Source organism: Rhipicephalus sanguineus, chromosome 10, assembly GCF_013339695.2.
Source record: "Rhipicephalus sanguineus isolate Rsan-2018 chromosome 10, BIME_Rsan_1.4, whole genome shotgun sequence".
Taxonomy (NCBI): domain Eukaryota; kingdom Metazoa; phylum Arthropoda; class Arachnida; order Ixodida; family Ixodidae; genus Rhipicephalus; species Rhipicephalus sanguineus.
In genome coordinates, this window is record NC_051185.1 from 70,240,090 (window position 1) to 70,312,178 (window position 72,089).

Here is a 72,089-nt window from a genome sequence, read left to right on the forward strand (position 1 = left end):
TATCTTTGGAGCTTCGCCCACTCGTAATCAGTCACTTCCTGGATATGGCCGGATTTTTCAAGACTTTCGGACGCCAACAGAACTCCGCAGTAGAGATGCCACTGTCCCTTGCCAGATACAAATAATAGTGGCTTTCACGAAGTCATTTTATTTTCGTAAAGAATGACCTACAGCGTTATTTTTGAAGACTGGCAGTGAAAAGACTTCACAGCACATATTCTGCGACTGTCCTCTCTACGCTTAGCAGAGATGATCACTTGTAACCGCTCCATCTCGCTTTTACAACAGGCCAATGTCGACTGCAACCATTCTGGAATGTCATGCTGAACTGTAATCAAGAATGAAAGTGTTTAGTCAGCGTTACGTTTTCAAAGTATTACAGACTTGCACAAGTGACTGTGATGTAATGGTTACATCATATACCGCACAAGGCTCGCGGATCTGTGACATTGTGTGCGTGCTCGCCTATTATTTCTCTCATTCTTTACACCTGTAACTTTCAAGCCACCGCATTATTTTCCACAATGTAGGGTAACATACAACCTATTATAAACTGCTTAACAACGCTGCCTTTACCGTCACGGCTGTTTTCCTTCCTTCGTTGTCACTATCGCACACTGAAGCATCACCGCCAGGTGTTCATTTGACGGTCTTCAAACACAGGAGTGCTGCTTAAGGCGAAAGCCCTAGATGACTCATGAAACGCGAAGATTGACCGTCGGCGGCCAGAGGCGTCGATGTTAACACAAGGGCCGCAAAAACCATTATTAGGTGATGACGTCACCATATTACGCCATCATGACGTCAAAGGTCACCAAATTCGTGACAACCGCATAAAGTTTTTGTGACGTCTTAATCACTTTGCTCTGATTTCACGCAACGTGACGCCACATAACGTCGTCTTGTCACATAGTCGCTTGGTTAAAGGTTGGCGAGTCACGGAGCCAGTGCAAAATAAGGTAAGGTGCGGAAAACTTGCAATGCCTACGATCCTGGAGGCAGTGCAAGATCACATTAGGTGCAGAAAGCTCTCACGGCTTTCGCTTTCGAGTCGCCTTAGGCGTATGCCTTAGGGACTTTCTGGGTTTTATTGTTTTTGTTTTTTTTTGCGGAGGGGGGGGTCAAAGCTAATCCCGACGCAGTCACTTACGGCGTGTCTCATAGTCGGATCGTGGTACTCGCACATGAGAGCGCCGCAACTGAATTAATTCTAAACGTGCTAAGGTGCCTGCTCGTGAGCTGGAAGTCATGCTCGTTTCCTGAACGCCCAGAACCCCAATTCGAACGCGGCAGCAGCTGCGGAAACGAAGTGTTCTGTTGGTGCCTTTTATGTGTTTCAAATGACGGCGACCACACTACGGGCAATGGCGACGGAGAACACATGTGCCAGAGCATTCCGCGCTCCGACAGCTGCGTGCGGATGATAATTTCTCCATCTTTTTACATCGAAACTGCGTATGTCAAGGTTTTGGCGGATCGCCCACGCGGACAAAACGACGCGTAGAACAACAATTTTCGGTGCCTCTCGCCCCCTTGCCACCTGTGGTGTCTCTCTCACAAGTGTCGCGATATGCGGCAGCGGCACTTTCCATCGATCGTTGTGCCCCTTTCTCTCGTGATTTAGATATCACGCTAGCGCTGTTATAAACAGTTGCCCTTTGGAATCGCCATGGGACAAACGCGTGTTGTTCGCTCGGAGGAAGAGCGGGAAATGAACGAGCGCCAACGCGCACGGAATCGCGAATGGGCGAGATAACGACGTGCAGCCGCAGGGATTTGTTGATGATGCCACAAGTAATAAATGTCGGTCAAAAGTCGCGTCATACGCAAATGCATGTAAGTGGGTGGACGGCGTATACGAAAACTCCAATGACCTTAATCTAAGATGACGTCGTCAATGCCGTCACCCTTTGGCGTCCCAGATCGCCAAAATTTGTGACGTCGCAGACGACATCGTCGCTTAGTCAAAGACGGGTCCATCACGGAGGCATTTCAAAGCCATGTGAGGTGCTGAATGCTTGCAGTGTTTATTAGTTACGTAGCGTTTTGGACGTGTTCGTATGACATGATGAGGCTTATGGCGCACTAATAACAGAGACAACGAAAGGCGTGTGCGTGTCACACCTTTCATCGTCAGTGTTCTTTTTGTACGCTATAAGCCTCATCATGCAGCGTCTCGCATCCCAGAGGCAGTGCGAAAGGAGGCGGGGGATGTTCGACACAATCGACTGAGAAACAAATTGCTGCTCCTCCAATTCCTGAAGGCACGCTAAACTGCCAAGCTGGTGCTTTCCTCCTCAGGGGCATTGCTTTTCCATGTATAGCTATAACGTTCCCGTTGCCAGAATATTGCATTTTCATGTGTTGATATTGCCTTCCCATGTTTCGGAGTTTATTTTTCGTAGATTCACGATTCCCCGAGTGTCGCAATGCCGTATCATCGCTATTTAATCATACCAAACCATGTAAAGTAGTGGTATTTGTCTTATTGAACGGTGTTTGGATACGCTTCCCAGTGCCGATACCACGTTGTGGTGGTAGAGTTCTTGGCAAAATAAAGAAAAACCTTCCGATGTTTCACGCATTGACGGTCACTTAAACGCCTCGGATAAATTTCCGATGCATTTTAGACTTCACCATGAGAACCTTATGGTCAGTGTGACATAGAGCCAAAGGCACACAGCTGTTAGTTCCGGACTCGCAAGTTTTGCAATGATCAAGTCAGTCCACGCTCCTCTACTAGTGGTCTATAGGTTGTTTACCCCACGTCTCAGAGAAACACCTCAATTTGTCATTCACTCTCATGTAATGAATAAACCATCGCTCCCATCTTCTTCCAACCATTTTCCGTCGTTTCTCGATTCCCCTAGTATCGCAATGCCATATAACGGCTATTAAATCATATCGAAATATGTTAAGTAGCGGGGCTTGCTCAATTTCGGTGGCACGTATTCCTTCAGAGCTGCATTACCAGCGATACGCCGAATCGGCCGGCAGACAGTCGAGTAAGAGCAGCTTCGCAGTATAAAAAATTTGGGCATAGGCGAAACATTTAGGCAAGGGTGTTTCAGCTCCACTAACGTGAAAGCTGTGGAGGGGCGACCATCACTCCTAACGGGCAATCAGCGACAGAAGAAAGATTAGACACAGAGACCCGCAGTCCGCCTTTAGTTTACGTGGACGCTGTGAATCTTTAATGTTCAACTACGCGCAAGAGAAATCCGCCACCGACACTACAATACAGGTCATCATCTAGTGCCTATATATAGAATGTGGCCGATGAGCGGGTGTGCAGCGCGAGCAATCGGTTTTTAGGGGCGAAGCTCCTTAAAGCGGCACCCGTTCGTCCCCGTCGTAGTGCGTAACCAGTCTTAACGCTAGTACAACATCTTGACCTCCAGGGTGGTGCCGGTGGGAGATTTCTCGTGTGCGTTGTTGAACAATAAAAAATTCGCAGCGTGCGCTTTAACTAAAAGCCGAAGTCTTCTGTCTCTCATTCCCCATTAGCAGCCATTGGAATGTTCCAGTAGGAAACGTTAGTAGAAGTGTAAGTGTTAGCTAAAAGCCGACTTCTGTCTCTCATTCCCATTAGCAGCCATTGTTTACCTCCAAGGTAGTGCCTGGTGAGATTTCTCCTGTGCGTGATTAAACAATAAAAATTTTGTTCAAAACGCCGTTGATTGATGAAATAAACCAACGAAAGACGACAGATGTTTTCTAAAAGCAAAACGAAAAGACGCCACATGTTTCTAAAGCAAAACGAAAAGACGCCAGCTGCTTAACGAAAGACGCCAGATGTTTCTCCTCTCCTGTAAAATTAAAGTGAGCTGCAAGTCGTCATAACTCTCATCGAACCTTTAGTATAAACGCGCCCGACCTCACGTCGGTGATGATGTACTGGGCAGAATTCAGGGAAGATTCACAGTTTACCGATGAACCTCCGCAGCTTCGCCCACTCATCATCATTCACTCCGTGGATATGCTGTGATTTTTTAATATAGAAACTCGCTAGGCAGACGCTGCCTGCGTCGGCGTTGTCGCGGGAGAGGGTGCGTGCTCGTTTCTTGCGAGCTAGTAGTTCAGCGTCCATTGCAGAAAGAGCGTTTCCATAGTCAACGCGCGCCGTGCGCTCTCTCTCGCCACACGGCGAGCGCTGAGGCGGTGGCGCCCTCGCTTGCCCTAGAGCAAATGGACCGCCACGACAGCAGACGACGATGCACGCCGACACGCCGGCACTCTAAGGTGTTTCGCCCCACCCCCCCCGCAAAAATTATTTCGCTTCGCCTTCGATTCTTACGTGACTCCATAAGAGATCATATGATTTCTCTCGCATTCAAGTCACAGAGTATCATGCTATGTTTCGAACTAAAGGTGAACGACTTAGGGTACCATCGTACCATTTTACTCTACTATGCGAAAATTTGCAATAACAGAGCGGACTTAAGCCACATGCTCTCGGCGGGCCTGGAGGCTCCCATGAGGGGCAAATTCCCAGACGTGTGTGGGTGGAAAGCCGCGCTCTTCAGCTCCGACTCACAAATATATGCACGCTTAGTACGGTAGACTGAAGACGCCGCCAGGGCCCACGGGGTCACCACTGACGTCTAGGTTGGGTCCCCCTACTGAAAGGGAGATCTTTCTGGTAATTAAAGTTCGTTCATCAACAACTATGCCACAGCAGTGCGCCGTCACGGTATTAACCATAGCATACCTTCGCAGTAAGAGGTATCCACTGCTGATTGAACCAATACATGTATGAGAAAGGACACTTGTTGTCAAGCAAAGCCGCAACAATAACTCTGGCGAACATTTCAAGAATCTTACAAAAGCATCTCGAAAATCTGATCAACCAGCACTGTCGAAGCGGTGTTTTGATTATGTCTATAGTCTACAAAAGCCTTTTAGCTCAATTTCCATGCACGGTCTTCAAAAGAAGCTTTGCATTTTATTAAAAAACCGCAACCATTTGAAATCATTACCTATATTATGTCGTTCCTTGCCACTGCCAGAATCACTGAGGGGTCCTAGGATCCCTAAAGCTGCTGCGGACGCCGACTGAAACGATCTAATAGGAACAGCTCGCCGAATCTTCTTTGGGAGTTGCTTAATGCGGATGTGTAGTTTTAACCTGGGAAAACTCCGTGATTTTACCCCTCTGTGTAACGTTGCTTCGGGCGTCATCTGAAAGGGCGTCCTTTTGTTTCTAGCGTTCGTCATTCCGTAACGGCTCGACGAAAGCCCGCCCCGTGATCGAAACGAGTGTTTCTACTTAAACATCGCGAAGTTAGAAATTTACTGATGCGTACAATGCTCCATGTCGTCTTTACACGTTGTCCTAGAGAGCGCATTTCTTCCACCATCACAAAGTATTTCAACAAAAGTTATACCATCGCCCGCTAAAGGGAACCATGTGTGGACGCGAAGAAGCGGGAGATGGTTCGCTTGAGCGGGAGATGGTGTATTTTTTTTAGGACCTGGCTCGCCAGGTTCTTAAGCTGGGCGAAGTCCCGCGCCGTAAGCTGCATCCATCCATTCAAAGCGACGTGGAACGCGAAGAGGAACGCGGTCGACAGGCGTGCGAGAGGGGAGAGGGGAGGAGGGGACGCGCATGCGCCGGCGCTCGTCGCGGCGTTGCGCAGGAGCAAATGAGGCGCGGGGGGGGGGGGGTGGAGCGTAGGAGAGCAGAGGAGAGTGAGTAGGAGCATGCGCAGTGGAGCGCGGATGCCACCGCCGGACACAGCCCCTAGCAAAAGCTGCTTCGCATGTAACACTTCACAGAAAGTGTTCTCGTTTTACATATTCTTTTCTATCGCCAGTACAACGGATCCGATGGTTCAGATATGTTCACAGTCTGCAAACATCGGCCTTCACTGCTTACGGTGCTCCAGAATAGATTGCTACTATTGCGACCGAAATGCCCAGCCAGCATGGATGTTCTTTCACCGGTGTATGGCACGGTATACTGAAGAAATCAATGCTAAAGATCTTTAGCGTATTCCTCAGTGGCTCCACAGGGTGGAACATTTAGCTGACTTAAAGGAGCTCTGATTGAAGCGTCATGCCAGCATCACGGATGCCCCATATTCTTTCTTCTTTCTTTTCTTAGGGCGTAATGGTGATAACGTAATGTTAATTTTTGTTTTGTGTACCCTGTTATGTTTCCTATATAATAATGGTTAACGTTTTACGTCCCAAAACCTCGATATTATTATAGGGGACGCCGTAGAGGAGGGCTCCTGAAACATCGTCTGTTATGCGTTTGTAGGTGTGCATACACGTAACATAATAGGCCAGATATTAGTAATGCAGAAAAAGGAGTGTTTAGCCCTGTAGACAAGATACTTACTTTCTGAGCGTGGTGCCCTAAGATGGAAACCCCTCACCACGAGGAAACTTGGTATTGTTTTGCACGTTTTGCACGTTTACAACCTCATTTATAAGTTCTTGGGGAAAAAAAGAACATGAGACAAAAATGTGCTGTCCGCGAAAACGTACAACCTGTATTCACTAAAAAATTGCGGAGTTTCGCAGGAAAGGTAAAGCACTGATAAGGAAACCAAATTAGTTTACTGTAGCAGGAATTTATAGCCTCGTGGTTCACTGGATGAGGTCAAAAACAAGCCATCACGACATTTAGGCGCCAAGAACGGCAAGGGCGCGTGCTGTACTTTTGTTTAGTATTTAAAGCACGTCGCACCCCAATGAAATTTCCTTCAAAATTGTATAATACAGGACACGCATTCAAACCGTAATTATTCCGGCTTGGCCAAAGCGCATGCGTGGTCTTCGAAAAGTCACAGGGTATCAATGCATTCGCCTACGACGACCCAAAGCGAAAGCCATCTTCTTGTTCTTCTCAGTCAACGTAGTGATTCCACCCTCGCGCCCTTCGACCCTAACGTGGTTATGTGAACCTAACGTGGTTTTGCACTGTCTCCAGGATCGGAGGCATTCCAAGCTTTCTGCATCTCCACTGATTTCCCGCTGCGTCCATGATCGGCATTCCTTCGGACTTTCGACGACGTCACAAGATGGCAACCTCTTGTGAAGTCATCACGTGATGTCAGCATACGTAAGGCCATAGTGAGACTGTAAAAATGTCACAAATTACGGCGACCTCGGACGTCATGATGACATTACATGGTGCCGTCATCTCGTGGCGATGATTTCTTGCATCACTCGTTTTCACGCGTGTCAAATTTCGCGTTTGATGAGGCATCTAGGGCTTCTGCCTTAGTAAATGTCGGAGAACGCGGCCACGCGGATTGGCCTGTACGCCAAGGGCATTGGCCAACGCGGCACTGGGTTGCACGATGCGACGCGTCCCGTCTGACCCTATGCAATCACCCGCGCAATCTAATCACCGTCTTGTTTCAACCTCGCGACAACGGTATCCTCGATTTATCACCGTAAAGAGCAAAACGGTGCTCGCGTTCCACGTTGTGTTTGCGTGTCGGCTTTTGAACTGATTCGTTGATTCGCAGCTTTAAGATCATAGAAAACAGGGTAGACGAGGTTTGCGGAGCAGTGTCGTGAGAATTCCGCTGGTAGCGTTAGTTCACTAGTTACCAGGCCCGACGTTGTTTGAATCGCATCTCTCAGAATTCACCGATTTCAGTTGCGGCGTCGTGCGTGAAAAATCCTGGCGCAGCCAACCGTGCAGAAACGTGGTTTCGATCCTGAAACGGTCGCACGCCTGCTTTTTATGCACCTTTCCCGAATAACTGATGCTCTTTCCATCGTGGGTTTGTCAGCGATCAACGATTTCTGACTTGTCATTCTGATCTATCAATAATAATATCTGGGGTTCAACGTCCCAAAACCTTGATATGATTATGAGGGACGCTGAAGTGGAGGGCTCCGGAAATTTCAACCCTCTGGTGTTCTTTAACATGCACTGACACCGAGGAGACTTGCCACATCACACTGCGCGATTTCGCTGCTGCCTGGATATGAGCACACGACCGTCGTTTTTATCTGTAGTACTGAAGTGTTGCGCTCCTAAGCACGTGGTTGAAAATCCTATTTCTGGCATGCAGCAAGGAAAGGGTTAGGAGGGAGCATTGCGCCACGTGAAAGAAAGAGAGAAAGAAAGGAAGACAGAAAAGTAGTACGTCAGCAATGTGCATGCCACACTTGGCTTGCCCCAATTTTCCTGACAGAGCAAGGACTTCTGAAAAACTTAGGTATTTGCACTTTTTCTGTGTAGTCATGGGAGGTGTGGAAAGCGGGATGTGAAGGCGAGACTTTGGGCTTGCCAATGATTTCAACATGGCGGCTCTCGGCTGCGAAAAAATACCACAGGCGTCTCCTTGAATACCGCTTTGTTTTTGCGATTCTACGCCCATGTCTCACCAGTCACACTGATATAATGGTTCTCTTTTGCGCTCACAATAATTTTCGACAAAATTGCTTCATGCTGCATAGATTTGGCATTGCAGACGTTGAAGCCAATGATATTGAAAACAAAATTTTCTTCCAGCTATTATCGAACGCTCAAGGCCTTTGCCCCACCATAAGCAAAGGCCATGGGTTGCTTTCGTTTCTGCAAGCAATGCAGACTAGGATAGTTCGCATTAGTAGAAACAGTCGGAAACTCTCGATCGTGCGTTTTAGTTATCGCCAAATATCAGCCTGCAGTGCGCTTTCAACCGCACTATTAAACGCTTCCTGATCAAATTGCGCTTGTCCCTATCGGCTTGCCCACGGTAGCTGCGAAGGTGATGTGTTAACAACTAGCGCACGGCGATTCGCTGGTGCCCAAAGGGAGCGTACCAACGTTTCCTCGTATCACGGGTGGGTGAATACTGCGGGAAAGCTTCCAGTGGTGGGAGGCCACTGCTCTCGATCTCGAGCACTTCGCGACTACTCCGTTGCTCATGAGATCTAGCGGCAGGAAAGGCTATTATGCCATCGTTGTTTGGCGGTAAAGTAAACGTTGGTGCGCAGTGATAGCAGTCGGGTCGAACGTCGGGCTAGATTGTGGGCAGCATGTTCAGTACAGTGCGAAACGACGAGAATAGAGGAAAAAGGAAGAGACACGGACGAGCGCTGATTCGCAATTGAAGATTTTATCCGAAGAAACACACCAAGGTAAGGGTAAATCAAAGATATCAAAACTGCACAGAAGTGTTGAAATGTTAACACGCAACATTGCATATCACTTAAAGCTATCCGTGCTGAGCAAATAGGCAACCTCCTTGCCTGTTGCATAATAAGACGGTTGGCTGACGCATGCGTCTCCCAACGTGCTCGTGTGGAAGGCCTCCATCACCTTCCTGTAGGTCGGCTACGGCCTAAGAATAAGCACAAGCTCCGCCCCCAGAAGTGCGGTACGCCTGCCAGTTATGTGTGCAAGTGAGTCGTGCTATAAGGTTGCTTCCGTTCTAACAGATTTTTTTTTTTTGCGGCAAATGTAACATACCCCGCACATTAACAATGAAAATTTTGTCGTCCTTGCTTAAAATATACTAGGTTTTCTCGAGTAGTGATGTCCGAATCTTTTCTGAATTTTTGCAGGAAGTTCAACTATTCGACCGAAAACGAGCTACACGAATATGTGCTTGCATGTGAAATTCACCTTGCTAAATTACACAAAATGACCTTGATGTCAGGAAAACGAGTAAAGCTGATTTCATATGGCATCTATGTAATTTTTTTTTCGGATGGGACAGTGACGGCTGTGGCTGGAGCTTACATTTATTCTTAGCTTGTGACCAGCTATAGTAATGCGCAAGGGGGCTGAACAACGTGACAAACATATGCTCGACCTCAAAATTTCTTTGTGCTAAGTACCTTCTTCCCAAACGGGCTAAGTGATACCACGGCGGCTACATAAAAAACAGGTGCCGCCTGCTGCGTCGCGTCGCCGTCAGTGGGCGAACGCGGGTCGGCTGAGCGGCAGCTGTTGTGGGTGAGGGCGCCACTAGCGCGGTACTCAAGGCAGACGCCGGTTCATGTTACTGTGTGGTCGCCTCAGGATTTATGCGTGTCCGTGTGCTTTTTCGTGTACTTTCTCGTGTCTTTCTTGTGTGTGACCGCGCGTGTGAGCAGCTTGCCTCATGTTTCCTGCGCCTGAGCACGGTTTTTTGGTGCGCGCGTGTGTGGCAGACGGTTTTTTCTAGCGGTGTGATGACGCGAAGCTGTTGTGTGCCGCTGTGCAACTCGAACGCGTGAAAAGAAGCTACTGTGAAATACCAAGTATTCCAGTGCGATCTACAGTGTCGGGAAGCGTAATATTCGTAACAGAGCACTTCTTTTTGTCACAAACGAGCGCTAAATATTGGAGGACCCTTAAGCTTCGCTTTTAAGAGTTGAACGCGATGGCGAAATCCGGCCCCTAGTGCGCACTTCAACCACTAAGTTCATACTTATTAATGTGTATTTTTACACACACACGCACGCAGACACACACACACACACGCGCGCGCGCTAATGGAACAGGAATGGAACAGGAACACACCGCGCGCCCGCCATCTCGGAGGCCACGAAGAGTCGAGACATTTCTCACAATGCCTCAAAGATGGCAGCACATTATCTAGCGTTTGCTGTTTGCTTGATCAACGCCTCCTCTAGAAAGCCGGCGTGGGCTTGATATGTTTTCCGCTAGATTGACATAGTTGTCCATTTTTAGAGCTGTTTGAAAGTTCGTGTGTGTTTTTAGCGGCGATGGGTGCACTATCCCGGCCTTTTTCGACGTAGTTTCATGGCCTCGCCAATGCGCCTACAAATCGCCGAATGCCCATGTAACACAAAAGAAGCTATTTCCCGTCTAAAAGACGTCTTGAACGGCTATCAAAAAGGGCTAATAGACGTCTTGGTCAAGACATTCCCGTAGCCATAGACGTCTATCCGACGTCTGATAGCTGTGCTAATGTCCCGCTAGTTGACGTCTTTAGAAGACGTTTTGAAAAGACCAAGATAAGACGTTTTATAGACGTTCTTGTTTTTTCGCCGTTTTCGAAATTTTGGACTTTCGAAATATAAAATAAACTAATATAACTGTCTTTGCAGATGTTTGGTCGGCGGCCTGACGGCTACCATAGGAAGATAGAGATTCAAGGGACCGAAAGAGCTCCCGCGAGAGCACTTTCCTGTTTCTCTCACACTTCCTATGTCAGTCGTCGAGCAAGTGACCAAACAATCAAGCAAGATCACTAACATACGTACATACCTGTTCACCCACGCATGTCCCCACTGTTGCATATATAAGTTTTCGACGCTGAGTTTACTCGCGTTTATTGCGAACCGAATCAAGTTGTTGCGGTCGCTGATATATGCCGCGTGAATTATTGGCTACTTCAGCACACCATACATATCCAATTTTCATGTAAAAGACATCGGTTTATAATAAATTTGAACACGTACGCAGGGGATCAACACGTATACTGTACTACATAAATGACGTTTAGCGGATGGCGCGCAAATAAATAATCGCGCTTCTCAGCAACAATAAATTATCCCATGATGTTGTCAAATCGGCTTTATTCATGAATAAAGCACAACCAAATGTGGCACAAAACACGTCGGAAGGTGACCGCACAAGGTGAAGCTGAGTGGCACGGCAGCGACGTAAATAAAATTCTGTATGAATGCACTCCAAGTCTCGTCAAAGAAACTGCACTGGCTTCCGCATTAGCTGGCGTGGTCTCAGGCGCAATATCTTGCACAAACAGCAGTGAAGAAAAGCTGCATACAGAGAAAGCAAGTAAGCTACGCAGGATTTACAACAAATAACAGATCATCAAGTCACTCTAAAGAAACATTTGAAATGCTGTCATGTATTAAGAAACGACAATCAATCATAACCACACCCACAGGCGAGGCGCCTACGGTAGAGGCTTTGCACTTTGTCAGCGACAGGCCGGCGTAGTTGTAAGCATGCTTGCCTAAACTATGTCGGCCTGTCACTAGCGTGCGTGCGTGGAGCCACGAGCTGTAACGCGCAAAACATAATTACTCAAAATAGGGCGAGTCAGTCTGGCTTACGATTCGCACCGGCGCGTATACTATAGTTTCGCGTTCGACCACGCGGTTCAACTTAGCAAAGAACTGTGCACAGTTTAATCACAATGCTAAAACCTGCTAAAAGGTCAGGTGCACTTACCGAAAAAAGCACTCTATCCGAACGTGCACACGTTCTTAGCTGTTTGTCTGGCTGCAACGAAGGTGGTGAGCAGAACAATCGCTTCTTGAAACGAACGTACCGACGAACGTACCGACCCAAAGAGCACAGTAAAGCTTGTTTCACCAAACACTGATGGAAAATAGCGACAGACAGTATGATCACCGTTACTTGATGCCAAACAGCCCGTAATCCGTTCATCCGTTCACAAACAAAAGCTGACAACGCTACACAAAACGCAAATCACCACCGGCCGTCGCCTAGCTCTGCTGCCTATCGAGCCGCCGTGAACTAGTGGAGGAAGAGGGGAAAGGGGGAGGAAGGAACAAGTATTCTGAAACAAGCCTCACCCTTCACTTGACCGAGCTAGCACAGCGTCACCATTCAACAGCAAAGACACAAAATTCTCACAAAATAATCCCGCCTATTGCTCAATATTTAGTGAACATTCCTGCCAATAGGTGTACCTGCCATCGACATTGAGTCAAGGTAGAGCGCCGAGTGAAAAGATGTTCTTGAATGCAGGGGTAAACATGCGCGCTTCGGCAAAACCCGCTTCGAGCCTCCGACTGCGTAGCATCAGTAGCATGCTTGCCTGGCTTGCCTGCGTTTGCTTCTGTTGTCGTTCGCTGTTGCGCGAGCGTTGCGCGGCCTTAACCGCCTTGGATTGAAAAGAATATGCTTACCAAACTGCTGATAGAAACGCGCCTTGCGGAGCGAAACCAATTATTTTGAGGGCTTTGTTTTCTGCGTCTCTTCATTCACTAAAGCGACAGTCACCGCTATTTAGACATGCCGTTTTGGCGTCTTTGCGCTCGAGGACAAAACATTTGAAGAATCAATTATATAGTCGTTGCGCGCGCACTTTCCCCCAGAATGTCTAAAAATGTCTCAAAGTAGACGTTGTGGACTTCTTTGGCAGAATACACTCTGGCTATGTCGTAGCTGTTGAAAACGGTAATAAACAGTACGCAGGCATATTTGAGAGGCAAGTGCTTTATTTGCAAAAATGTCTATTCTTAATCTTCTCGTAAACCAAGACGTCTATAGCCGTCCGTAGCCGTTTCGAGACGTTTTTAGAGGTTTTGTGTTACATGGGTGGGCTCATTTTCGTCGTGACACCTGCCGAACAAAATGCGTTAAGGAGACTGCTTCCACTACATGGCATTTATGTAGTGTTTTTTTCCGAAGCAACTGCAAGTAACATCGTGGCTTTGTGGTAGGACACCTGCTTGCCGCGCGAACCGCCCGGGTTTGATCCTCAATGGGACCGAAGATTTTATTCTTTATTTTATTTGCTTCTTTCTCGATTTTTCGGTCACGGACGATTTTTCGCTCACAACCAACGGTGCCGACACCGTCGCCGACACCGGAATTTCTGCGACACGAGCTCTGTAACGCTATCGCGTTAAAATAGGCGCGCGCCGCCGCAACGTGACGACAGCATCAAGTCACAGCTCGATTGTTCCCTCCAACGGGCGCGCGCAGTGGAAAAAAAAGAAAAAAAAAATAAGCATCAAAAGGTGCCCACGGCGTGCCCTCAGCTTCTCCACCGAAGACGCCGTCGCGACAGCCTAACACCCGCACAGATCGGCAGAATTCAAGAAAATCGAAGTGGAACCGACCGTTTCCGCCGATGAATCCCTTTCCCCTAGCTGTCACTGTGCTACGTGCTACGCGCCGAACGATCACTTGGAATGTTCGCGAAAACGGGAAGGATCCAAACGAGGGACGACGGAGGGTAGGACAGGGTGGTGAAGTCGATGAAGAGTTGTGTTGCTCGAGTGAGTCGTGTAGTGGGGTCGGTCGACCTTGGAGAATCGAGTAATGATGCCGTGGGAGCACTGTTTTGAAGTGTCGCCGAATAACGGTGATCAGAGGTGTAGGTCGTTTGAGTGTTTCCTGGAAGAGAAATATTCGAGAAACGTTCGAAGAATTGTAAGCTGCACACGTTTGGTGAATATTCTAGGCATTAGATGTTCTTGGATAGTTTCGAATGGATGAGAGTGCATTTGTAGCACGGTAAGTTCCCGTTGTTTTAAACACCATCTATGCGATGTAGTGAGTTGTAATTGATACCTGCCGACTGTTTAAGCTTCTGTGATGCTTGTACTGCCTTAACTGTGAATACATTTTGTTTCTGTTATCAACTCTTGTCTCTTACTCGGTCTTCGGACCACAACCGGCGTTCGTTGGCGCACTATAAGGCCCTACATTTAAACTGTGCGCGGTTAACGTGGTGCGTTTTGGTGGGCCGATAAGTCAGTCCTTGAAATGCCCGGCGAATGCCTCCCGATTAACGGGATCGGTGATTGAGTGACACTTTTTATTTCAGGTGAGTCAAACTGGTAGCATTCATGGAGAGTATTGAGGCCCACTCTACAAAACATTTGTACTCCTAGGGCAACCTGTTCACATATGTGAGGTAATCGGCAGTTCTAATAACGACTTCAATATTCAACCTGTAATGTACAACTATAAAACGCGTTATCTACGGCCTGATTGGAGTAAGTGTCGCGCGTACGAACGCGACTGTCGAGATGGTTCTCGGTGAACAGCTGACCGGTATGGTGGCGCCAGAGCGGGCGCAAGGAGAACTAGGCCCCAGACGCCGTTTCGTTGCCACCCAGCAGGCCGCACGTGTTTTTTTTTATGTAGCGGTCGTGGTGATACTCACGGTGTTCCAGAATGTGCAGCTATAGGCACCGTACACTGACCAGAGGGAGCTGCGTTGCTCGCAGTGGACCGTCCCAAGTTCGCTGGCATTGGCCGTTAGGGACACGCAGAAAACAGACGCGCGAACGCGTCCCCCGTGTATCCCGGCCGCAGTCCGCCCACTCATTCAGAGAGGGAGACGCGCACATCGCGTTCCATTTTGAGCAACCCCGTCTCATTATTGCGTTTTTTGTCCGCTAGGTTTGGCGTTCTGGCGCTGCAGTCGCACTGGAAAACTCGACTGTACGGTGCCTATATATTGCCACGCCCACTTCTTGTCTTGTTTTGATGCATTCGGGTTTGACCGGCAGGGACGGTTATCAACGCTCGACGCTGTCCGCGAAGTAGTGTTCTAGAAGCGTCGCGATTGTAGTAGATCGGTTTGTTAAGATTGCGCCCCGCACGCGAATGTTCCAGCTTTGTCTAGAGATTACGCCACCACCAGCGATATTGCTGGAAAGTTCGATAGCGCCTGTATAAAGGCCGACGCGCGTGACCGCTTGTCAGTTGATCGACGGTCAACGCTCTGCTCGTCGCTATCAGTGCATACCGTGTGTATTGCTGTAAATCAACTTTCCGTTTCCCGGCCACAAGTTCGGCCAAATAAACAGCTTCCTCTTGAAAACGCTGACTGCTGTCTTCGTCGACGTCACGACCACGTGACATCTGGTGGAGGTGCTGTTCCTTCATGATCCGGACGCCCCCGTCAAGCCGTGAGCCGAGCCCACACCGTCAAGAAGACACCGACCAGCGGGCCAGCCGCAGGCAGCAAGGTCTCCCACCGGAGTACGGGCCTCTACCCGACAAGAGCAGGAAGACCCCGACCATGCCCACCACATCAGCGACGGCGACAGCACCCATGGTGCCTGCACCTGTGCTGCTACATCAGCCGAGGGAGCCACCTACCTTCCGTGGGTCACCGCTCGAAGACCCGGAAAGTTGGCTTGAAAGGTACGACCGCGTCGCCCTTTACAACAACTGGACTGATAACGACAAGCTACGGAACGTGTACTTCGCCTTGGAAGACACCGCTCGTACCTGGTTCGAGAACCAAGAGCGAACCCTGACAACGTGGGACATATTTCGCGCCAGGTTCCTCGCCACGTTCACGAGCGTCGCTCGCAAAGAGAGGGCTGAGGTTCTGCTCGAGACTCGCGTGCAGATGCCGAGCGAAAACGTGGCGCTCTTCGCGGAAGAAATGGCCCGGCTGTTCCGCCACGCTGACCCCAATATGCCTGAAGAGAAGAAGGTTCGTTTCCTCATGCGAGGAGTAAAGGAACAGCTCTTCGCTGGAATTGTGAGGAATCCACCGAATACCGTCCAGGAATTCGTCTCAGAAGCCACGACCATTGAGAAGACGCTAGAAATGCGCACCCGCCAATATAATCGCCGATCAATCCAAGACAGCCCCGCTGTTCATGCGCTCGGCTCCGACGACCTGCGCGAAACAATCCGAGCGATCGTGCGAGAGGAACTGCGCAAGCTGTTGCCCTCACGCCAGCCTCAAGTGGACTCCATCGCAGACGTCGTTCGAGAAGAAATCCAGCAATCGCTGGGCACCCTTGAACTGCCACAGCCTCAGCCGCAAGCCTTGAGCTACGCTGCTGCTGCCCGACGCTACGCTCCCCTGCCGCGCCCACGTCAGGACACCGCATCGACGCAGTTCCGTCGCAAGACACCGCCGCAATCATCGACGCCCTACCGCCCACCTGGCGGCCAGCACTACACCCGAGGAAGACCGACGTTTGGCGCGCCCCTGACAACCGCCCTCTCTGCTACCACTGCGGGGAGGCCGGCCACACGTACCGGCGCTGCCAGTACCGACAGATGGGACTACGAGGATTCGCCATCAACGCGCCGCGACCGCAGCGAGGCGAACGGCCTCGCGACATCGACGACTACCTAACCGGAACGCAATGGCAAGAACGACGTCCTTCACGATCGCCGTCGCCCGTCCGCTACATGTCACCGCACCGCCGGCCGTACACTGGCCCAAACCGGGGCCGGTCGCCTAGCCCGTATCCGGAAAACTAAGGGCAGCAACCGATGGAGGTGCGGTTGCTGTACGACGAATTACCGAAGATCCTCCGCCGCTGACGACGACGTCGCGACGAAACCTTCAGAACACGACGCGAACCAGACAGACCCCTGACGACGAGATCTTGCGGACCGAAGAAGACCCGACGACGCAACATGGAAGCAACGGAATAAACCGACGCAGCCATGACCCGACGCCGAGACCCAACCGCAACGCAAGACGACGAACTAGCGACCTCGACGTTCTCATCGACGGCCACAACATCACCGCTCTCGTCGATACAGGAGCCGACTATTGCGTCATCAGTGGGCCCTTCGCCACGAAGTTGAAGAAAGTTAAGACCGCTTGGGAAGGCCCCGAAATCCGCACCGCTGGAGGCCATTTGATAACGCCGATTGGTGTCTGCACGGCGAGAGTCACCATCAATGACCGGACTTATCCTGCGAGCTTTGTAATCCTACAAAACTGCTCCAGGGATGCAATACTTGGAATGGACTTCCTAAGTGAACACGGCGCCGTCATCGACCTGAGGTCCGAGTCGATAACACTAACCTCAGATAAAGCGCTCCCGCCCCGCGCGACGCCAGAGAACCATGCATTGAATGTGATAGAAGAGCAGGTGACCATTCCGCCGCGTTCCAGCGTCATTATTTCCGTCGGCACCGAAAAAACTGAAGACATCGAAGGTGTCATCGAGAGCGATCAGCGTTTGCTGCTAGACCGTGACATTTGCGTCGCAAGGGGCATTGCTCGGTTGCATGAAGGAAAAGGAAGCGTGATGCTAACGAACTTCAGCCAGGAATACAGACACCTGAGAAGGGGCTCGACGATTGCATACATCGAAGAAATCTTGGCCGTCAGCGATGCGTTTGCCTTTTCAGATTCTGACGAAGCTACGACGACGATCCCTGAGCCACCCTTCGACGTAAACCCAAGTCTTCCCGCTCGCCAACAGCAACAGCTTCGACGCCTTCTGCAGGAATACAGGGACTGTTTCTCGTCGTCATCGCGGGTCCGACAAACGCCCCTTGGTAAGCACCGCATCATAACAGAAGAAAATGCTCGACCACTCCGTCAGAGTCCCTACCGGGTTTCGACGCGGGAACGGGAGGCCGTTAAGAAACAAGTCGATGAAATGCTACGCGACGACATCATCCAGCCGTCCAACAGCCCGTGGGCGTCTCCGGTGGTGTTAGTGAAGAAGAAGGATGGGACCCTACGTTTCTGCGTCGATTATCGTCGCCTGAACAAAATCGCAAAGAAGGACGTGTACCCTCTCCCACGGATAGACGACACCCTGGATTGACTCCACAACGCGAATTACTTTTCGTCGATGGACCTCAAGACCGGCTACTGGCAAATTGAAGTCGACGAGAGAGACCGAGAAAAGACCGCCTTTATAACACCGGACGGCCTATTCGAGATCAAGGTCATGCCTTTCGGTCTTTGCTCGGCACCTGCGACTCTCCAACGAGTCATAGATACTGTATTAGCTGGCTTGAAGTGGCAGACTTGCCTTGTTTACTTGGACGACGTCGTTGTGTATTCCTCGAACTTCGATGAACACCTCCAGCGACTTGAATCCGTACTTCAAGCAATCAAGAACTCCGGGCTCACCCTGAAGCCAGAAAAGGGCCGCTTCGCGTACGAGGAGTGTAGCGAAGCGTTGGAAGCCTCTAATGGGTCGCCCTCTCGAGCGCTTACTAGTGGGTCGTCCTCTTCCGCTCTTCTGGGACAGCACGCTCCTCGCGCTCAGAGTCGGCACCCCGCCTTGACTGTCGCAGTCGTTTATCGTCGCCGAGTGCCCGCTAATAAACGTCTTTATAATTTGGTGGAGGGTGCTGGGCTTTCCAACAACTTCGGCCCTCATTCGATGCCCCTAGCTCTTCGATCCCGTACCCTGCCGCCTACGATGCCTCAAGACGCCTCCCAGCAAACGGCCCCGCCTACACCGACCTCCTGCCCAGGTGTGCCTCGTATCCGCGACCCTCCGGTCTTCACTGGCGCAGATGGCACCGACGTGGAGGACTGGCTCGCGATTTACGAGCGCGTGAGTGTCCCCAATAAATGGGACGAGGCAGGAAAGCTGACTAACCTCGTTTTCTACGTCGCGGGTGTGGCGGGCTTGTGGTACAACAACCACGCATCAGATTTTACAACGTGGTCCGACTTCAAGACCGCCATTATCAATGTGTTTGGCCGCCCTGCCGTTCGTAAGCTGCAGGCCGAACAGCGCTTACGTGAACGCGCTCAGCAGGCCGGTGAATCATTCACCAGTTACATTGAAGACGTCCTCGATTTCTGTAAGAAAGCCGACGCCACCATGTCCGAATCAGACAAGATCCGGCACATCATGAAAGGCATCGACGACGACGCCTTCACCATGCTGCTCGCCAAGAACCCCAGCACAGTGGCTGAGGTCATAACGCTCTGCCAAAGCTATGAGGAGCTGCGCCGGCAGCGATCGATGACCCGTCGCTCTCCATCACGCGACGCCGAGCTCGCTGGCTTGTCGACCATATCCGACCACTCCGCGTTGCTCGCAGAGATGAAGACATTCGTGCGCGAGGAAATCGCGCGCCAATTCTCTCTGCTGGACTTTGCTCGCCCGCAGTGCGTCCAACAGCCGTCGACCACCCTTCTGCCTCCGCTCCGTCGAGCAATTGAGCAAGAAATCGCAGAGGTCATGCCCGAGTACCACCAGCACCATACGGCTCCTGCACCCTTGAGTTACGCCCAAGTGGTCGCAAGAACGCCCCCAGCAATCCCTACGGCTGCCCCACACATTTACGCCGAAGCCTCCGCTCGACCTCATTCTTTCGAAGCGGATGTGCCGGTAACCTGCGCCGACGTCACGCACAGGCCACGACTGCAGCCCACCGTCCAGTCCTATCACTTGCCGCCCCGTCAATCCCGTCCTGCACCATGGGCGGGCCCTGCCCCAGCGAACCGATGGCGCACACCTGACAACCGCCCCATATGCTTCGCATGCGGTTACGCCGGCCACGTGGCGCGGTATTGCAATCGCGTGCAGCCGCCTAGAGTCGCGTCGCCTGCCACCAGCCCGGCGAACCGCCCATATTACGACCCACCTACGCCACTGTCGCCGACGTCTCGCCCCGCTCCATCTACCCGCCGTTCCCCGTCACCACGACGCCGCTCGCTGTCACCGATGCGGCCACGTCTGGTCCCACGAGACCAGGAAAACTAGTCGTCGCAGTCCACGAGGCAAGGGCTGCGATGCTGTCGAACTGCGAAAGCCCTCAGCGAAGCCCATCGAACGTGATAGACGTGTTTGTGGACGGTGTTCGTGCATCTGCCCTTATCGACACTGGAGCCGCCGTATCCGTTATGGACGCAAAGCTCAGCCGAATACTGCGAAAAGTGACGACGCCACTTTCCGGGCTCTCCCTCCGTACAGCCAGCGCCCAAAGCATTCACCCTACAGCGGTATGCACAGCCCGCGTCATGATTAAGGACGCTATGTACGCCGTCGAATTGATCATAATTCCTGCATGCTCTCACGACGTCATCCTCGGATGGGATTTTCTCTCCCGCCACGACGCCGTAATTCATTGCGCACCCGCCGAAATAGAGCTCTCACCATTCTCTAATTTGACGCCGGCAGACAGTCCATCGGCTGCGAGCAAGATACTCGTCAAAGACGACATAAAAGTGCCTGCAAACTCGTCAACGGCGGTGTCAGTCTACTGCGCCAGCCTATCCGACACCGTTGCACTCCTCTCGCCATATGACCGTGTTTGCACGAGGAAAGGCTTGCTGGTGCCTTTCGCGACCGTTCAAGTCACCCAGGGCAGCACCTCTATTTATGTAATCAACCCCTCCCCGTACAGTGTTACGTTCGTGCGAGGGGAATGTCTGGGCAGCGTAGAACCCCTCGAAGACGCACAAGTTATGGACGAGCCCGATGATTCGCACGGCCGAAGTTCGAGCACGCTCAGTGCTGTTTCGACGTCTGGTTCATCACACGCTGACGTATTTGGTTCCTCCATAGCTGACAACCTTACGCAGGTCCAGCGTTCCCAGCTTTTGGACCTGTTGGAAGAATTTCGCCCTTCTTTCGATGTCGCTCAAACTTCTCTCGGCCGCACGTCGGCCGTTACGCATGGCATCGACACTGGCGACCACCTGCCACTGCGGCAACGTCCATATCGCGTATCTCCTGCCGAACGCCGTGTAATCACCGAGCAAGTCGACGACATGCTTCGACGTGATGTCATTCGACCCTCTAACAGTCCGTGGGCGTCTCCTGTCGTTCTTGTTGCGAAGAAGGACGGTTCTGTGCGGTTCTGTGTGGACTACAGACGACTCAACAAGATCACTCGTAAGGACGTGTATCCACTGCCGCGAATAGACGACGCGATTGACAGCTTGCAAGGCGCCGAATTCTTTTCATCTCTCGATTTGCGCTCAGGGTACTGGCAAGTACCTATGGCTGATGACGCTCGACCGAAGACCGCCTTTGTCACGCCCGACGGCCTGTACGAATTTAACGTCATGCCGTTTGGGCTGTGTAATGCGCCCGCCACCTTTGAGCGCATGATGGATACCGTTCTGCGCAACCTGAAATGGCACACGTGCTTGTGCTACCTCGACGACGTCGTCGTGTTTGCTCCGGACTTCTCCACGCATCTTCAACGCCTACGGCATGTTTTGACGCGTTTGAGAGACGCCGGTCTGCAACTGAATCTAAAGAAGTGCCGGTTTGCAGCACGGCAGCTGACAATCCTCGGCTACGTCGTGTCCAAGGACGGAATTCTTCCTGATCCCGCCAAGCTTCGGGCCGTGACTGAGTTCCCCAAACCTACGTCCGTCAAAGAACTGCGCAGTTTCGTAGGACTGTGTTCCTACTTTCGGCGCTTCATTCGAAATTTCGCGACTATCATATCGCCACTGACGAAGCTTCTTGGAAGTAACGGGCCCCTCCATTCGTGGTCGTCGGAGTGCGACGACGCTTTCGCAAAGCTCCGTCGTTTGTTGACGTCGCCTCCCATACTACGCCACTACGACCCTGCGGCCCCTACAGAGGTACACACAGACGCTAGCGGTGTTGGCCTTGGCGCTGTCCTTGCGCAGCGCAAACCAGGGTTCCCTGAATATGTCGTGGCATATGCAAGTCGTACGCTTACTAAAGCCGAGACCAATTACACCGTCACCGAAAAGGAATGCCTGGCGATCATCTGGGCCCTTACGAAATTCCGACCTTATTTGTATGGTCGCCCATTTGATGTCATCACCGACCATCATGCACTATGCTGGTTGTCGTCATTGAAGGATCCCTCAGGCCGCCTCGCCCGCTGGGCACTTCGCCTACAGGACTACGATATCCGCGTGCTGTACCGCAACGGACGCCAGCATGCTGACGCCGACGCACTCTCGCGCTCCCCCTTGCCTGACGACAATACTTCCAGCTCAGTGTCTCACAATGCCGTTTCGTCTATCGACATTCAAACCATCGCCACTGAACAGCGCAAGGATCACTGGATTGCCTCACTGATAGCCTTGCTGAGTGATCCATCGGCGACACCATCCACTCGCGCATTGCGTCGTCAAGCGCACCATTTCGCCGTTCGCGACGACCTACTCTACCGACGCAATTACGGCGACGGCCGCCAGTGGCTACTCGTAATACCCCGCAGTCTGCGTTCTGACATATGCGAGTCGTTCCACTCTGACCCGCAGTGTGCACACTCTGGGGTATCGAAAACCTACCACCGCATTCGCCAACGGTACTTTTGGCGAGGGATGTACCGCTACGTGCAGAAGTTCGTTCGCTCCTGCATCGATTGTCAGCGCCGCAAAACTTCAACGCACCTGTCGCCGGCAGGTCTGCAACCTCTACCTTGCCCTGACCGGCCGTTTGGGCGCGTTGGCATCGATTTGTATGGACCACTTCCTCTAACGTCGGCTGGTAACCGCTGGGCCATCGTCGCTGTTGACCACCTTACGCGATACGCCGAAACTGCCGCCCTCCCAGCGGCTACAGCGCGCGATGTTGCCTCCTTCCTGCTGCACCGATTCATGCTGCGCCACGGTCCACCCCAGGAGCTGCTCAGCGATCGAGGTCGTGTCTTCTTGTCCGAAGTCGTCGAAGCCATTCTCAAAGAGTGCAACGTTGTTCACCGGAAAACTACTGCTTACCACCCGCAGACGAATGGCCTCACCGAACGCTTTAACCGCACGCTCGGCGACATGCTCTCGATGTACGTCGCCGCCGATCACACAAATTGGGATGCCATTCTGCCTTTTGTCACCTACGCCTATAATACCGCCCCGCAGAGCACTACTGGTTTCTCGCCCTTTTTCTTATTGTACGGCAGGCACCCGTCGCACACGATCGACACAATCCTTCCCTACAAGCCGGACCCGTCTGAGTGTGCGCCTATTTCTGCCACAGCAAGACTCGCTGAGGAGTGTCGGGAGCTTGCCAAGACATTTACTACGAATGACCAAGAGCGGCAGAAGAGCATTCGCGGTGACACCACCACTTCTGCGCCCACGTTCCTCCCTGGAGCACTCGTATGGCTCTCGGTCCCTACCACTGCACCTGGCCTCTCTTCAAAACTACTGCCGAAATACGACGGCCCCTACCGTGTCGTCGAACGCACGTCCCCGGTCAACTACGTGATCGAACCCCTTGAACCATCTTCGGACATGCGCCGTCGAGGGCGCGACATTGTCAACGTGGAGCGCCTGAAACCCTACCATGACCCGCTCATAGTGACAAGCAGTTAGGTCGCCAGGCGGCTCCCTTTTCGTACCCGGGGTAATTGTAGCGAAGCGTTGGAAGCCTCTAATGGGTCGCCCTCTCGAGCGCTTACTAGTGGGTCGTCCTCTTCCGCTCTTCTGGGACAGCACGCTCCTCGCGCTCAGAGTCGGCACCCCGCCTTGACTGTCGCAGTCGTTTATCGTCGCCGAGTGCCCGCTAATAAACGTCTTTATAGGAGCTCTTGTTTTTTGGTCACGTGATCAGCAAGACTGGAGTGCTCCCAGACCCGCAGAAAACAGCTGCCATCGCCGCTTTCCCGCCACCCACCGACAAGAAGGCCGTGCGCCGATTTCTCGGCTTGTGCGCCTATTACAGACGCTTTGTCAAAGACTTTTCACGGATCGCCGAGCCACTAACGCAGCTCACGAAGACCGACGTCGAATTCAGGTGGCAAACAGCGCAAGTAGAAGCATTTCATGAACTGAAACGACGCCTGCAGACACCTCCGATACTTGCGTATTTCGACGAATATGCCGATACGGAGATTCACACCGATGCAAGCAGCATAGGACTCGGCGCCGTCCTTGTGCAGCGGACGGGCGGACTGGAAAGGGTTATCAGTTATGCTAGCCGGCCGCTGTCTAAAGCAGAGGTCAGCTATTCCACAACAGAAAAGGAGTACCTCGCCATCATCTGGGCTACGTCAAAGTTTCGCCCCTACCTCTACGGCAGGCCCTTCAAAGTTGTGAGCGACCATCACGCCTTGTGTTGGCTAGCTAACTTGAAGGACCCTTCAGGTCGCCTCGCACGGTGGAGCCTAAGACTTCAAGAATTTGACATTACTGTCGTGTACAAGTCCGGAAGGAAACACTCCGACGCCGACTGCTTGTCTCGTGCCCTCGTCGACCCACCAACGCCCGACGACCAGGATGATGACAGCTTCTTGGGAGCCATAAGTACCGAAGACTTCGCCGAACGACAGCGAGCCGACCCGGAACTGAAGGGTCTAGTGGAATACCTGGAGGGCAGGACTATCGTTGTCCCAAAAGTATTCAAGCGAGGATTGGCATCATTTTCCTTGAAAAACAACGTCCTCGTAAAGAAGAACTTCACTCCGGCCCGAGCCAGCTACCTTATCGTTGTACCTTCGGGAGTGCGACCAGAAATTTTGCATGCCCTGCACGACGACCCAACGGCTGGACACCTCGGACTTTCCCGAACGCTCGCACGAGTACAAGAAAAGTACTACTGGCCGCGCCTTGCCGCCGACGTCACTCGCTACGTAAGGACGTGCCGAGACTGTCAGCGACGGAAGACACCGCCCACAAGACCAGCAGGCTTCCTTCAGACAATCAAGCCTCCTCGGCGACCATTACAGCAGATCGGGATGGACCACCTGGGGCCGTTCCCAACGTCGACTTGCGGAAATGGATCGTCGTGGCTACCGACTACCTCACCCGCTACGACGAAACAAAAGCCCTGCCCAAAGGCAGTGCCGCTGAGGTAGCCAAGTTCTTCGTTGAGAACATCGTCCTTCGACACGGCGCCCCAGAGGTTCTCATCACCGACAGAGGTACGGCGTTCACGGCTGACCTGTCTCAGGCGACCTTGGAATACAGCCACACAAGCCACCGCCGCACCACCGCGTACCACCGACCAACGGCCTCACCGAGCGTCTAAATAAGACCATCGCCGACATGCTGGCCATGTACGTCGACGTCGAACACAAGACGTGGGACGCCATCCTTCCGTACGTGACCTTCGCGTACAACACGGCCGTACAGGAAACGACGCAGATGACGCCATACAAGTTGGTCTACAGACGGAGCTCGGCAACGACGCTCGACGCCATGCTACCAAACTTGACCGACGAGGAAAATATCGACGTGACCACCTACCTACAGCGCGCCGAAGAAGCACGACAGCTCGCCCGCCTACGGATCAATGTGATGTGCGCGCATAAGATTCGTGCTGCCTTTGCGTGCTGTGCGCCCTAAAGAGGGGTAGTGCCCTGGTGTGATGGGTGTGCTAGAAGATGACGACGAAAAGGCACGTGGAAAGATCCGCGAACGTGACGAGGTTCGGAGTCGCGTGCTGGCGAAGAAGAGAAAGAAAAGAACAGACGGGCGTTCGACGCAGTCGGGTGACCGGGCCCGAGTGTCACGCTCTGGGACGCGGTCCACGAGTTGAAGCTACGGGCTTCACGTGGCCGCTAACGTCCTCCGCCTCCAACGATTCCCTTCGGCAAGACGCCACGTTCGTCGTCAGCCTTCGCAAGCCACCGCTGAGCTCCTCAAGGATTCCCGCGACGCTGGTCACCTCGCATCGCCCTGCACGTTCTACTCCCTGACGAGTGAGCCCGTGTCAGCTGACTTTCTCAAGGACGCTCGCCTTCTCAGAAACTGTATTTAGTTAATTCTTCCTTTGTTTGCTTTTGTGTGTGTGCCTTTCGCTCATGTTTTTATAAAGTGTTGGTCGAAACCTGCAAGCAGCCTCGTCGGTTTGTTAGGAACGTCCACGTTCCTAACCTAAATATTCTAAGAACCTCACCGTTTAATCATTACAATGGCGTCCGCGACAGGACGAGGCTGATTGTAGTTTTACTGATAAAAGAAACATGGATTTATGTGAGCTACACAGCGTCTCTGAGAAGCTAGGCCTAACCGTACACGAACTAAAGGAGTGGATGCAAGAGGAGCAAGCGCGTGCTCGAGAGGAGCGTGCCGCTGAACGGGATGCAAGGCGCGAGCAGGCTGAGCGCGAGGAGCGCGCATTAGTTTTGGCTCACGAGAAGGCAGCGTTGGAGGAGAGAATTTCTTCACTTCGCTTGCGGGTTTTAGAGGCTGAGAAACGCGGCGGTAGACGCGCTGAGATGACCGCCGTCAATGAGCGTTCCTCCCCATCGCAAGTATGCCCTCGGCACATAAAGCCTGCGTTGGAAGAGAAAGGAGATAATCTCAGTGCTTCCGCCAGGCTATTCGAAGTCACGCCAACAGAGCAGCACTCGCCTGAAAATAAGTTGGCCGCACCGAGAATGCTTCCAATGGGCGACCAAGAGACTAGGAAAGGCCTGGAAGAGCCCATGGAAGCAGAGGGCAGCTTTGGGAGCGAGGAACAAGATTTCTTACAGGATGATTTTTGCTTTAGAGCCCCTGAGAGGCCTAGCACATTCATTAAAGAGGCAAGTATGTCTCCAAACATTTCTATTGAAGGACGACGCTATGCTGCAGAAGCGGATGACTTGGGCATGGCTGAGAGGCGTCGAAACAACTCACTTCAAATGAGGTTGAGGTTCCCCTTCAGTGAAAGAGGTAAAGAGAGAAGCATTCTGCATAGGGAGAAGGAGGCGACTGCTAAAGGGGTTAGCGAAGAATCGAGAAAGCAGTCAGGTGGAAGGGAGTGTGACCTCTGCTCAAAGAAAGAGCTTCGAAACGGTAGTGCAGTGTTTACACAACACTATTCTGGCAGCCGAGAAGCTGATACAACGTGTGTTTCATCAGGTGAGGCACCAGCTATGTCCGTTGTGCCATTGAAGGCGTTTTCGCCTCACCTCGGAGGAGAAAATCATTCAGGCGCGTTCACAGTGGTGCGCGTGGTTCGAACGCCTGCGCGCCAAGTGTCATCATTTGCACGGGATAGCTGCGTTTGCTTTCAAAGCATGCAAGGTGGTCGAATTGGCCGTCTTGCATCCTTTCGTTCGGTGGCGCAGACCTGCGTCTGTGCTGTTGTCAGCCTCAAAGGATGTGAAAGACGCCATTCGTTTCGTGTGGGACGCGATAACTTGAGTGTCGTGTTGAAATAACAGATCATTGTTTTCGTTTGGACTTTCACTTAAAGGGCCCCTCACCAGGTTTGATAATGTTGAGGTAACGAGCGCAATGCATACACTGAGCGTTCACGATCACGTCTGCCAAAGTTTGCAACGCTACGTGCCGCGGAAATGGGCCAAATTGCAAGGTGAACGCTGCTTGCCCTTCCTCTCGCGGGCGCGCGCTTTAGAGAATGAGGGGATGACGTGCATGAGAAAATGGCCCTACGTAGATGGTAGTGCTGTGACGTCGCTCCTCTACGTAGACGACTGTGCTCTGACGTCGCCAACAGTAGCACGTGACGCTGCGATAATTATTTGACACGACATGTGTTGTTTGTGTAATTTGTTGCTTGAATAGAATAATAAAACTTGGAAGAAATAATGAGACACACATAGAGAATGTGTGCGTCTTTTTCATTTTTTTTCGTGAATTGCAGCAACATGCGGGGCTAATGTGCCTCCCTTTCCCATGCGTTCGTGTCCCCGCGGTTAGCGCATCGAGCAGACGCCAGCCCTGGAAACGAAAGTGATGTTCTAGCGCGTTCGAGCACTCATTATGCTCGTTTATTCTACCGCGTCCAAGGAAACGTTAATGTGGCACTGGCTCATGATACCGCCACTCTAGTACACTATAACCGCCACTCTCGTGCCCGTAAAAATGTCTCAACTTCCATGCCCGTCCCGCAGAAACAGGCAGTACACCACAGAGAACGCCGACAAAACGCCCATGGCCGCTACATAAAAAAAAATTACACCATCTCCCGCTAAAGGGGACCATGAGGCGATGCGAAGCCGGAGCACTTGCACGATCGCGTTCCATTGGCGTTCGTTGGGCATGCTACCGACCTCGCGTCGTGGAACGCGAAGAGGGACGCTACGCGCGTCGTATCTTCCATCTAGCCTGGCCGTTAATTCTCACAGGGCGAGCGGGGAACGCGGTCGACGGGCGGGCGAGAGGGGGGCAGTGTAGGAGAGGAGAGAGAAGGGGAGGGGACGCGCATGCGCTCGAGCTCATCGCGGCGTTGTGCAGGAGATAATTTCGGCATGTCTAGCCCGCGTTTCAGAGGAAGAGTGGAAAGGGGGAAGGGAGAGGGAAGGGGAAAGGGAAAGCGGGGAGAGGAAGGGGAGAGGGTGAGGGGAGAGTGAAAGTGGAGATGGGAAGGGGAGAGGGGAAGGGGAGAGGGAAAGTGGGAGGGTGAGTGGAGAGGAGGTGTGTGGAGAGGGTATGCGCATGCGCAGTGAGAGTGGTCACGCCGCACACCACCACCACCACCACCACCACCGGATTGAGCTCCGCCTTAAGATACTTCGCATCTAAAAAAGGTAGCGGCCGTGCAACGCCGCTCGCGCGCTCGGACGGGCTCGGGCACGTCATGCGCACGTGACCATGCATGCGCATGACGTGTTCATGCGTATGTGTCAAGTGAATAGGGCAGGGAAGGGATTTGGCTTGCGAAGGCTACACGGGTCGAGTGGCAAGGGTTTGAAACGCGCCTCCTCGCATGATGGTTTCGCGCCGCTACGAATTATTGATTTTCTCAGCTCGTAATGAACCGATTTCAAAAATTCTTGCGGCATACTGCTCTTCATTCGGCACACAACAGCTTCCAGCGTCTAACTAAAATTTGCTATGTGGCCTGGTGAGGGGCCCTTTAAGACTGAAATAGGTTGTTTTTCGTGTTGATGATACAGCCATGCATTCTCAAGTGGTCTGCCATTTGAACTCATCGGGAAGCATACCAACTTTGTAGATCATTGTTTGCTGGCCATGTGTAGTGTACTGTGTGTCATTGTTACGCGCACATGTATGGCCTTTTGTTTATTTTGCATGATAAACAAAAGACTTGAATGGGGGCCTCTGTGATGTGCGCGCATAAGATTCGTGCTGCCTTTGCGTGCTGTGCGCCCTAAAGAGGGGTAGTGCCCTGGTGTGATGGGTGTGCTAGAAGATGACGACGAAAAGGCACGTGGAAAGATCCGCGAACGTGACGAGGTTCGGAGTCGCGTGCTGGCGAAGAAGAGAAAGAAAAGAACAGACGGGCGTTCGACGCAGTCGGGTGACCGGGCCCGAGTGTCACGCTCTGGGACGCGGTCCACGAGTTGAAGCTACGGGCTTCACGTGGCCGCTAACGTCCTCCGCCTCCAACGATTCCCTTCGGCAAGACGCCACGTTCGTCGTCAGCCTTCGCAAGCCACCGCTGAGCTCCTCAAGGATTCCCGCGACGCTGGTCACCTCGCATCGCCCTGCACGTTCTACTCCCTGACGAGTGAGCCCGTGTCAGCTGACTTTCTCAAGGACGCTCGCCTTCTCAGAAACTGTATTTAGTTAATTCTTCCTTTGTTTGCTTTTGTGTGTGTGCCTTTCGCTCATGTTTTTATAAAGTGTTGGTCGAAACCTGCAAGCAGCCTCGTCGGTTTGTTAGGAACGTCCACGTTCCTAACCTAAATATTCTAAGAACCTCACCGTTTCACATTACAATCAAGAACCAGCAGACGACTGACAGCCGCCGCTACGACCTTCGACGACGCCACATGGACTACCAACCCGGTGACCTTGTATGGGTATGGATGCCAATACGCCGACGAGGACTTAGTGAGAAGCTTCTTCGACGATACTTCGGACCGTACAGGGTACTTCGACGCCTCGGCGCACTCGACTATGAGGTTGTCCCTGACGGCATTACGAACTCTCAGCGGCGCCGTGCGCGACCTGAAGTCGTCCATGTCGTGCGCCTTAAGCCGTTTTTTGCGCGTTAGCGAGCCTGAGGACTCTCTTTTTTCCCTTTGTTATTGTAATTTATTTGTGTATGCACTTGTTTTTTTTCTCTTATATGTTCATTCACAAGCATCGGGACGATGCTTTTTCAGAGGGGGGCAATGCCACGCCCACTTCTTGTCTTGTTTTGATGTATTCGGGTTTGACCGGCAGGGACGGTTATCAACGCTCGACGCTGTCCGCGAAGTAGTGTTCTAGAAGCGTCGCGATTGTAGTAGATCGGTTTGTTAAGATTGCGCCCCGCACGCGAATGTTCCAGCTTTGTCTAGAGATTACGCCACCACCAGCGATATTGCTGGAAAGTTCGATAGCGTCATGTCTTTATAAAACATGGAGACAAACTACAGTGCACAGAACTCTACTGTGGAAGCGCGTTAAGCTGATCCTCAGTCTGTGTTTCGAAAAACGATTGACGATTTAGAGCATCTACTGTCACAGAGCATTGAGCCGGCCCGAAAACTTGCGCACTGGGAGCGGTGTTGGCGCCAAGGGTTGTCTGAGCAAGAACTGTCTTTCTCGAGCAAACCCGCATGAATAACTGTGGGAAACGTTGCAAGTATCTCAAAAATATTTCCGGAAACTCTGATTAATTAGTAGCGGAGAAGTGCTATATTGATTCTCTCCGCCGTCTGCATAAGGTCTTTAGCACAGTTTGCATCGTACTGTTTCGAAAGAGTTTCTGATTTCGTTCGACGTTCTTTCGTCGATGCAGAAATCTTCCCGTCCGCGCAAGTCATTATTGCAGGTGGGATGCTTTCCTACGAAGAGAAAATATGTGCATTGAGAGAGACCAGTGCAAACCAACTTCCTTAAAAAAATTAGTTCAATAAAGCTTTTCCAGCCTGTAGAGGATGGACGATGGTAATAAATGCGCTATTCGGAGTATTTTAGGGGCGAAACACCTTGGGGTCTTTGCGTGTCGGCGTGCATCGTTGTCTGCTCTTGGGATGGTCCATGTAGTGCCTCTACGACTCGTTAGATCTGGTCAAGAAACATCCAAAGGTGAAACACAGCCGGTGATTAAAAACAAAACGGACTGATTTATTGCTACACCAAAATAAGAAACGTCCACGCAGCTCAAGTTTTCGCTGGTGACTGATCCTCAGTCCCGCCTCCGCTGGGCTCTACTCCTCGCACCACAAACACACACACAACCGCCGACACGTGTGGACTTGTCCGCCCGTTTTATGGCCCATTCAGTCCTGCGCCCTTTCAGTGTTCCAAGGCCACAGACCCAGGGGCCGTATGCTACGCATGTGGCTATTCCCAGTGCTCGGATCTCCAAAAGAAAAACTGTCCGCGACAGTCCATTTGCTTGAGCGCAAAAAGGGCGCCATCGCCTCAGCGCTCGTTGTGTGGCGAGAGAGAGCTAACAGCGCGCGTTGACTGTGCAAACGCTCTTTCTGCGATGAAAGGTGAACTACCAAGCTCGCAAGGAACGACAACGCGCCCTCGCTCGCGAGAGACAACGCCGACGCAGGCAGCGTCTGCTACCAATAGTGCGTAGCCGCCCCAATTTTGTTTATCTTCTCATACGTTTTAAGCGTCTGAGCTAAGCTTTTAGCTTACAGATTAATGCGGCTGAGTGCTGTGCTGGGGGCATCAAATTGACGATATCGTGCTCCACACAAGAGCGCCACACCTCAAACCATGTCCTGTATTGGGGTCTATCCAAAGTACACGACATGCAGCGCGAAGTCTATCATGAAGCGTTCATCCTACAATACAGCATAGTGGGAACCGCTGTCATGTGATAAAGCCTGCCTGCACAGAGCAAATCTTGCAAGAAATCTTCGTGCTCTGCAGGGGGCGCTGGTTGAAAAACTCCGATTCTGCCTTTTTTTGCCAAAATGTGCGTCCTCAGGGGCGACTATTGCCATCGCCCAGGACCACTCGATACTAATAATACTTATATCTGGTGTATTGCGTGGCAAACTCATCATACGATTATGAGGCACTCTGTAGTGGAGGGCTCTGGAAATTCCGACCATCTTGTGTTCCTTAACGCGTACTGACATCGCACAATACATGGGCCTGTACCATTTCGCGTGCACCGAAGCGCGGCCGGGACCGGACTCGCGACCTTCGGTTCAGGAGCCAAGCACGTTAGCCACTGATCCACCGCGGCGGACAATAGAGACTAACGTTCATTGAGGTGGAAATCTTCAAAGCCAATATTAGAAATTTTTCCAGAACCCATTACACAAAGTTGCAATACTGCCTTCACGAAGGAAACGAAAATCATATCGAGCAACGATAACCAGCTACTCTACAAACATTCCGTCATGCTAATTATATGGAGTGTAAATGCGGCCGTCGAAGGTGCGCCGGTCACACGCGAATTTTTGCAGTCACTCGAAGCTTGCTAGCACTAGCATGCTTTAATAGGACATAGGCTATTCCTTATCGCCTTGAAGAGCTGACTGATTAGAATTATCGGCATGCTCGTTACCTATCACGCCGCAGTGTCCTGGCTTCCACTGAAATGTCACATGTGTTCTTTCTCAAGTGAAGTATGTAGTATGTGTCTTATCTCGAATACTGGTTGTTCGTGCGGCCCATGCCGCCGGGATGATAACGAATATTGGAGGGCGGCTTGGAGTCACTGAATATTGACCATCGCTGCGGTTGCTCGCGATAGACAACACAAAGCTCAGTGCGACGAACTGTAAGTTCTGCAGTAGTCGTTACGAAACCTGCATTGAATCTGACGGTTATACCTCTCGCTGGGACAACCATCGTTGCGGACCGATCACATCCGCGGCTAAAGAAGTAGTCCCAATGATGAACTCGGCAATGTTTCCCGAAGGCAGGGTCACCGGTCGTCAGGCTCATGACGTCAGTCTGGAGTGCGCGCGTATTGGTGCAGGCTAGCGTGCATCCGAATTTGAAAAGGAAATGCCGCGGACGTCTAAAGTTGTATCCAACTATAGATTCTGGCGGATCGCGTACGCGGACAAAACGACGCGTAGAACAACAGTTTTCGGTGCCCTCAACCCCATGCCGCAGCCGATTCCTCTTTCACAAGTGTCGCGATACGAGCACAGTAGGTGCAGAAAGTTTTCAGGAGAGGTGGGGGGGGGGGGGGGATGTTCAATACCATCGACTGAGAAAAAAAGTTGCTGCTGCCCCTCTTCTTGAAGGCAGGCCAAGCAGCGAATCTGGTGCTTTCCTCCGTCCAGTTATTGCTTTTCTACGTGCTCATATTGCATCACTTTAAGGAATGACGCATGATACACAACTGCTGAATGCATTGCATGAGGCAAGGAGATGCAAGGAAAGAATTTAAAACATGACTATCTCATGGCAGCACACGGCTCTCTGTGCATATGAAATCAGAAACAGAGGAGGAAAGACGAGAAGAAGACCCGCAAAAACTGCCAGGCAGCATGTAGGTTGCCCCCCAAAATTGGATCGGTCGTTTTGAGACCAGAAAGTGATGCTCCCGACGCCGTAGCTGTTCAAGGAACTGTGTGAAGCGTAGTTCACCGGCGACACCTTCTCTTCTGCTTCCTAGACCATGCAGACACGTCCGAGTGGAGTTCCGAGGACAAGACCGCACCTGAGCACACGGACCATGAAGCATGAGCCAAAGCTACCAAAGCTACCTTGCGGGATTCCGGAGAACTGTTGTGCAGGCTAAGCTAAGGTTGAACTATGACTCGCGTTGGCGAGCGTCCTAGAGCTCCGTCTCTGGCTAGCTAACCTCTAAAACGCCAACCGCGCTCTGGAAGAGCGTGCGCGCTGGTTCATGATGATGATAGTTTTTGGATTCAGCAGACACATTGCACCCGGCTTAGACAACTCCCCTGTTAAAAATCCACACAGAAACTTGTTCGGGAGTTGCTTGGTGCGTAGGTGTTCAGTTTAACCTAAGCAAAGTCCATGATTGCGCTCTTCACTGCAACGTTCATAAATAGACACTAAAGAGAAAAACAATTTTTCGCGTATTAGTAAATTACAATTTTACAATACCGTAAACACCACTCTGACCGCGAGATGACGCTTCGTAAGCGAGAAAACGCACGAAAAGGATATGCGGGTGGCGACGCCACCTTGAAATTCCCGCACCAAACGCCGTGACGTCATAGATTTTGACAGCGTCTACTAGGTCATACGTAGTTCCTCATCAGTAAACATTAAGTGCGTTGTCTTCTGATGAGGCCATAGACGTAACATACCGGGTTTCAGGAGATTCCGTTCAGCCACTGTCGCCGAAACACGAAAAAACGACTTTGAAATCGGTGACGTCACGCGCGGAGATTTAGGCGCGAAATTTAAAAAGGATACTTTGACCTTGATTTTCTCCTCTATTAGTAAACGTATGACGATGAAACTAACGCCATTAGAGTTCTCAGAAAACAATGTATCAATCTAAACCGATTCTTTTCCGAGTGTCCCTTTAAGGACGGCATTGGCAAGACGTCTTTTAAAGGTGAAGCATTTCTTAGCGAACGTTTGTCACTTTGAGCGTTTCTATCTATCTATCTATCTATCTATCTATCTATCTATCTATCTATCTATCTATCTATCTATCTATCTATCTATCTATCTATCTATCTATCTATCTATCTATCTATCTATCTATCTATCTAGCCGCCTACGTCTGGGGGCTCATGATCGTCTCCTTAGCTTGGTGTAGACAAAAATTGGCATGGCAGGGTAAGAAAACTTCAAGAGTATGACTGTCGGGTCATGACATGAATAGCGTGAAAATCCTGTCGAGCACATCGTCAAAGCCTTTCCTCCACACACGTGCGGCAGATACCCGTTTACCACGGGCCGCGGTGTACGGGTATGCGCCACAGGTGACTGACAGCTTATATCTACCCAGGAACGGTGAGAACAGACATTGGTAATTTAAGAGCGAGAGCGTTAAGAAAAATCGACATTGGCAGCGTTGACTCGGCAAACGAAATCGAACCCAAGCTTTCTGCGTGGCAATCATGTATACTACCACAGAGCCACACCAGGTCTATAAACTGGTTTGGAAAAACAACCTATGCAGGAGTAATGTCGGTGCAACGTCCATTGTGGTTGTGGTTCTGGCTATCTAATTTTACAAGAAAGGGATAAACACTACATATGTACTCCTATGATCGAGTCGTCATATCAGAATAACGTCCGTGGTTCTAGCGCTGGCGCCGCTTTTATGGCAGTCTAATAAACGTTACCTTTGTGTTCCTATGATTCAGCAATCTATAATTAAGCATTGCTCGACCCCGGAGGAATACATTAACGAAAGTTACGTCTATTATTCAGATGATTGAACCATAAAGTGCACTTAGTTTCGATAATACTGACGTACGTACTCCAACGTGAGGGCTGACGTTACGTCAGACCATAAGTTACCCTTTAAACGCCAGTGTTGTCGACGTGCCCGGTAAGCCTACGATGTGCACCCAGCTACTACACTTAAAAAAACACGTCGAATCCCTCGTAACGCTTGGCTCAAAGCTATAAAGCTGACTGCTTCGCATGAAACCGATTCCCACAACGCGTGGGATCTGCCGAATTTTTTTGTTTCTAGCGTTCGTCAGTCCGCAACGGCCCAACGAAAGGCCAACCCCGCGATCATCGAAATGAGTGTTTGTACTTAAACTTTGGCAATGCCGCAAATTTACTGACATGTACAATGATCCATGTCGGCTTTACATGTTGTCCTAGAGAGGTATTTACTTCCACCATCACAAAGTATATCAACAATACCTTTCCCAGAAAGTGTTCTCCCTTTACGTATTCTTTTTCATCATCACTACAGCGAATTCATACGGTCCACATATGTTCACTGTCCGCAAGCATCGGCTTTCACTGCTTGCGGCGCTCCAGAATAGTGGGCTACCATGCGACCCGAATGCCCAGCCAGCACGCATGTACTTTCGCCCGCGTATGTCACGGAATATTGAAGAACTTAACGCACGGCAGCGTATTTCTCAGTGGCTTCACAGGGTCTAAAATCTGGCTATGAAACGCCACGCTAGCAGGACGGATATACCCTTCGTTTTTCTTCCTTATCTTCTTACGACGTAGTGGCGATAACGTATTGTCCGTTTTTATTATATCTACCTTGTTATATGTTTGTAATATAATAATTGTGGGGGGTTTATATCTCAAAACCGTCCTATGATTATGAGGAACGCCGTAGTGACGGGTTCCAGAAATTTCGTCTTTAATGTGTTTGTAGCTTAGCAGACACCTAACACATATTACACCAAACACTGGCAACCAAGAAGAAAGAAGGCGTGTTTAGTCCAGTCGGCAAGGCACCTGCCTTCTGAGCGTGGTGCCCTAGTTCGAAACCCGCAGCACGAAGAAACTTTAAACTGTTGTGCACAATTATAGCACAACCGCATTTGCATGCTCCAGGCAAAGAAAACGAAAAAAAAACGTATCCCGGAAAACGTATAATTCGTATTCGCTATAAAATCGCGCAGTTTCACTTGAAACGCTAGGCGCTGATAAAGGTAGCAAGTTAGTTTACTGTTGCAGGAAGCTATAGGCTCATGGTTCACTGGATGACAACGAAATGAAGCCATCGTGACTCTTACGGCGCCAAGAGCGGAAAGCGCGCGTGCTGTACCTTGCTGCGATATTTGAACCACGTTAAGAGTGAGGAGGTAGTGAAGAATGAAAACGTACATTCAGCTTCTGCAATCCTCCGTCGTTTGAGCAGTGCCTTTCGCGTTTACGCACCGTTGGCACCGAAAAAATGGACTCAGTTATTTATTTTTCAGTGCAAAGCATAACAAATAAAAAAGCTAATTATACAGATTTGACATAAATGATCACTCACTGCCCATTTTTTCGAAGATTGCTGCAATGACTTCTATGACTTCCTAGCTGTCTATTATACTACTGTTCCAAAAGTATCTACTGTGTGCACACTCATGATGTGCAGTGTATTGTCGGTGCTGTCCACTGGTACATCATTTTATTTAAAAATGAGGGCTTTTAGGGACACGCGCAGGCATCCTCTATCGCCTGTGTCAGCTGATGAACAAGGCGAGCAAGGGTAGCTGAATTCTCGAAACTTGTTTTCCGTGACAACCTTCACAGGAATGTTCATCTGCTAAAATGTTGAATTCAGGCTAAGGCTTTCGTTATTCGCGAGCTGTTATTCAATTGAAGTGTTTGTCACTGCACCATCTTTTGAAAGATAAACCAAGTTCTCTTTTCAACGTGATAGCATAACTGGTATTTTCCCACAATACACGAGCTTAGCTGAACTGAAAGTTGAGCTAGTTCGTGGGGACGTATCGTAAAAAAATCGGCGCGTAGGCATGAACAAAAGGATATTGAGCACAATTACGAGAACACGGTTTGTACAGTAATATCTAGAATAACAGCGTCGTTTCACTTTTATTGAGATTGCCATTGTATGGACACTGACGGAGATTTTTTTCCGTCGCCGCCATGTCCCGTATATGTATGTGTATATATATATATATATATATATATATATATATATATATATATTATATATATATATATATATATATATATATATATATATATATGTGACGCTATGAATGAAAGACGGGCCGTGGCTCATACGCCATACTTTTATTCTACTGCACGCGCACTTCTTCCTCGTCGGCTTCTCCTGCCATGGCTTCATACGTCACATGATTCCCCCTCCCCCCGAAAGAAGGCGTGAGTTACAAACAACAACGAAAAGCAAACAAACAGAATTAGAAGTGACAAATATCAAAATGCACAGATCGTTCCATGTCCCAGTGGAGTTCGGTAAACTCGCAAAAACTTCAGGGGAGAGTGCAGCAGTCCGGTGATATCGAGAACAGCTCTGGTGGGCGAGGCTGGCTGTTGCGTCCTGGACAACATACCCATGCCCTGCGCATGCACACTGATGAAGACACGTGTCGCAGATATGTCACGGCTGAATAATACTGGATCACCTAGTTGGATCGAATGTCAGCATGCCGTACGCGTCGGGTTGTTTGTCGTGATTGATACACACTGTGTGCCTTCCGTTTGCGTGTTCGTTGACCGAAACTGAGAGGACGACGTCGACGTTCTTGTGGAGTACAATTGATGGCTTTGTGCCTTTTTTGTCGCTTTCTGTGGTGCAGAAGATGTCTCTGGCGGTGTACGGGCAGATGCCTTACATCTTGAATTTTCCTTTGGCATAATCTTGTCTTCGGACGTCCTTCAATCCGTGAGTGAGCTTCCGATGAAGTTCTTATTCGTCGTTGCCTTTGTTGTAGTTTTGTTGTGTTGGATGATATTCCTGTTGTTGCCTTTGTTGGAATTCCTGATGTTGCGGAAGTTGCTTGTGTGGACTCCTATTAGGAACACGAGTTAGATTTTCTTCGTAAGCTGATGTGGTGTCCACTAGGTAGGCGGCGCATTGTGGCCTGTTGTGATGATTGTCGGGCACTGTACATAGAGCGCCATCATTGCTAGAAAGCTCTTCAGAGGCTTCTGCGATGTCGCTCATTACGGACGCTTCTGACTCACAGCTGCGTGTGAGGTTTGATACATCCGTGCCTTCTGCATCGATTCGACTCACGGGTGCATTAGCATTGGGTGGCGATACCGCAGCGGAGATGACTTGATCAGGTTCTAGTTGCGAATTTCGGCAAGACTGCGGAACTATTGAAATAGAACCTTGCTGCGAAAGGCACCTCTTGGGCTCATCCTGAGGTCGTTGGGTATTCTCCCAATGCTTCAGCTCGCTTACCGTGAACGCAGCGACCTTATCAGGCAGTTGGTAGGCGTTAGGAGCAACTGAAGAGCCGCGTGAAGGATAACCAGGCGGTGGTCTACGTGTACGAGGCGAAGAATCAAAGGCATCGGGTGCTTCAGTAACGCCTCGTGTCATACGGTGGAGTGAAGACGTAAATGACGAGTTTCGTGGAGAATGGAAATCTGATGGATGTCTAGATCTTTTGGGAAAAGAGCTTGGACTGCGATGGCATAGTTGAAATTTCTCCAGATGGTGGATTACAGGCGAATCTTCACTGTAGTCTCTAAATCGGGTGATCATTTCTTCCCTGATTTTGTTCCATGATTCATTGTTTTGGAAGATGTGCGTGAGGTAAAAGCGGAAGGCCTCACCGGTGACGTAGTCGTTGAAGTTTTTGACCATGTCCCGTTCTGACCATGATGCAGCGGTAGCGTGGACCTCGAAAAGGTGGAACCAGTCCTGGACGGGTCCATCGTCCGCCGATCCTGCGTACTTCGGGATGTCGAGGTCTGCTGATGATGCTGCCATGAAGCTGGTCACTGTATGCAGCGATGATGTGCGCAGATGGTCCGTATGTGGTCAGGGTGTCTTGTTGAGAACGTTGATGATGCGTGGCTGATGAAGTGGCTGCCAGGTCTTCATCCTGTCGACTTGTGTGACGCTATGAATGAAAGACGGGCCGTGGCTCATACGCCATACTTTTATTCTACTGCACGCGCACTTCTTCCTCGTCGGCTTCTCCTGCCATGGCTTCATACGTCACATATATATATATATATATTATAAAGATGTTTATTGGCGGACACTCGGCGAAGATGTACGACAGCGACAGTCAAGGCGGGGCCGACTCTGCGCGAGCTGCGCTCTGTCCGAAGAGGGCAACCCACTAGAAGGGGCCGGAGAGGACGACCCACTTCAGAGTTCCAATAAGCTTCGCTACAATATATATATATATTGAAACCACAAATGAAAAATTTAAGAAAACTTTTTGAAGTGCGCCACTGGGGATTCGAACCTGCAATACCTCACTCCGCAGTGCGCCGCCTTAGACAATTACTCCATGCGCCATTCGTTAAGCAGGATACTAGCGGCAGAACACAAACCCACGTGGTGTTGGATCAAACGCGCGGAACGCCACACGTGGAGAAATTAAAGTTATGCGAGACGCGAGCCATGCTGCATCGTTGCCCGCGTTGCTTTTGCGTCGTATCGCTGGCGACCCACGCTAGTTTTCGATTTCAAGTGCGGAGCACTTAAGGGGCCGGGGTTGTGGTATGGCGTCGTATGCTGTCATCGCTTGGCCGGCGTAACGCAGGCAAAACCACGTATAGCATAGCCATCTGTAGCATACTGTGAGTGCGCTCTCGCGCTAGGAAGAAGTCTTTTTCATCTTGTTCTTCCAGCGCCTTGATGATGATATTAGGTGCGGCGCACTTTAGGGGACCGGGCCATCGTATGCGGTCGTGGTTGGTGTAAAGCAGGCAATACCACGTATAAAATAGAAAAAAAAGAAGAAGCAAGTGCTCAATAAAAATGGAAATAAAGGAAAAAGAATAGGAAGAAAAATAGAAATAGAAATAAAGGGGAAAAGTGAGAAAAAACGCAAAAAGAGCACAAGAAAAAAAGAGTGGAGGAAAGAAAAGGAAAGTTGAAGAGAAACAAAGAAGGCTGCCCAGCTCCGGACTTCCTTCAGGCTAGGCGCTACTAGTGCGAAGCTTCCTTGATGTTTCGGGTTGTAGTGCCGCGACACTAGTGGCCTGTCGGCCAGGGAAAACGAGCGCCACGTGGCTCGTGGTGGCGCGAGCTAGTGGGAAGGCATTGGCTCTTATATGCTTATGCCACAGGAGGGAAAGAATGAGACGGCTGAACGAGAATCAGTGTATATCAGATAGATGTGTCAGTGACCAGAATCGACGCCAGCAGGGAACGCGAGCCATGGCTTCAGGTGCCACTGCCAAGCGCCGTCTTTCTTTTCTTCTGTTGAGGTCGGGCGCTGTCCGGTTTTGTTCACCGCCCAGAGGAGGGCGCTGCAGGGTCTTGGGGCATAAAGTATTGGGACAACGCGAGTGCAACAGTCCGAGAGTGGTCTGCATTCTGCGCATGCACCCTGGCGGCTCGCAAATTTCTTGGGTCCACAAGCTCCTTGAGTCCCCAATTCTAAAATTCTCTAGTGTTTCGCCGGAGTTGGGATGTTCATCTCCTACTTGTGCTTTGACATACAGGGCATAGTCGCCCGTACTCGCACGCTTATCTCTTGAAGGCGAGGGCTAGCCTCTTGTGCTTTCACAGCAAAGTTTGCTTTCAAGCTATAGACAGCACGAAGGTCACTTCGCTCGCTGCAGCGCCCGCGTTTGCGAAAGAGTGAGCTGCTATCTAGAAGAGCCAAAGTAGGGGCCAGTTGAAGTAATAACTGTGACAGTTAGTTCAAGCTGATCGTGTGTATATCTGTGCATTCTTTTCGTCCGCCGTTCTTTGTGTTTGAGCAGCGTGTTGCAGGTGTCGAGCTTTGACAATTCCTATTCGCACTCGCCCTGTGTCTGTTCTTCTCGTGCGTCCCTTGCGCTTGAACAGCGCGCAGCAAGTTCTTCGTGTGACATTCCAATTCATTGCTTCGCCCTTGAAGTGAAACTGTGACATTGTTTCAACGCCGTTTGCCTCTGGCTAATGTGTTGTCAAAATAGCATTTCGGCTCAGGCTAAACTTACTGAAACTACGTCATTTCAGAGCAGGTTTGATACTGTTTGTTTCTTACAGCTCAAATCGTCAAACGCGCATGTGTAGTGAGACAGATGCCGGCGAGCACCGTACGTAAGTACTGTGCAAGAGTCACTCACCGTAAATATTGTTGTCCGAAGCTTCGTTCTTCGCACTATAACAGGTATGCAGAACGAGCCAGGAGACATAGAGTTGCTCAATTTCAGCTGGTAAATTTATTTAACAGATTGCTATTTCTGTTTCTTGTGTGTATTGTTAAACACTTTCACTGCCAGTGCTCGTTGTTTACATGTATTCTGCTACATTCACGATTGCCAATAAACAATGTAAGCTTACTTGCTTGGCGTGTTCATTGTGATTTGAGGCAACGCGGTCACCTGGCGACATAACGGAAATATTTGTAGTATGGTTAGGCTGCCGCGCGCGCTAATACTACCCCGGCACCGCAGTGAATAAATGTCCACAACCAACGGGCGCGCACCGCGACCACCCGCACCCGCCAGCAATGCGGTAGCAATATTACTCCAGAGCAATGATGATGATAGTTTTTGCGGCGCCATCTCTCGGTCGGATATTTTTAACACGAAAATTTTATGCCGGGGTCCACCAAGATTTTCATGACGTGTTTCGGTCACGGAAAAACGTCAGCAAATTGAACGCCATCACATCACAAGCCAAAGAAAAAAACTATAAGAAAAAGTTCCGAAGAAGGAGTTGTTGAACCCATCACCTCTCGGTCCGCGACGACGGCTGGCGGGCGTTTAGCCTACTGAGCTACCGCCAAACCGAAACTTTCTGCACCTACTGTGCTCGTATCGCGACACTTGTGAAAGAGGAATCGGCTGCGGCATGGGGGTGAGGGCACCGAAAACTGTTGTTCTACGCGTGCTCTTGGATGGATGGATGGATGGATGGATGGATGGATGGATGGATGGATGGATGGATGGATGGATGGATGGATGGATGGATGGATGGATGGATGGATGGGTGGATGGATGGATGGATGGATGGATGGATGGATGGATGGATGAATGGATACTATGAGCGTCCCCTTTATAACGGGGCGGTCACATCTGCGCCACGAGGCTAAAGAAAACACGCCGCTGCTACGACCGTCCCATTCGGCGCGTTTCCAATACAAGTTTAATTTCGTCAACGCTTTACCACATCGTGAGGTGGCAGCTTTAGCCCTAAGCTCGCTCATAGCATCCATCCATATCGAAAAATAGCTCTCCGACGCTCGCCTGGCTGTCGCACCGCGTGTCCCGCTCGTCCTTTGAGAAGTAACGGCCAGGGCAGATGGAAGACACGACGCGCGTAGCGTCTCTCTTCGCATTTCACAACGCTGTGAAGGAGTGCATATCGAGTATCAGTCTTTATTATGTGCGTGTTTGTGCCATCTTTGCGCGGGATTCCCCATATGCGGTGTCACGTACAGTGCTCGTCAAATGAAACCCGAACAGCGGCAAGCCTTCGCAGTGGTATAGTGCGCGCCGTCCAGTTACCACCATGGACAGGCGCGAATATGCGCAGTGCGGTCAAACCGGATGCGCGCGCCTGTCAATTGTGATAACTGGACCGCGCACTATACCATGCGAAGGCTTGCCGCTGTTCTGGTTTCATTTGATGAGCACTGTCCATGTTAAAATATTCAGCTAACGCAAGGGTTAAATCATGATCACGGGCTTTAGTCGTCGGTACGGAGATGTGCCACTAGGCGTCAACGTGAGTGCGATGCGTTCACTGAAGCGTTGCTATATCTGCCAAACAACAGTAGACATTGTACAAACTCTCATATACGAATGCACTACAAACAATAAACTACTTCTGTGACGACACGTTTCAATTTCGTGTTGTGCCGATTCCAATGACAGATGGATCAGCCATCTTTTTTTTTTTGTTCGTAACGCCACCGCTACCCTTGTTGCCGCTGTACTGTTAAAGGTACAGTTTCTTCTCTCTACATGCTTCTATAGGTGTTCTGTGGCTCAGCTCTCTCCTGATGAGAGACCAATATGCGCACAGCATTTTCGGTACCGCTATTGGAGCCGAGAATTGCACGAAAAAGAACTCTTGTTTTCTCGCTCAAAGCCGCATGAGTAAATCTGGCAAACGTTGCAAGTATCTCACGATTATTTATTGCAATTCTGATCATTCAGACGCATTGAACAGGTGTTTTGACTCGGTCCGTAGTCTGCAAAAGGCCTTTAGCGTAATTTGCATATTTTTTGTTTCGAAAGAAATTTCCTCATTTTTTTCGACCTGCCTCCATCCACGCAAGAAACATCATGTTCGCGCAAGTCGACGTTACTGATGGAACCCGTTCCTACGAAGACAAAATATGTGCAAGCACATAAAATGCATGTTCTTCACAACACACACTGTCACTTAGCGGATGTCTCTCACATCATATGGTCATAATTATGTGACGAGTATGCCACATGTCAACGCGCACAAATTGACATCGAGACGGAGGATCAAGACAAGCAAATCAAGCATGAAAACAGCATAAACAGAAAACAAATTTGGCCTCAATGCACATTTCATTACATAGCAGTGTGATAATAGCGGTCTTTTTTTTTGCTTTCGTGTATACTCCTTGAAAGCACTCTGCTTCATTTATGCTTTATCGCAAGAAAGGAAATTATGCTGTACAAACACCTTTTTTCAAGGCGCACTCGCACATCGATTAGCTGGCCGTGCGAAGCATGTGCTATATTCCCAGGAGTTTCTAAACACGCATTACATATCGTCGCTATGTTAGCTTAACGAATGTTCTTTCTTTCTTTTTCGATTCTTCATTTCACTTTTCACTCGACGCAATGTCCAGGAGGATACCTTCAGCTGCCCGAGCGACGATAAGGACGCACGAACAGAGGAAACATTAGTATTACTTACCATTGTGTTCCCGATGGTACCGAGAACGCAGCGTGCCCATCACGTGCTTGGTAATATACACAGCGGCAGGCTCGCTTGAGTCGCCAAGACAGTGTCACACCATATCCCACCCGCAGTAAGACCCACAGTAAGGCATATTGCACTATCGTCAAACCACGTATTTCACGTCCAGCGGCAAAGTGCAGGCACAAAACGCGCACACACGGCCGACACAGCTGGGCAGTTCAGAAGCAGCGTTCAGAAGGCCAAGGTAATCCCATGACGGCTTTGCTTGGGCATCCCGCACGCTGCTGGGGCCAGCCTAAAACGGCTCTCCTCTCGCCTTTCTTCCTTTTTAGATGCGAAGTATCTTAAGGCGGAGCTCAATCCGGTGGTGGTGGTGGTGGTGTGCGGCGTGACCACCCTTACTGCGCATGCGCATACCCTCTCCACACACCTCCTCTCCCCTTCCCCTCTCCCTCTCCCATACCCCTCTCCCCTCCCCCTCTCCACTTTCCCTCTCCCCTCCCCCTCTGCCCTCCCCCTTTCCACTCTTCCTCAGAAACGCGGGCTAGACATGCCGAAATTCTCTCCTGCGCAACGCCGCGATGAGCTCGAGCGCATGCGCGTCCCCTCCCCTTCTCCCTCCTCTCCTACGCTGCCCCCCTCTCGCCCGCCTGTCGACCGCGTTCCCCGCTCAGCTGACATTCGCTCTCTCTGCAAGGAAGACTTCTCCCTCTACGAGCTGGAACGGGTTCTCCTCAGAAAGCGCAAGCGCAGCGCCCCTGGAGAGGACAAAATCACACATCAGCTGTTGAGAAACCTGGATGCCTCCCAGCGCCCACTCTTGTTGGATGCATTCAACAGAGTTGTCTCCAGTGCTGTCCTCCCGGAAGAATGGCGTTCCGCGACTGTGATCCCTGTCCTCAAACAAGGCAAACCGCCGCGTTCGGTGACGTCATACAGGCCCATCTCCCTCACTTCTGTGGCGGGCAAAACTATGGAGGAGATGGCCCTTTGCCGGCTACAGTGGATCGCGGAGGTGCGCAACGCTTTCCCACCAGAGCAGTGTGGATTCCGGCTCCATCGCGCGACCATCGACTGCATTGCTGCAGTCGTGAGCACCCTCGAGCAAGCCCTTCACGATGGAGAAATGGCCATCCTACTCCTCCTTGACATAAAGTCGGCGTTCGACTCGCTCCCCCACTCGTCTATCCTCAGTGCTGTGCGCGCGCTAGGTGTTGAGGGCAAACTCTTGAACTACGTTCAGACCTTCCTCACTGACCGAACGTTTACTGTGCGCGTGGGCGGGGCGACAAGTGCGCCGCGATCTGTCAGCTGTGGCGTCCCACAGGGCAGCGTCCTCAGCCCGTTTTTGTTTAATCTGGTACTCGCGCCGCTGGTCAAGTGCCTACCAGAAACGGCTGTGTTCCCTGTTCGCGCAGTGGTGTACGCTGATGACGTCGCATTGTATGTGCGTGGTCCGACCCGAAAGTGCTCGGTGGTGCGTGCCTGCATGCAGGAGGCCCTCCAATGTGTGGCCGCCTTCGTGAGAAACATCGGCCTCACGATCTCGGCGCCGAAAACCGAGGCCCTCGTCGTCCACCCTCGTGCTGAAGCCCGACGACGCCTTCCGTGCCTTCAGCTGGATGGTGCACCAATAGTTTGGAGTAGCAACGTCCGCTACCTCGGCCTGACGATAGACAATCGCCTCCGATGGTTCCCGTCGGTGCGACGTGTACGACAGACGACGCGTCGCGTGGAATCGGCCGTGCGCCAACTACTCGCAGGCGGCAACGGCTGCCCCGCTGCCTTTGCCTGCACCATCTTCGAGGCGATGGCTCTGTCTGCCATCCACTACGCACTGCCGATCTGCAAACTCCAGGCGCCACAGTGGCGACTGATCGACCAGGACCACCGCCGAGTCATCCGCATGTGTCACGGAATGCCTCGTGGCTCTCGTGTGGCCGAGACCCTCGCGGAGGCTCGTGCGTGGCCTGCGTCGCTCACGGCGGACCTGCGCGCTTTGTGCCACTTGCAGCGTCTCCACCGAGCGCCTGATGCAGGTCCCCTCCTCTCGCGGTTACGTGCTGTGCCAAACGCACGTGTCGGCCAACTTATCGACGTGTACGACGGTGTTGTGGCTGACGACCCCGCACGCCTTTCGCGCTGGCCACCCCCTCACCGTCGAATGCCACTTCGAGTGAGCTTGCACCTGCCGGGCATTCGATCCAAACGCCACACCCCCCTCAGTGCCATTGCTCAGGAGGCCGCGGCGCGGATGTATGAGGACCTGGCCGGGAGGACGCAAGTGTTCACCGATGGATCGCTCAGCCGCGGATCGCTCAGCCGCGGCCGCCTGCATAGCCCCTCAGCTCAGCTCGGAACGACAGTGCCGCTTGCGATACTGTGCATCCTCAACAACAGCTGAGCTAGTCGGGCTCCAGCTGGCTGCAGACCTCCTGCGCAATTCGCCGGCCGTCTCTAGCGCAGCAATCTTCTGCGACTCGAAAACTGCCCTGCGCCAGCTCGCGAGGGAGGAACGAGGCCCCCTTCTTGCTCAGCGCGCCGCTCTCAGCCTGCTGGCCCTCCAGGAACGAGGCTGTGACGTGGTCCTTCAGTGGCTCCCTTCACACGTCGGCATCGCGGGCAACGAGGCTGCAGACGAGCTCGCAAAACGAGCACACTCCGCCGAGACTTCGCTGACAGATTACGCCAGCTCGTTCGACTCGGCACGCAACAACCTTCGCCGGGAGCTGGTGCGCGAGCATCCGGACGCACGGGTCGCCGCCGGACACCCCCCTCCTCCCATCCCAGCCACTGGTTTCACTCGCCGCGAGCGCGCGCTTCTTCTTGCCCTGAGGACCGGGTCAGTGTGGCCCGCGGAACGCAGGCATAATCTTCGCGGCGCCGCTGCACCGAACTGCACCGATTGCGGCGCGATCGAAACCCTGTGCCACCTATTGTTTGACTGCCCTTCTCTCAACACCGCGCGGAAGCGGCTCGTCATGAAGTACCGACTCGTCGGACTGCCGTGTGCGACCCTACACGACTTGCTCCATCCCACCGGCCACGTGCACCGTCGCCGATCAGCCCTTGCGGCCCTACTCGCTTTTCTCGAGGATGCCGGCCTAGTCGAACGAATTTTCTATCCGCTCACCACGGTGACTCGGACGCCCGTTCTCCTGCCCCCCCCCCCTCACCTTTTAGGGGCGAAGCTCCTTAAGGCGGCACCCGTTCGTCCCTCGTAGTCGTAGTCGTAGTCCGTAACCAGCCTTACGCTTTGACCTCCAAGGTGGTGCCGGTGGGAGATTTTTCCTGTGCGTTGTTGAACAATAAAAAATTCGCAGCTGTAGCTAAAAGCCGACTTCTTCTGTCTCTCATTCCCATTAGCAGCCATTCTTTACCTCCAAGGTAGTGCCTGGTGAGATTTCTCCTGTGCGTGATTAAACAAAAAAAATTTTGTTCAAAACGCCGTTGATTGATGAAATAAACCAACGAAAGACGCCAGATGTTTTGTAAAAGCAAAACGGAAGAACGCCAGATGTTTCTAAAGCAAAAGGAAAAGACGCCAGCTGCTTAACGAAAGACGCCAGATGTTTTCTAAAGCAATGGTTTTCTAAACAATAAAAATTCACAGCGTACATGTAAAATTAAAGTGAGCTGCAAGTCGTCATAACTCATCGAACCTTTAGTATAAACGCGCCCTATCTCACGTCGGTGATGATGTACTGGGCAGAATTCACGGAAGATTCACGGTTTACCGATGAACCTCCGCAGCTTCGCCCACTCATCATCATTCACTCCGTGGATATGCTGTGATTTTTTTTCCACTCATACCTTTCTTTTTTTCTTTTTTTTTTCTTCTTTTACCATCTCTTTCACTCTCACTGTCCCTTCAATCCCCAGTCCCCGTGAGTGTATCGCTTGAGGTGTCCTCACTTGAGAGACAGTTATCGTGCACTCTACACCCAATTTTCATTTTCATTTCCTTCTTCCTTTTAATAATCACCCCCCCCCCCCCCTGTGAGAATTAACAGCCAGGCTAGATGGAAGATACGACGCGCGTAGCGTCCCTCTTCGCGTTCCACGACGCGAGGTCGGTAGCATGCCCAACGAACGCCAACTGAACGCGATCGTGCAAGTGCTCCGGCTTCGCATCGCCTCATGGTCCCCTTTAGCGGGAGATGGTGTAATTTGCTTTTTTCCCCTTCGCGCGCGCATACGTCGCGACGCGTTTTCGAACCTCGCTTGTATTCCGACGCGTCTGATTGTCTGATTTCCTCGCTCTCGCCCACTGGCAGGCGGGCTGCCGTCCGAAGGTCGAAAGGCATTTTATTTCGTTTCCTCCCATTCACAGCGGCCGCTCAAAAAGAATCGCGTTTTTTAGGGGCGAAGCTCCTTAAGGTGGCACCCGTTCGTCCCTCGTAGTCGTAGTCGTAGTCCGTAACCAGTCTTACGCTTTGACCTCCAAGGTGGTGCCGGTGGGAGATTTTTCCTGTGCGTTGTTGAACAATAAAAAATTCGCAGCGGTAGCTAAAAGCCGACTTCTTCTGTCTCTCATTCCCATTAGCAGCCATTCTTTACCTCCAAGGTAGTGCCTGGTGAGATTTATCCTGTGCGTGATTAATCAATAACAATTTTGTTCAAAACGCTGTTGATTGATGAAATAAACCAACGGAAGACGCCAGATGTTTTGTAAAAGCAAAACGGAAGAACGCCAGATGTTTCTAAAGCAAGAGGAAAAGACGCCAGCTGCTTAACGAAAGACGCCAGATGTTTTCTGAAGCAATGGTTTTCTAAACAATGAAAATTCACAGCGTACATGTAAAATTAAAGTGAGCTGCAAGTCGTCATAACTCATCGAACCTTTAGTATAAACGCGCCCTATCTCACGTCGGTGATGATGTACTGGGCAGAATTCACGGAAGATTCACGGTTTACCGATGAACCTCCGCAGCTTCGCCCACTCATCATCATTCACTCCGTGGATATGCTGTGATTTTTTTTTTGCTTTCGCGTCGCGTTTTCTCCGCACTGGATTTTATTCCGTGCGTTGAGGCAGGCCGCCTTGGCCAGTTCGTTATCTAAAGGCGTATACTGAGTATCTGTACATGCCGTGCCAATCGGCTGCATCGAGGGCTTGCCGGCTTTTACTTTCAGTTTAATTTTGCTTTGGTGGAAAAACGGCATAAGCGAAGTCACGAAGTGAAGTAACGACAGTACCAATGCGAAGTATCAATATCAATGCGACATAAGAGAAGTAACGACAGTATCAATGCAAATAGATCGCGTCAGCGCTTACAACCAAGACGCGATAGACCGCACCGCGCCGCGAGAAGCAGCCAACCGGAACTATTAGTTTCCAGCAGCAGCCGTCAACACCGCCAAGTTACGCGGAAAGGAAACCACACAACATTGAAGCGAGGTGACGTACAGTAAAACCTCGGTCATACGAATCTCGCGGGGTCACCAAAAATATTCGTATCATCCGAAATTCGTATCACCAGAAAATATGGAAAATTAGTATGCGACAAAATAACGTTGGCATACGTTTTGATTTAGTGTTTCTCATGCCCGGAGGGACGTCATCAACAGCGCTGAATGATTGCCAGTAAACTTTTTGGACGTCAATGAATGGGCATATTTGTATTCGTAAATACACGGTGCGTGCGCGCGTGTGTAAATAATGAATCAGATGTGCTGTGACGCGTGACCGCTAGTAGCCTCTTCCTAATCGTACTACGCTTTTTTGCATGACACTACAGTACTGCGGCGAAAGTAACCTAAGAGGCGCTTTGCACGCGATAGATGAAGGTCAGAAAATTTTAGAGTCGCTGTCTTTGTTGCTGTTATTTTCTTATCACAGTGGTGTTGGGGTCGCATTTAGGGAGATTTACGGCCGTGCCCGCACGGTCGGGAGGTTTGCTCAAAATTCGGGAGTCTCCCGTGAAATCAGAGAGTTGGCAGGTGTGCGCGTACTGTGGGAGGCCTAGCTCCTTCGCCAAGACCGTCCGCTTCGTCTCTCGGAGTCTTCTTCCACCCTTCATGGGACTTCATGATGGACCCGCAGCCCAAGTTTGTCTTGTTTCACTGAACGTCTGATTGCGAGGACATGGCTTGCATTGACGTTGTAGGAACGTGTTAACGCAGTACAAAGGCTGCCTCGAGCACAGCAGCACGCGTGAAAGCGTTGAAAAAAAAAAACAGAAAAGAAACGCGGCGTCAAAGCCATCTGTAATCTAAACGCGAAGGCGCATAACGGCCTCCAAGGTTCGGGCGCACAATCTAGGAGGCATCACTCCACCGTTGATGGTCACGCAGCGCGCATGCCCGCGACAGCGCGGGACTGCCGCGTCTTCCGCGACAGCACCTGTTCCTACCTGTGCGCTGGCGTACGTTCGTATCAAACGTCGCGGGGTTAACGTCGGTTCGCAACAACCGCACTCCAACATATTGCACGCTATTGGGCCTTGGCCGGGACCACAGAAAAATTCGTATCACCCCGAAATTTGTTCGAGCCGTGATCGTATCACCGAGGCTTTACTGTAATTCACTGGGCGGGGCACCTCGAACGGCGCTCCCTCTCTCCTCCGGAATGGAGCGAGTTGAGAGGGAGTTGTGAGGGTAAATATTGCGATCGCTATATCTCCGGCCCTTCTTTAGCTTTTCGAAAAATTCTTTCGGCTATATATTTCTGGGAAGGGTCCGGCTCATTCCAGGGTGTTTTTCACGCCAAGCCCGAGAAGTGGTTTATGATCCCTTTAAATGCTACTCTTTTTAGAGCAGCGCCGCGGGCAGCTCCCACGTGCACCAAATTACCAGAAAGAGGAGTAACGGAGCCCAATAGGCGCGCGCGATGAACGGGCAGACTGTTGAAGAGCAAGGACAGAGGGACACGTGCCGCGTGCAAACCCGTTAGTCTGCAAAAGGGGCAACGGCGCAGGAGATGCATGCCGGGTGCAGAGATACGTTCCGTGTGCAAACCATTGTCAAGGGAACTAAGCGTCGTCCTCACACTTAGGTCAGTCTTCCCATATGTGTTCGTTGTGGCATGTTGGTATTTGTGTCACGCTCGAGGTTTATATAGTTCGACGATGTAGGAACCATGCCGCGGCGCCTTAGATGTACACGTGGGCGTGAATGAGAGTGTAATGCTGCTTTTACGTTTCGCTGCACCCATGTTGTCTCGAGGTGGTGTCGAAACAACGCGCTAACATCTATGACAATTAAGCTTGAAGTATCGTCAACTTACCTGTTAAGGTAAGGCATAGAAAACTCAGTGCGTGAGGAATTCAGCCTAAAACAGTTTGTTGGGGCGCTCATTAGAAAAACGGAGCATTTGGTATAACAATGCTTCTCGAATGCCTTCCTAAAATCCATAAGAAGACACTTAATAAATTGCATTATTATAATGCAAACTTAATTTCTCTAGACTACTAAGTAGTAAGCTGAATTTGTTGCTGTATAGTCCAAGCACGCCCTCAGATTATTACATATTTTTCCTCAACATCACCTTGACATGCCAGTAAACTTAAGTGGAACGTAAATATGTAAACAGCTGTATAAATGACGCAGACAGTTAAAAGTAACATAAAGCAAGAAGCTTATTTTTGCAGCGGGTTACAAAAGACATATTGCAGCAAGCGGAGCAGAAAAAACAGTACAAAGCCCTAGGTAATGTAAGCGATGCAAAAGGGCGTCTGAGAACGCACTGTGCTGACACTGAAATCAGGATTGCAAAAGTTATTTGAACAAAGATAGCCGGTAGAAAAATATACGGTGCACCAAGAGATCTTCTGCTAAGTGATTGTTTTTTTCCTGTCTGATCTAGCATAAGTAGCGGTGGTGCTATAGTTGTTAGATTCTTATTTGCATTGAAGTCAGCCTCGCCGCATATAAGTGAAATCTACATCCAGGAGATGCTTCAAATGGCTGAACCCCATTCTCGCATTCTTCAGACTTTCTAACTATAAGCACCATGCAAGAGTAACTCGATACAGCCGTAGAGAAACTCGAGCGGCATCAGAACTTGCGCGACATGACGCCGCATGCATTGCAGCGCGCGACACAGGCCAGTGGTTATGAGCAAGTGTCATGGTACGGAGTCAAATAAAAAGAAAAAAAAACGACAAAACAAACGGTCTGCTCGGTGTAGACGTTCGAACGCTTGCTTTTCTCGAGAGCCGCGAGCGCCGCCACGTCACTCTTCTCCACCAATAGGGATGCGCAGACGTCATCGCCTGCCCTCGCTGGAGGACTCTACAATAAAGATGAAAGAATGCGACTGCCTATATTTATTCGGGTGGCTTAGTGGCAGCAGTATCAGTTCGAGAAGCAGATTTCAGTCAACGTTTATTGTTTCGCACCGTGGTGTTGCGATCGAAGTATCTTGTATCTTAAGACAGACAATACGTTATTTCATGTATCGAAAATACAGATACTGACATAGGCCTGCGCAGAGGGGGGCGCCCCCCCCCCTCTTGTCACCTAAGAAGAGGGGGGTGCGAAGTCTGCCCCATACATTGATTTATTAGGGAGGGGGGCGCCGCGATGAACCTTCGCCCCTCCTGAAGGGGAACCCTGCGCACGCCTATGGATACTGATACACGCCTTGCGCAGCATATCGCGATAGACATACGGAATAGGGTCATTCCACGCCAAACGTCCCAGACATTGCGCTCGACCCTCTCCAATTGTATTGTAAAAAATTGTGGACGTTCATATCAGTGCACTATTTGCCCTCGGAAAGTATTTTTCGGAAAAAAAAATTTTCTTGTCTGTTACAGTGATTTGAATTTTGCCGCAGTGGGTGAAACATAGGTTGCGAAAAAATATTCTAAAAAATACAGTACTTTACGGAACGCTTCAAATATCTGCTGTTTACTTGAAAAGGAATGGCACTATCTTATTATCACTCACTGACGACCACTACTTTGTCTCACAATGTGCTTTGTGGTGAAGCAATGCTGCAATTCTGCGCCCATTTTGATTATTTTTTAAAAATTCTACGAATATTACAGACGAAATAGGACTATATCACATGGCTGGATAGTTGGCAGTAAACGTGTCAAAAAAGTATTGAAGTCGTTGACCAAGTAATTTCGAAGTGGAAAGGGCGCAAACATTGAAAAATGTGTGAAATGCTCCACCTTCAGGCACATGTAGAGTGGTGATGCAGTCCACGTAAAAATGCACGCTTGGTCTCGTTGGGAAGAGTAAACAAAGGAGATTTATTTGTGAAAGTTTCATTGGAGTGTTTTTTGTTTTTGGCGTGAAACAAAAATTTATGTTGAGCGTTCGCGGCGTGCTTGGGCGCGGGCCCGTAAGTCCGCTTCAATGCGCCGCCACTGTTCCTTGGGGCAACGGAAGTATGCAGCGCCCACGCGGGTGGCAAGGTCGTGTGCTGCTTTGAGTTTTCACGTTGCTGAAAACTTGCAAACAGTGTATATGGCTGGCAGAATGTTTCGGAAGGGCACTAAAGGCTGCCGGTTAGTAGTCGGAGCAGAGCACGATTTCATTGCCACGTCACTGCATGCACACGTACGACAGGCGCAGAGCTTGGGTTGTGTTTTCGATCTCTGCGGAGGTTGCAGTTCTTACTTCCGTTGCCGACGTATGGTCTTCGCCACTTGAAATGCCTGTGTTGCTGAGTAGGTGGTGAGCCCGGCATTAAGAGTGGTCAGTGATGATGGCACGAAAAGGTGAAACGTGCGCGTACCTTTGACTGAGATTGTAGACTGAAACCTTGCTGAGAGCTCAACTTTCTGGAAGACGCTGTATGCGATGCTTTCATCTTAGTAATCGCCTTGCGATTACTAAGCGAAAGCGATAGGCGGCTTCGTCCTTTTGTATATTTATTGCTCTCGGTTTCCGTTGTACAGGCTCTCCGTCTAAAATATGACACGATAGCAGTATACTCACCATTTGCAATGTTTATCTTACGCGCTGCCAAGGGATGCGGCCGAAAGACGAACCTTCGAGTGCCGCGTGCTCGCTCGGCGACGCGATCACCGGAGCAAAGTTCACCTCTGTCGAAGATCCGTAAGAATACGTAGCACCACTCGGCTCTGAGGCACGAATGGCGCGAGTGACGTTCAAGCTAGCTGCCCATAAAAAGGAATTATAAGTGTATTCCCGGTGCCTGTTAGCCGCTTTTATTATATAATAATATATTTTAAACGAACCATCACTCGTTTTCCCTGACACTTCGTCGGCGGCACTGCGGAAAGACGAAGAATGCGTGTCGAAACGTGAAAACTCACAGCAGCACACGATCGTGCCACCCGCGTGGGCGCTGCATACTTCCGTTGCCCCAAGGAACAGTGGCGGCGCAGTGAAGCGGACTTACGGGCCCGCGCCCAGGCACGCGGCGAACGCTCAACATAAATTTTTGTTTCTCGCCAAAAACAAAAAACACTCCGATGAAACTTTCACAAATAAATCTCCTTTGTTTACTCTTCCCAACGAGACCAAGCGTGCATTTTTACGTGGACTGCATCACCACTCTACATGTGCCTGAAGGTGGAGCATTTCACACATTTTTCAATGTTTGCGCCCTTTCCACTTCAAAATTACTTGGTCAACGACTTCAATACTTTTTTGACACGTTTACTGCCAACTATCCAGCCATGTGATATAGTCTTATTTCGTCTGTAGTATTCGTAGAATTTAAAAAAAAATAATCAAAATGGGCGCAGAATTGCAGCATTGCTTCACCACAAAGCACATCGTGAGACAAAGTAGTGGTCGTCAATGGGTGATAATAAGATAGTGCCATTGCTTTTCAAGTAAACAGCAGATATTTGAAGCGTTCCGTAAAGTACTGTATTTTTTAGAATATTTTTACGCAACCTATGTTTCACCCACTACGGCAAAATGCAAATCACTGTAACAGACAAGAAAAATTTTTTTTCCGAAAAATACTTTCCGAGGGCAAATAGTGCACTGATATGAACGTCCACAATTTTTTACAATACAATTGGAGAGGGTCGAGCGCATTGTCTGGGACGTTTGGCGTGGAATGACCCAATATCCAAAGAGTGTCTAAGATAGTATGTGCCTGATATACATGTATCTTCGTTACTGCCCAGCACTGGTTGGGTATAAGTGCTTCCACACAGAACTGGTGTTAGAGTACTACGTACTCTAATCTACGCGAAAGTTGTATGCAGCAGTACCTATGCTTAAAGTGCTCTGCAGCGAAAGGATGCTGAGCACTCAACATATAATTCTATGTTTAAAACAAAAGGTGAATGACTTGCAGTACTATGTACTCTGCGTGCTGCTGTCCTTAACATACGGTCTATATAAGATTATTGTTTCGAAAAGATAATTCAAGTAAAAGACTTAGATGCCTCATAAAACGCGAAAATTCACCTTCGGCGGTGTTAACACGTGTGATACAAATAATCATCATCATGTGATCACGTCACCTTATTACGTCATCATGATGCGCATGATGTGACTTCACATGATGATGGCATCGCGTGACATCATAGCTTGGTCAAAGGTGGGCCGATCACGAAGGCAGTGCAAAACTAGGTTAGGTGCAGAAAGCTTGCAATGCCTCCGATCCAGGAGGCAGTGCAAAGCGGCGTTAGGTGTAGCAAATTTTCGGAAGGGGGCGGGAGGAGATCAATACGCCCACTGACAACAAAAGAAAATAAAAGAAGAGAAGGCTCTCTCCTTCGAGTCGTCTTAACGAATGCATAAGGTGACCAGTGCGTTTTCCTATCCTAATTAAATATGACTTCTACAGCTGTACACATTTTCTACTGTACAAATGTTTACGAGAATCAGAAAACTAAATTCAATCATATCGACGCAAAAACTCATGTGAAAAGACGTGTAGGCACAATGTAATTTGACGTTTTACAGATTTACAACCATATCGAAGACGTGGCGGTGCTACACTGTTCATTGGAGCCACTCGTTTACAAACGCTACAGTTAACCCTTATCATGTTCCACCGCCATAGTTTCTCCGCTCGATCGTGCGGCATGCCGCTTACTATATCCGCTGATATTTGTCTCAAACGCGTTAACTATGAAAGATGAATCGTCCTTGCGGCAAAACATTGCCTCTTTTAGCAAAGTGTCTTTCTTGGTTCCCCGCAGAGCAAATTTCTTTTCGATATTTCTCGCACAGAACTATGGATTACAGCAAGAGACGGGCACCACTCGCATTGAGAATCACGATGTCGGCTGCAGGCGGCTATGTATATTCGCAAGAGTCACCGACAACGCACAGTAGTGCAGACGCACGGGCGTTGCTTTTTCACATAAACGGAATATTTATAGATTGAAATTATCCTTATTAATCCATAGGCACGCACATCAGTACAGACGCATACAACAACATCAAATCGTGCATTCAATACATGCAGCACTCTCCATATAAACAAAACCAAAGACTCAACAGAACTGCAGCCCATGCCTGGTTAAACCTGTTCGTGGGTAATTCTTTAAAAGACAGACATTAATCGTGATTTCCTCGACTGAGAACTTCTCGGTATGTATCAAAGGAAGGCTGGTCAGTGATTGCATATGCTAATGCATTACCACGTGCAACGGTGGCCTTCGCCTTCAAGTGTTACAGAGCGTCCGACGTGCTGCCAGACGTTTCTTTGTTCTGATGTATTAGTAGTAGTAAACTTTTTTAAGCTGTTATATACAGAGACGTTGTTCGGAAAACCAGCCCCTAGTGGGTGAGCTCCCTTGCAATACCAGGTGGAGTCCCTAGTCAGGGACCCCATTGGTCGTGACCGCTGTCCACACGCCGGGCCATGGCTTTTTGGGCCGGAAGGTCCTGGCAGCCGAGCAGGGCCTCCTCCCACTACTCTCGGGTTGGGTTAGGGCTCGGGGGTAAAGAAGGACTGAGCTGGCATGCCCATGCTATGTGGTAGGTGTCAGCCACCTCCGCACAGCCCTGGCAGAGGCCGGAAAAAAGAATCAAAATGTTTAAGCACTGCCGGGCACAGTAGCATATTAGTGAACAGCCGGAGAAGAATTCTCTCGTCCGCCTTCCTGAGCCCTTTGCAAAGCGCAGGAAAGCGGCGGTGGGAGTCCCGATAATGGGTAGTTATATCTTTAAAAGTTAGAAGAGGAGAGTTCTCTCCTGATCAGAGTGGCCATCGGTGGGCGAGGCAGTGGCCCTGGGAATGAGTGCGTGGAAGGCAGCGTGCGCTGCCTCGTTGCCTACGAGGCCCTGATGGCCAGGAGTCCAGATTATTGACCGGGGAAAGGGGTAACCTACCCGCGGACAGGATCTAAGAATTTCGGCTTCTAAGAATGAGATCCGTCCCAGTTCAAAATTTCGGCAGGCTCCTCTGGAGTCTGATATTCTGGTTTTAGAAGTGACATGTGAGATGGCTAGGGCTATGGCCACCTCTTTAGCATGGGTAGCATTGGGTCACGGAAGAAGAGACCGTCCACCTGCCTGTCTTGGTGGACTACGGCTGCCGTATACCGGCATCCACCAGTGGTGTCATGGTTAGAGCAGCGGGTCTGAAACTGGCTTCAGCTAAGAGGCCGCTGTCACGAAATTTAGTATTTCCCAAGTGCCGGGTTAGCGAAGAATGTACGAGCAGAGGGCACGGACGGGAGTATATATAGGCAAAATTTCGCCATATCATACTAAAGGGAACCATGTGGGGATGCGAAGGAGCGCATGGGTCGACTTAAAGGGGCCCTGCAACACCTTTCTGAGTTATATTGGAATAGTCTCATTATTGACGTATGACTCGTCACGAGTCATATGACGCCAAAAGTTTTCGAATCCCTCAAGTCCAAGTGGTGTTACCAAATTATAGAATTCACGTTCCGCAGCTTTCTCTCTCCGCTCAACGCCGCCAGTGCGCGAAAAGCTGCGCGGGGCGTAGAGAGAGGGAGCGCGGAGGTACGAAGAGGTACCCAAGAGTTACGTCAGCGCCGGCGGAATTTTTTTCTTCATTTTTTTTCTCTCTGGCGTCTGGGCTTAACCACGTGGTCTGTGGCGACACTGCGGATCGGCTTGCGTGGTCCTCGTCGAGCGGAGCCCATCGCACCGTGTATGGTGCGTGCTTGAAAACTGCGAGTCGGTTTGGTAATGTTGGGTGTGCACCTCGAACTGCCGTAGTGTTTTCATCTATCTGCCAACCACGGACGAAAACATGCGTGCGCGTTTGGAACGAATGACAGCTGAGATGGGTTTCGACCCACACGCCGATACACCGCCTCGTCGCCCTGCTCGCGCTTGAAACGTATTGAACACGGCAAAGCTGCGTGCACCCTTCTCCCAGTGGTGGTACTGGATCGACATCATTTAAGCCGGTTGGTGGGCTCTTCTGTGCTGTTTGTTCTTCGAATGCGGTCGCACAGCGAGTGCGGACTGACAACAAATAACTAAATACTAGAAGAAAAAATCGTGGGCCATCGGGCGGGCCGGACCCATCCCCCGGCTCTCTGCAGCTACCGTGAAAATGCGAGTCTGCTTGGTTGCTGTGTCGCGGTTTTTCGGGAACGTGAGACTACGGGGAGGATACGCCGAGGTACGCCTCGATAACATACTGAACAGACAGCGAACGGGACTCTCGCCATACAGCCAACACAGGTATCCTAACTAGCCGGCGCCAGCATTGTTATCGAAGAAATGCTGCACCCCTGCCTCGGTCGCTCGTGAGAACGTGCCGACGATACAGTTTCCAGCTGACGAGGCAACACTCGAACGGCTGCCACTCTCAACGGCGACCGGCGATGGTCAAAAGCACAGAAATGTTCACGACTTGGGCACTGCGCATGGTGAAGAAAACGCAACCACGCAACTACGAGCAGACGAGCTGTCGGTGAGACCGGAAGTGTTAATATTAATGTTTGTTCGGTGTTTTAATCTCATAACACAATATAAACATACCTATTATCTACTTATTGAACTCAAAATTAACAACGAAGGTAATAATGAGGGTGTTATCGTGATTATAACATCAGCCAATGGTGGAACTGCTGACAATCGCGTCATATATTGCGGACTAGTACATCATTTGATGAGAGAAGAGGGAGCGATTTTCAGCTGACTTTGAGAATTTATTGTAAATTCCAGCCGCGCGCTTCGCTATATTTGGCTCGCATGTTCTCGGGAGCCTCGACTACCGATTGGCAGCGCTTTTTGACCCTGCTCAAAAAGTGTTGCAGGGCCCCTTTAAAGTTCCGATCATCACGAGCACCTTGCCCGATGTTAATGCGTCCTTACATGTGGAGCACACCATGAATTCACGGTAGTTGCTGTTGCTGTTACTCGTCCCGAACTCTTGTTGGAGCACGCCACGCGGGTTCATCGCGCATCTGCAGAATCTCGTTTCCCGACGCCATCACGTGATTGCTGAAAGAGTGCAAGGGGGAGAGGCCACAGCGTCTTACCCAGCCCTTTACACAGGCCCCAACGCGCCAGCGAGTGCCAGCGCGTTCTGAGTAGCATACAACGCGTTGGTTCATCGCGCGTCTGCAGAATCTCGTTTGCCGGCGCCATCACAAGATTGCTGAGACAGTGCAAGGGGGAGAGGCCACGGCGTTGTACCCAGCCCCTTACACAGGCCCGAACGCGCTAGCGCGTGCCAGCACAAGTGGTTTCGTTTGCGTCACGCCAAGCAAGGACAGCATACGGCAGCCCGGGCCCCTAAAGTACTCTGCACATATCATCATCAAGGCGGTCAAAGAACAAGACGAAGACTTCACCTGGGCGCGAGCGCGCGCTCTGCACGTATCATCATCAAGGCGGTCGAAGAACAAGACGAAGAAGACTTCTCCTTGGCGCGAGCGCGCGCTCAATATGTTACAGATGGCTATGGTAGGTTTTAGAAAGTGGACGGTTGCCAATGGAACTACGGACAAAGCCCAGCGCAAAAGCTGATCTAAAAATGTTCTTGTGCTTGTGCGAGCCGGGTCGCGGAGTTCTTGCAAAACACGCGGCCCGCGGGCCGCCTGTTATAAACCCCTGTGTTATGACCCCTGGGTTGAGACCCTTGGGTTTGAGACCCCGCGTGTTTGAGACCCCTACGCCCATTTGTTGCACATTTTGTCATTTTTGGTAATGTTTATCTAGTGTTGACTATGGCATACTTTTGGCTCGAACATCGATATGAATTCCCAGCGCAGTTTCATTTATTTATTTATTTATTCATTTTATATAATACAACAAATAGCCCGAACTCGTGGCTTGCTCATAACACGCCAAACGTCCCAGCCATAGTGCCGACCATCTCAAATGTATTCGAAAAAAATCGTGCTTATTCGTTGCACTGGAAACAGTGAATTGCTACAAAATATCGGAGAGAAACATTTATTTGTCACGTGGGAGCCCTTCGAATTTAGCATACCGTCATCTGAGTGATATGTCGGAAAATTTCTTCTGAGAATACCGTTTCTTATTTCAATATAGAATTTTGTTTACATATTAAAGAAAGGCGCTTGTGTAAGATGTTTGAAGCTCGTTAAATTACTACAATACATTGGGAAAATGCGCCTTCAGATGTATTGCCAAAATTTTATGTTTGCATTTTTTCTCTGGATATTGCTACGTACCAGTGGCATCGCCGTCCACAAGACGAAGAAAAGGACGACAATAAGATAGACTGGCGCGAGCTGTTCCTATCGGCAGCGCTGCTCGGTGAACCACTTGTAAATACATCTGTTCCTATTCCTTCGAGTCTCTGTATATATTTCCCGTAACATATTTGGTGGAGCGGTGCGATCCCCGTCCTTGCCACGGAACTCCGCAGCGAGCCGTCTTAGATATCTTCCGTCGCGCTGGCCTGCAGCTGAACTCGTCCAAGTGTCACTTCAGCCGTCACCAAATTACAGTACTTGGCCATTTAGCGAACGCTAACGGCGTACAACAAGACCCAGCAAAAATCAGCGCAATCAAAAACTTTCCTGTATCACGATCTGCAAAGGATGCTCGCAGCTTTCTCGGACTATGCTATTACTTCCGACGCTTTGTGAAAACTTTTGCAGACATAGCGAGACCTCTTACGCAGCTCCTCAAACAAGACGTCCCGTTTTCATAGAGCTCAGAAGAGGCCTCTGCGTTCTCCAATCTCATCGCGCTCCTCACTACTCCTCCGATTTTGGCCCACTTTGACCCTGCTGCCCCTACTGAGATCCGTACGGATGCAAGTGGCCATGGCATCGGCGCAGTGGCCATGACTGCGTTATTGCATACGCCAACCGCCTGCTATCCGCCCCTGAACGCAATTATTCCATCACAGAGCGCGAGTGCTTGGCTCTCGTTTGGGCGGTCGCGCAATTCAGGCCATACCTCTATGGACGCCCATTTTCGGTAGTTACCGACCACCACGCGCTCTGCTGGCTGAACTCCCTCAAAGATCCCTCAGGGCGCCTTGGTCGCTGGTCTTTGCGTCTGCAGGAATTTTCTTACTCGGTCGTGTACAAATCTGGTCGCCTGCACCAGGAAGCCGATTGCCTCTCCCGGTACCCTGTCGACGATCCTGATGACAGTGACGCCAACACGGTGTCCTCCATCTTCTCCGTGTCCGCCTTCATTCACATTGGGGAAGAACAGAAACGGGACCCACTGCTGCTTGACATCATCAGCCGCGCGGAATCTTCCCCAAACGACGCCTCCGTCCGTCTCTTTGTATTTCAAGAGGGCGTCCTATACCGCCGCAATTTCCGACCTGACGGGCCTGACCTTCTTCTTGTCGTACCTAAGCATTTACGGCGCAGTGTCCTCGCTGAACTTCATGATGCGCCCACAGCTGGACATCTTGGCGTATCTCGTATGAGCGCGTACGGCGACGTTTCTTCTGGCCACGCCTTGCTCGCTCGGTACGCCGATACGTCGTTGCGTGTGAGTTATGTCAACGTCGCAATACAGCGTCGCTGCTACCTGCTGGCCATCTTCAACCAGTAGACATGCCCACGGAACCGTTTCACCGCGTTGGGTTAGACCTGCTTGGTCCTTTTCCCGCATCAACATTGGGAAACAAGTGGATAGCAGTGGCTACTGATTATGCTACACGCTACGCTATTACACGAGCTCTGCCGACGAGTTATGCAACCGACGTTGCTGACTTCCTGTTACGGGAAGTTATGCTGGTTCACGGTGCCCCAAGACAACTGCTCACCGACCGTGGCAGTACGTTTCTCCAGCAAGTCATCGCCGACATCCTGCGTTCCTGTTCCACGCAGCACAAAGTGACCACTGCGCACCACCCTCAAACCAACGGCCTCGCGGAACGGTTCAATCGCACGCTTACGGACATGCTCGCTATGTATGTGTCGCCGGACCACCGAGACTGGGTTATTGCCCTACCCTGTGCAACTTTCGCGTATAACTCATCGCGCCACGACACAGCAGGCTTTTCACTTTTCTACCTTGTACGGAAGAGAGCCGACTTTACCACTGGACACCATCATTTCATCCAGTACCTCGTCCACCAGCGAGTATGCTCATGACGCTATCGCGCGAGCCGATCATGCCCGTCAGCTCGCTCGCGCTCGCCTGACGGCGTCGCAGAGCAACCAACGACGTCGGTACGATGCCTCACATCGAGACGCACATTTCGTTTCCGGTACCCTTGTGCTACTCTGGTCCCCTCATCGTCGAGTGGGCCGATCTGAAAAACTTTTCTCACGTTACACGGGACCTTACCGTGTACTGCGTCAAGTAACACGTGTCACCCATGAGATTGGCCCCATCTGTCCCTCGTCATCTGTTGTTCGGTCCAGTGATGTTGTTCACGTCTCACGGCTCAAGCCCTACAACATGGCTTCTGAAAACGACTTTTAAAGCTCCCTGACGGTGCTTCCGCCGCCGGGGGTCATGCTACGTACAAGTGGCATCGCGGTCCACAAGACGAAGAAAAGGACGACAGTAAGATCGAAGTGTGATTGGAGCCACTTAACAGGAAACGGTGTACTTAATCCTTATTCTCTTCTACCGCCATAGTTTCACAACACAATCACGCGGCTTCCGGCTAACTACACCGTCTATAAATTTCTAAAACGCGAAAGCGGTAATGGATAAAAAAATCTTTCCAGCAATGCATTGCCTTTTTTAGCAAAGTACCTTGCTAGATCTTCTGAAAGTAACATTCTCATCCTTCTTGGTCAGAACTATGGATTATAGCGACAGGCAGACCTCTCTTACATTGCGAATCACAATGTCCGCTACTAGTGGCTAACAAGGAGTTGGTGGCTAATCATGGAGCAAGGAAAAACTGAGGAAGGGGCCCTGACGTCATTCTCTGTGAAGCCTCGGTGGAGGCGGAAGTCGCTCTGGGAAGATTATCCACTATAGTTTATTGGCCTCGAGGAGTTACGGAGTCGCCCTCTATCGGACGCGCTTCGATTGCGTGCTAGGCAGGATGCCGCCGGCGCGCTCCCCATAGGTTTTGCTGTCGGCGCTCTACAAAAACACCTCGCGGAAGCCCTCCAGGGCATTTCTGTAAGTACTTTCGAAATGAACTGTGTTCTTTACTATCAAGATAACCATTTTCGACGAACTGAAAGCACAAGATAGTCTACAGTCGCCGTCTCTTTGCAGAAAACCGAGCACCCGCTTCACGCTGTCACCGCGTGGAGACCCCTGAACCGGCTTCTTACGTGAAAGGTAGTCACTCGCTGAGTGCAAACTATGTGAAATATCTCGTTAGAGTAGACTGCCTGTATAACAAAACGGAGCATAACAGAAAGAAGCCTCAAGCCAGCGATCGCACGGGTTCGCGACGACTGACAGTGCCTCTACATGTATGTTCGTACTGATGGTTTCGCTTTTGCTACGAGCGCGTTTTGGCACCGCGCTGTGAACTTTAGGCCGCAAAACATGAGAATTTGTGAGTAAACAAACAACTACTGTTGCGCGGACGCTATCAGAGCAGTTCAAAAACAATTTCCTTACAACTGCGGCTTCGGTGCGCATGACAACTTTGTGATCTGCCGTCCCGACGATTCAGTGTTTTTTTTTTTTCGGTCTTAATTCGGGTACGTTTCAATTTCATTTGACAAGTTGTCTCGCACTGCGTATTGATCGGTCTTCTCAGCGGGCAAATGCCGCTGCTTCTGTTTCTTTATTCAGCGCATTCGTTTCGTTTGGTGCTCACACAAAACGTGAGCAAATGCGACGCCTTTTTTTAATGCTCCTTATTATCGTTCCGTTTGCATTCCAGTGAACTTGCCGCTCTCTGGGATCAACAAATTCATAGACCAAAGCTTCACCACTTCGAGATATCTGGTGGAAGGAGAACCAGTCTACGAGACCGAGCATGTAGTAGCATGCGACGCCTAGGAAAAGAAAGAAAATACAGTAACGCGGGAGAATCAGTACATCGAGTGACAAGAAGAAGATGGCTTTCGCCTTCTAGTCATCGTTAACGAATGCATAAGGGACCCTGTGCGTTTTTTTAATTCAACGTATCTAAACAATGACTTGTGCATCTGCAGCCGATTTTGTGGACGCTGAGCACGGGGCCGACGATCAAGAGGTCTCATTGGAGGGTTCTGAGATGGCATCGCACGTGGTAAAATGTAGCGCTTTTACCATCCTGCGGCAGATAAGCATCATTTGCCGGCGGGAAGCGCGCGCGAGCCATCGTCTCAGTGCGCGCTGTCTGCTACTCACCGAACATCGCAGGCCCGACGCAGTAACAAAAGTCTTCGTCGCGGAAGTGCTTGTTGCACACAAGACTCGTAGCGGATGGCTACTTGCCGGTTCTTAGCTTTACAACCCATGCTTCACGCTGTTTCTTGTCCCGCGGTTACCATTGCAGGCTGACACTGGGCTCCTTTGCGTAAGCGCGGCGCTGCGGCACCGAGCGGTAGAGCCCCATGTTCGTCGCCTTCGGAGGCAGCCACTTTATTAAAATGGTTTCAATTGAGTAGAAAATGAGAGAAAACTTCCGAATTTGAACAGACCGCAGCGCATGTGGGACTTGAAACTCGTTTTCAAAGCACGCGGCAGTGCGCCACAAGCAGCCGATGCGGCCGCGGAGACCACGTGATCCTGCCAAGTACGTCACGCCGACGGTGGCGCCGGCGTTTCCAGTGGTGGGCCTCGAGGCCAATATGCGAGCAGTGCAGTAGAAGACACGTCTCTCTTTCTCCGACGTCAAATGACCCTTCGTCTTCCTCAATGTGTGTGTGAGCGCGTCAGATTTGTGCGAAAGGATAATAATCAATTGAGTGCTTCCGCCAGGGCCACTACATGGGACCTGCGTTTACCAAGAGTGGTCTGCAGGTGTGCACTAATCCCATTGTTCGGCATAACTTGTTAGCTTCAAGAAGGGACAACCACCTTGCACTCGTGGACATGGAGGACGGTGAAATTGACGCACTCTTGGAGGCGGTGACCTTGGGCGTTGGAGGGGCGATCCCTTCAAACGGACGCTTGTGCAGTGATTGGACGTGTCTATACCTGGCGACAACTTTCTGTGGCAGCACAGCCAAGGCTACGCAACCGAACCACGCATATTTTTTACTACGGTTCTGTATGTAGTCCGCGAACGCTAGCTTTTGTAGAATACGTGGCATAAAATAAAACATAAAAAGAAAAGAAATAGGTATTGCGTTTAAGATTGCTTGCATTGAAAGTAAGAATGATTATCCCGTAAAGGATTTGCGATTTTTTCTCTTGCGAGGTTTAAGGTTTTCTGGTGTCTATTTCACGTTTTCCGTCCCCACAAAAGAACGATGGCGTCGCTCGGCTGCAACAGGTGCACATCGAAGCTTGCAAGCGAGCATAAGCGCGTGTTCGTTAGCTGTTCAGTGTTCATCGACCAGAAAGAAGCGGAGAAAGCGTTGTTGTGAATTATTTTGTTAATTTGCCCTTACTATCCCGAAAAAGAAGTGTGCAAGTGATACCACCATCGCAAGTGGGTCTCTCATCGCGATAGCTTCCCTGACGGTGACGTCGTCGACCTGCAAGTCTTCAGCAAGAAGAGCCGCTTGAAAGCAAAACTGCGATTGGAAGCAGTACGTAAAATAAGTGGCCCATTTCATAAATTGCGTTGCATACATGGCCGGTATTTCGGTTGCCTACTAATCCTGATACAATCGCGTCGAATTTTGTGTCTAACACAGTGCCCGTCGGTGTCTATACGGCATGAGGTGTTTTGGCGCTTTGCAATGAGAGCGATTTACGGTGGCGAAATCACCCGTGCACAGATTTGCCTCGGCAACGGACGCGTTCAAGTCTATAATGCGACTGACAGCGTGATTTTCACTGTGCAAAAAAAAAGCATTCTTCACCACGGGAGTAAGGAGCGCGTTTCACTCGTTTATAATTGCAGACGTGAGATGCCCGCTCCTCACCTGTCGTGGCCAAGATATCTGCTGCCGTTCGATGCCTTCGCGTCCCCTCACAAAATAATGTGAGCGTCTCCAGAAACTTATTGCGTCTCCTTATGCAACAAAACGACGATGTCGACCCTGTGTGCACAGAAATTCAGAAAATGGCTTGTTACCTTTGCCTAAGGCTTTGCGTAATATTTACAATTGTGCAGTTACAGCTCGGCCGTGCTTCTTTTTTTTCTTTGAAAAGTCAAACCGACCGCTTCCATAAAGCTGATTCCTGCTTCCTTCGCAATACAATATATCCTATCGCTTTCACAAAAAATAAATGTAAACAATACTAAATGGTGCTCGCTTTGCACGTGGACTGGAACCGCTAGCACATTAGCATTATATAATTTGATTTGCAGAAGAGCTCGGCCATCATTCCAGGTATTTGTGCTGCATCTTTAAGTATATCAAGTCATGTGGTAGATTTCGATTACGTCTCTGAATAAACTATTTGCATAAATTCCGAAATAACGTCATGAGCCATGAATACTCGTATGAAAACGCACATGTATGCGCTCGCGAAACCTAAACCCAAATCGCCCGCGAACGGACTTCTTGGCGTAGTAACACACGTGCAGAAGCTCTGCCCACGTAGCTTTGGCTGTGCTGCCACAGAAAGTTGTCGCCAAGTATAATTAAGGCATTTCCCGAACTAGAGATATCAACTGATATATAACGAGCCACCGCGATTCTGTCGTCATTCAAGATGTAAATAAACTTTTTTTTTAAGTTTCCTCATCAGCAGTCTCTCTCTGCCTCGGCTCTCCGCTCCTTAAGTCCATAGGCCTGCGGTTAGACCTACGCGCTTAGCACATCGCTACCAGCTCGTCTGCTCATGCAGCAGGCCACTCGTAACACCGGTGTCGTATCTCGAAAAGCAACATCACTGCTATCTTCCAAAGGGTCCCTGCACAAAGCTGTTGACAAAATTTTCGTCGTCATTCCGCGAAGCCAGGGGTTACCACCCTGGAAGCCAGGCATGGTGCAACCAAACATGCCATATCAGGCTAGAGAATTTTCAAAGTGGACAAGCTATTGTGCGCGGAGCGCTGCCAAAGTCTAAGCGGGCCTGCTAGTTCTTGACGGCTTATCCGCAACATCCACACCCGCTTCCACATCTCGCTTTAGATGCGAAGCATCTTTGGCGGAGTTCAATGTGTTGGTGTGCGGCCAGACCACCCTTACTGCGCATGCTCAAACCCTCTCCACAAATATCTCCCTTCCTCTCTCCACTCTCACTCCCCCTCTCCACTCTCCCTCTCCACCTATGGTTCCCTTTAGCGGGGGATGGGGCAACGCCGCGATGAGCGCCAGCGCATGCCCGTTCCGCCGCTCTCTCTCCTCTCCTACGCTCCCCCCCTCTCGCGCGCCTGTCGACCGCGTTCCCCGCTCGCCCTGTGAGAATTAACGACCAGGCTAGAGGGAAGACACGACGCGCGTAGCCTTCCTCTTCGCGTTTCACGACACTTTGAATGGATGGCTCTATTGGAAAACCCAATGGCACTGGCCCAGTTCCATACATGATTATTGGACCAGTGTGGTGCTGGGTACTGGACGCTGGCACGAGGCACGCTGGACGCTGGCGCGCTGCACACTGGGACACCCGCAACGGGCCGAAATCGGCCTTTTAAGTTGTTTTTAAGAACTGTGGTCATGCCCAGATCGTAATTAGGGCTGAAACACGAGCACTTCGACAAAAAGAAACACCTCAAAAAAGAAAAAAAGACGAGCGAGCGGGCGGGCGACAAACCCACCACCTTGACGCACCGTGCGTCCTGAGTCTGACACGTTATCACTACACCACACCTGGAAAACGAGCCCCTCTCTTTTTTCTTCATGTACTTCCGGTAGCCAGAATTTTCATTTTTCTCGTTCAGAAACACAGATTTCAGTCCCTTCGTGCTCGCGAGAGCCTAACAGAAGATAGTTAATTTGTTTGTTATGTGCTGACTAGGATCAGAACGTCTATCTGGCACGTTCCACCGCAAGAAATATTAACGTAACCGAAGATGTGTTGCTGCGATCGCACTGACTCACTAAGCAGTTAGTCATACCTATGCAGAAAACAATGTTTATCTGAACTGCACAGTGAACACTTTAGTTTTCGTCACCCGTTTTAACATATTTTCCGTCCTCTTTGTTTACGTTCCGCGTAATATACAGCCGCAGTAGTTCAATCTAGCCGAACCAACCTTTAGGCTTAGAGCTGTACTCCGTGCGCCACGATCACTGTGAAGAACTTCGGTATCCTTTACGAAGAATCTAATAACCGTTCAAATGTAGTTTCATTCATACCTGACTGAAGCGAGGCCATATTTGATCCTTCGATTACACAAGTCAGAAGCTAAAAACGCCGAGATTGAGCGGTACGTTGGATCACTGTTGCCGGTGACGTGCGGCCATGGTGTGGCTTTCAGCGGTACGAGCCCATATTGAAGGACTGACTGGTAGAGTAGGTTGATGCTATTATCAGACTATTACTAATGTCACATTGTGTTGGGAATGATAAGTTCTTTCGATGCAGTTATATGGACATGCGAGCAACACCTGTGGCACGATGCCTCATGCGCAACTTTTCTTCGCTCCGCAGATTGTGCTGATGCTGACCCTTCTTTCACCTTCTGCGCCCGGCCGTATCTGTACTACCGGAGGAGTCCACCATGATGCTGTCCGAAATCGCCACGAACTCGTCAACCACACATGCGACCTGCCCAAGTTTCCGTCCTTCCTGCATGTGCCGCTAGACGGACACCTCTTCGCTTCTCGGACGTCATCACCGTATGAATTACCGCCTTTTCCGAGCCCCTGCAAAAGCAACCTGCTGTCGTACTACTCCTTCAGTCGGCATGCGAGCAGCACCCATGGCACGATGCCTCATTCGCAACTTTTCTTCGCTCCGCAGGTGCGTAACTGTTTGGCTCTTTACGCTAAACGGAGTGATAATCGCTTCCTTTTGCTGCTCCCATGCCCACTTATTTTATATGCCACTGTTTGTGATAGCCTTGACGTAGCACTGTTGTTATTACAATGCGGTGATGTCGAAGAAAACCCGGGGCCTAAGGGGCAGAAATCGCCAGCGGGCGTACCTTCCTCGAACAGTGTCCAAGAATCACAAGCTGATCAGATGAGCAGTGTCTTACTAATGCTTAAAGACATACAGAAGGCCACTGCCGAACTAGCGAAAGGTCAGACAGAGCTGAAATAAGACAGAGAGCTGTGAAAAGGAGCCAGAACGCTATAGAAACAAAGCTAACTGACATTTTTGACCATCTTGAGTCGCTCAAAAGTAAATCTACGGTACTAGACTGTTCGCAAATATGTTGCCACAATTCAAGAGAGGACTGAGCGGTTGCAAGAGCAGCAGGACAACATAGTCTCGCGCTTAGACAACTTGGAGGACAGATCCAGGCGGAATAGCTTGATTTTGTATGGCATACCCGATTCCTGTGAGTCGTGGCTCCAAACTGAACAGAAAACTCTGGAAGCGCTATCGTCTGCGATGGCAAATGCGTTGCCGCCAAATTAGGTTGAACGGGCGCATCGAATCGGGAGTTTTTCGAACGCAAAATGCCGCCCTGTAATTATGAAGCTATCAAACTTTAAAGTTAAGGAAATCATACTGTCATCGCGCAGTATGCTGAAAATTAACAACATTTCAGTATCTGAGGATTACTCGCCGGCTACAAGGCTTGCTAGGAAAAAAACTGGTCGTATTCAAGCGCTTCAGAGTGCTCTCGCGGCGCGCGTCACATCCTTCTAATCGAAATCAAACGCTCTCAGAACAATTTGTTGGTTCTTTCGGAGCAGCATGGTTCATCTCAAAGCAGGCGCTCTCAACTACAACGTCGTAGCGGAACGATGTTCTTTGGCGGGACCGGGTTGTCATCACGTGTCTTTTGCAGCTATCCTGGCATGACGTCAGCCACAGCTACTTGTGCGGTGCTTCCAGCTCAACGCGCTGCGTTGTTGTGTGTTGTCAATCACGAACAATATCATCACGGGATGACGTCGCCATATGAAGACATCGTTACGTGACAGATTGGCAAAATGTGTGGCGTCGGTATGATATTATCGTGGCGTCAATAAAATGTCACCACATGACATCATCACATAGCACCATCGCTTCGTCGAATTTTCTTTTTTTTATCTGGGGTTTGACGTCACAAAACCACGATATAATTATCAGGCACGCCGAAGTGGAGAGCTCCGGACATTTCGACCACCTGGGGTTCTTTAAAGGGACGCTAAAGGCAAATATTAAGTCGACGTTGATAGTTGAAATAGCGGTGCAGAAACCTCGTAGTGATAATTTTATGCCAAGGAAGTGCTTATTTTCAAATAAAATCACGTTTTAGTGGTCCACATCGCGTTAGCCCACTTCAAATCACCCGCCTGAAATCAGACTTTCATACGTCACTGCTGCCGTGCCCAACGTTGCCCGCCTTTACTGCGCGGCCGCCGACACTAGTAGCAGCAGAGCGAAATAGCGGGACCCACAGCAGCAACGGCCATCGAAGCTTGCCGCAATCGCCGCAATGGATGTGGACGGAGAACTTGACAACGAGACATTGGCTCGCGACGATGGGCTGTACGCCGCGGCAGTACGCGGTCACGAAACTACCACTGAGACGCTGCCGCGTGAGCGAAGCAGGGCGCCGGGCGAAGCGCAGTTCGGCGAAAACGGAACCTTTGAACCACGCGCGTCGTTCCCCATGGCAACGCCACAGAGGTTCTTTTTAGGGGCGTAGCTCCTCTTAGTCCAACCTTCTCACGTCTCCGTTGTCCGGCGTAAACGGATCTCCCGTATAATGCAATAGATGGCGCTGTCTCATAGAAGTACATACAAACTGCAGTTCAGGGACGATATTCTAGATGGCGCTGTACACAATCTCTGTCGTCATCACCTTTTCTCGTCTCATTTCCTAGATGGCGTTGGTCGAATGGAATTGTGTGCGATATAGCGCTTGTGTGAATCGACACTAGATGGCGCTGGAAGTGCCGCTGCTCTCCGATTGGCTGCTGCGCGGGCTGGGCGGGGATGCCGCGGGGAGCGAGCGCCTCTCTCCTGGATCGTCGCCGTACGTGTCGGATCGTTGGCGGAGCATGGACGATGCGCAGCGGCGAGCGCTCGCTTGGCGGCAGCCAGGCGGATCCCGTGACGGTGCGCGCCAAGGACGCCGCTGCGAAACGGGCTCAACGAGAAGCGAATCCCGAGACCATGATTGCTTCAGGAGCTTCGCCCAAGCTCTTCTTCATTCACCC